Source organism: Arachis stenosperma, chromosome 8 (genome assembly GCF_014773155.1).
Source record: "Arachis stenosperma cultivar V10309 chromosome 8, arast.V10309.gnm1.PFL2, whole genome shotgun sequence".
Classification (NCBI taxonomy): Eukaryota; Viridiplantae; Streptophyta; class Magnoliopsida; order Fabales; family Fabaceae; genus Arachis; species Arachis stenosperma.
This window is the reverse complement of record NC_080384.1, coordinates 43204470-43276558: the sequence shown is the minus strand read 5'-3', so window position 1 is coordinate 43276558 and position 72089 is coordinate 43204470. Positions and strand designations below refer to the sequence as shown.

The window sequence follows — 72089 nt, the reverse complement described above, 5'->3', positions numbered from 1 at the left end:
ACTCTTGAGTCTTCCAACTCAAGGGTCTCCAATTTATCAATTCATCAATTAAAGCCAAGAATATAGAAAGCTAAGTAAAAATCATAAATCTGAAATACCTCAATTTGCATTAATAAAAAAAAATCAAATCTAACATGGAAAAGTTCATAAATTAAATTGGGAAAATAAATAAAAGGAACATTAAACCTGAAAATTGAGAAGAAGAAATCCTAAATCCTTTAAGGGTGTGTGTGGTTGGAGGGAATACAAGTATATTCCCAGGAATTTTGAGATGGGAATATCTTATTCCCATTTTCGGTTCAAGATTTAAAAAATTATTCCTAGGTATGTTTTATTCTTTGGAATCAAAATCCAACCCATTTCATTCCCATTTCTCCCCTGGTTATCTTTAATTTCAATAGGAATGGAATGTGTATAATAAAGTGAAAAGACCAAAATACCCTTGTTAATTTCACTCCAACCCTATTTTTCATATCTTTACTCCTCATTTGATTAGAAACCCAAACCCTAGCAGAGCCCCTCCCCCATCGAAACTAAAACCTAGCCAAGCTTCTTTCCCAAATTCATGGAGGCTCCACCGGTGTCAGCACCGTCTCGCCGCCGATTTGAGTTTGCACAACCACCCCTCACCTTATTCTAGAAGGAAATTCACTTCAATCGTTTGTTTGCATTCGTGTTCCATCATCGCAGCTCACATCAATTCACCGCGACTGAATGCTTGCCGTCGTCGCTGCCGCGCCTCTAGCCGGATCCTCCACGTCGCGTGCTCGCGTTTGGTCTCTCTCCTCCGTCACTCTCTTGCTTGGCGTCGAGTTTGCCGTCGACGAGGAAGCTTTTCCACCGTTTCTCTAGTGCTTCGCATACGGTTCTCTCTCTCTCCCTCTGTCTCTCTTTCACTTTCGATCTCTCTCTCTCTCTCTCTCTCTCTCTTTCTCTTTTGATCTCTCTCTCTCTCTCTTGCCCTCTTTCACTTTCTTCTGTTGGTTGTAGGGGATATTAAATAAGAGTAAATTGGTTGCTATTGATGCTGGAAACAGGGGCTACCCTCCGAATAAGGTATGTAAGTTGATGATTACGATATTTTTGTCACCAAATTTCTGATGATTTGATGATGACACTGATCTGAGGTAGTTAACATCGTTGTTAAGTTTGCATAAGGTCACAAGTTGAAAAGTTGTTTTCCACAGTGAGTGCTTTTGAGTTTTGGTGTTTGAAATTTAAGGGGAGAAAATGAAGGTTAGATGGTGAATTGGTGATTGAGTTTTGGAGCACATCACCTAGTCATGTGTTTGCTGTTTTTCATTATTTTTCAAGAACCAAAATTGCTTGCAATTCTTTTACTCTGCCAGATATTTGCAATTATGTCACTGAGAGCTAAAAAAGTTAATTTTGTTTCATTTCAATTTTGTTAGCTGAACTTGAATTTAATCAACTCAATTTAACTATTATACTTTTGCATTCTTTTACTTGTATTATATTTTACTATGATGCTTTTGATTCTCTTTTGCTGATATCCTACAATCAAACTTCAAGCTGTTTTGGATTAGAATTGAAGTTCTCTAATTTGTAAAAAGCATGTCTGCAGCATTCAATTTATTGGATATTACCTTTCATTAAAATTAAATGATGATATAGAATTTCACTTACAATGACAATGTATATTTGCTGGAAGCTTTTATAATTGGCATAACTATTTGTTAATATTTGTTATTTGTCCAAGTTTCAGCATAGCTAAAAGAAGAAATATAATTATCAGGTAGTAGTAAGTAGTAACTTTTGGTGAATAGAGAGTTTGCACTTACTAAGTTAGTGCTTTGTCTCATGTATCATGTGTTCTTTATTTTAGTAAGTAGTAACTTTTGGTGAGAAAGAGGGTTGCAGATACTGTTTTAGGCCTATTCCCATGTACCCAGTGCCTCTCTTCTTTTTACTAAGAAAACTCTAACCTGGTTTTACTAATCATATGTTTCATGTGGGGTGTGACAACTGAGAACTGCATACATATCTGTGAAGATGCTCTGTAACATTTGGAAGAAATCAAAGCAACTTTAAATTTTGATGCTAAACACGTAGTTATTTTTCTTCTTGTTACAGAGACTTAATTGCTAATTACCGAAATTTTGTCGAGGAGCTTGTTAAGTCTGAGCCATAGGAGCCTGTCAATTTTTAGGTTGGCTAAAAACCACATCTATTGTATTATTTATCGAGAGGTTGTAGCTTCCTTGTTTTACTAGGTGTGTATCTCCAGTTTCTAACTTAAAATTAACAAAATTGCTAAGATTTACACTTGATACGTTGTTCAAGAGCATGTCTCAGAATTAGATTTATGTTCTACTATCTCAATGTAGTCAAGGATTAATAGGTGTAGCTTAAAGTTATTTCTTGATGGAAAGATAGCCGATAGCACATGTATATCTGATTATCATCAAAGTACAGAACACAAGAAGTGCATAGCGGAACAGCATTCTCATTGATGTTGAGTGCCACTGTCCTGTTGTCGATAGAAAATAGAAAAAGTAATTATAAAATTCACACTACAAATATAAAAATGGATTGAGAGAAATTTATCTATCTATCTTGAATTCTCAATCTGGTTTTCAATCCACTGAAAAATATTTCTGTGAAAATATAGGATAAAACTCGTTATTACTAATTTTATGACTAGTTTTTACTATTTATGATGGGAACGAACAAATGCCATTCAAGTGATCAGGGTTGGTTTGTTGCAATATATCTCATAGTTTGACTATTCAAATTGAAGCATGTTATTATTTTCACAAAAGATGAAAAAAAACCCTAAAGCCATAATTATTTGATATTAGGAGATGAAAAGGCCCACATGAGTGATTGCCCACAATGGCCTCTTTTTGATTTACATTTTGCACATTCATGGAGTACACCTTTTTCTTCTTTTGTACATTCATCCTATGCCAATACTCTGCATCATTAATTATCAACATAACTCCTCCTCCTCCTTTTTCCATTCATTCATTTCATATTTATTATATGCTCGTTATAAGATACTGTAGAATATTATAATTTTCACTTTAAATGTAATTTATATACTACAAACAAGACCACCTAGTACATCTTTGTTTTATTTTATTTTATAATTACTATTTTTTTCATACTTGTATGATTTCTTGCTTTAAGATGATGAAAATGGGATTGCAGTGATTCTGTGATTGGCCTTTATTTACTGTTCTTTTCATACTTGTGTGATTCCTTGCTTCAAGATGATGAAAAATTTAAAATCAATAATAATTTAACTAAAGATATTTGTTATTAGGGGTATTTTAGTAAATTTTAACAAATTTTAGAGTCAATAATAATTTTAACTAAAGATATTTGTTATTAGGGGTATTTTAGTAAATTTAAAAAAATTTAGAGTCAATAATAATTTAACTAAATATATTTGTTATTAGGGGTATTTTAGTAAAAAACTTTAGAGTCAATAATAATTTAACTAAACATATTTGTTATTAGGGGTATTTTAGTAAATTTAAAAAAAAATTAGAATCAATAATAATTTTAACTAAAGATATTTGTTATTAGGGATATTTTAGTAAAAAATTTAGAGTCAATAATAATTTAACTAAACATATTTGTTATTAGGGGTATTTTAGTAAATTTAAAAAAATTAGAATCAATAATAATTTTAACTAAAAATATTTATTATTAGAGGTATTTTAGTAAATTTAAAAAACATTTAACTTTTAGTCATTAATATTTTAATTTGAATGATTAAGGGTAATTTTGTCAAGATATTTAAACTTAACTAAAGAAAAATTTAGTCATTCCTAGGATTATTACATAATATTCCAATGTATTAAATTTTACAACTAAATATAGGAATCATATATTCCAAGTAATCTCATTTTTAGGAATATAATGCCTAGGAATGAGATTACTTAGTAATAAAATTTAATCTTTGAACTACACACACCCTAAGAGGAATCCTAATCCTAAATCCTAAGAAAGAGGAGAGAGCCTCTCTCTCTCTCTAAAACTACTACTAAAAACTAAAATTGTAAATTATGAATGAATAATGATGAATGAATGGATTCTCCCACTTTATAGCCTATAATCTGTGTTTTCTGGGTCAAAAATTGGGTCAAAAACAGTCCAGAAATCGCTGATTGCGAATTCTGTCACGCTGATTTTCGTCATTGCGATGCGTCCGCGTGGAACACGCGTTTGCGTCGCCTAGCTGTATGGGCACTATAGAAAATTATATATCATTTCGAAGCCCGGACGTTAGCTTTCCAACGCAACTAGAACCGCATCATTTGGACCTCTGTAGCTCAAGCTATAACCGTTTGAGTGTGAAGAGGTCAGGGCTGACAGCTTTGCAGTTCCTTCAATTTCTTTTATTCCTTCCACTTTTGCATGCTTCCTTTCCCTCCTCTAAGCCATTCCTGCCCTGTAATCTCTGAAAACACTTAACACACATATCACGGCATCTAATGGTAATAAGAGAGGATTAATATTAGCAAATATAAGGCCAAAGAAGCATGTTTTCAATCATAGCACAAAATCAGGAAGGAAAAATATAAACTCATGCAAATTATATGAATAAGTGTGTAAAGAATTGATAAAAATCACTCAATTGAGCACAAGATAAACCATAAAATAGTGGTTTATCAATGATCAAGATGAAGAACCAGCTTTAGAAATTCCTGCAAATGCGCTCAGAAGGTCTACAAGAGAGAGGAAGCCTTCATCAAGGTATTCTCTACATGAATTTGTTTTGTTGACTGATGGGGGAGAACCTGAATACTTTGGAGAGGCTGTTGAAGATGAAAGCAAAACTCAATGGCTTGAAGCTATGCAAGAAAAAATAAAGTCATTGCTTGAGAATGATACCTATGAGTTGGTAAAGTTACCGAAGGATATGCGAGTTTTGAAGAACAAATAGGTATTCAGAATCAAGAATGAAGAACACAATTCTAAACCTCGGTATAAGGCTAGATTGGTTGTTAGAGGTTTTAGCCAGAGAAAAGGTGTTGATTATGAGGAAATCTTTTCTCCTGTTGTGAGGATGTCATCTATTCGTGCTGTGCTTGGATTAGCAGCGTCTCTTGATTAGGAGATTGAGCAAATAGATGTGAAGACAACTTTTCTTTATGATGATTTAGATAAGGAGATCTACATGGAGCAACCGGAGGGCTTTGTTGTTAAAGGAAAGGAAGATTTTGTGTGCAAGCTTAAGAATAATCTTTATGGGTTGAAGCAAGCTCCAAGACAGTGGTACAAAAAGTTTGAATCTGTTATGGGGGAGCATGGTTACCGTAAGACAACTTCAGATCATTGTGTATTTGTGCAAAAATTTTCTGATGATGATTTTATCATTCTTTTGCTTTATGTGGATGATATTTTGATTGTAGGTAAGAATGCTTTGAGGATTAATGAGTTGAAGAAACAGTTGAGTAAGTTCTTTACTATGAAGGACTTGGGTCCTGCCAAACAGATTTTGGGCATGACTATTACTCGTTATAGAGATTCCAAGAAGCTTTATTTGTCACAGGAGAAGTACATAAAGAAGGTGTTTCAAAGGTTTGGCATGAATGATGCCAAATGTGTTGCTAGTTCTTTTTCTCCTCATTTTAAGTTGAGCACCAAGCAGTGTCTAACCACTGATGAGGAAAAACAAGCAATGGATGAAATTTCTTATGTCTCAGCTGTTGGAAGCTTGATGTATGCTATGGTGTGTACTAGACTAGACATTGCTCATGCGGTTGGTACTGTGAGTTGTTTTCTCTCTAATCCTGATAAAGAACATTGAAATGCTGTTAAATGGATTATGAGATATCTCAAAAGTACAACTAACTTGAGTTTGAGTTTTGGTGGTGAGAAACCTTTGCTAGTTGGCTTTACTGATGCAGACATGGCAGGAGATATTGATTCTTAAAAGTCTACTTCAGGTTTTTTGGTCAAGTTTGCAGGGGGCTATTTCATGGCAATCAAGGCTACAGAAGTGTGTTGCACTTTCTACCACACAGGCAGAGTTTATTGCAGCAACTGAAGCATGTAAAGAGTTGTTGTGGATGAAGAAGTTTCTTACAGCACTTAGTTTCAAGCAAGACCGTTATGTGTTGTTGTGTGATAGTCAAAGTGCTATTCATCTTTCCAAGAATTCTACTTTTCATACAAGATCTAAACATATTGATGTTAGGTATCATTGAATACGGGATGTGTTAGATTCCAAGTTATTGGAACTTGAGAAAGTTTACACTGATGACAATGGTGCAGATATGATGACAAAAGCATTGTCAAGAGATAAGTTTGAAACATGTTGTTTGATCGCCGGAATGGCGAGGGCCTCCACCTAGTCGAGAAGGGGGAGATTTGTTGGGTTTTTTCTCTCATTTGTGAGGCCCAAGCCCAACATTTTGGGGGTGTATTTTTGCACCCTAGTATCACAACCCTAATTCAGTTTTTTGAGGTCTTTTGAGAGAAAGAGAGTAGCCACCAAAAGAGAGAAAGAAGGGAAAAAACAGAATTCCCGTTTTTGTCCAAAGCAGTAAATTTCAAATAGCAGTTTCTCAGTTGTTCACCGTTGGATCGACTTGAAATTTAAACAGTGTGTTTCTATTATTTTGTTATTCATTTTGGTTGGTGGAGATGTTAATTGGAGATTTGCAGTAGGAGAAATTGGTTTCACAAGAGAGAAATTAGGTTTCCCATTTTTACACAGAGCAGCAATCTTGAAACGGCAGTTTCTCATTCTTTCACCGTTGGATTGACGTGAAATTTAAACTGTAGATTCTTCACATTTTTTTCTTCATTCTGGACGGTGAAGATCTGAATTAGAAGTCTGCAGAGGGAGAAATAGACTTCGACAGAAGCTCTATTTTTTGGATATATTTCATCTTCTTGCTTCTTATTTATGAGCTTTGGTGCTTTGAAATTTTAGCTGGTTATATGCACGTTTTTTGTGCTTTGTTTAAGATTCTCTTGTACCTCATTTGATTATAGTGGAGCTATTTCATTGGTCTGAACGGCCCGTGATTTTTACCTCTCACATTGAGGGGGTTTTTCACGTTAAAATCTTGGTGTGTTCTTATTATTGCTTTACTTGCTATATTTGCTTGTTATAGTTGCTACCATATTGTGTTGTGAGTGCTTCCATATTATTCTTGTGTTGGACATTTGTGTCGTTTTCGCTGCTAGGCTCTTTCACATTCATGATAAAATACTACTAATTTATTAAACACAATACACCCATATTATCTAGATAACCATCCGAGTACCAAAAATAATAAACATCTGATATTAATTTAATTTTAATTTAATTAATTAATTATCTATAATTTAATTTTAATTTAAAATTAACCCCATTATATATATTATAATGCACATGTATTGGCTCCCTATACTTCCTCTAGAAAGATTAAAAGACAATCCAGTACCATGGTGTAAGCTTAATTAAATTGGGTTAGAGAATATGATATTTTATTAGTTTATAAATGGATTAATTACTCTTTTGGTCGTTATCATTTTGCAAAATTTTTTATTAGATTTCTGTACTTTTTTTCTATTCAATTGAGTCATTGTACCAAAATTTTTTTAATTGGATATCTATATTTTTTTTATTTGGGTCTTTATATCAAATTATTTTTTTAGTTGGTGTCCTATAAAATTAAGTCAATTACTACTAACAATGACCTAACTAAAAAAATTAGTGCAGAAATCTAATTAAAAATAAAAAAAGTATAAAGATCTAATTAAAAATTTCGCAAAATTATAAGAACTACCAAAATAATTACACCTTTATAAATATATATAAAGCCAATTTAATGTGGCATATGTATTAACTTGTCTGTATTATTGAATGCACCGGCCTGATCCTACTCGCAATGTGATTGACATTTTGGTTATTATTGACCACAAATTAAACAAAAATGAAAGCTAAATCAGAGAAAAATAAAAGTTCTCAGTTGAACAATTATGTATGTATTTGAATTGGAGGTATGTTCATGCACACAAGTAGGAGTTGCTGGCTTTATTAATATGTTAGAAAAATTTAAAAAATAATAATAAACAGACCTTGTATGCCAAAGATATAATTAAACTATTTAATAGGATTCCCTACCTTTATAGCTCATCTATATATATATATATATATATATATATATATATATATATATATATATATATATATATATATATATAAAAAGAATTATTAAGATAGTTTCATACATTTCATGCATTAAAATAAGAAATAGAATGATATTATCCACTACATTAAAAATATAACCAAAAAAAATAAAAGGTAGATGAATGGTGGAAGAAAAAAAAAATTCACCATAAAAGGAACAAATTTTTTTCAAGAATGATTAGTCAGATATAAATTACTTCTATTGATAAGCCAAAGTGTGTGCAATGTAAAATTAATAAGTGAATAATGTTATATGATGAACAAATATTATTATTTTTTGTTAATATTTGATCAATAATAATTTCTATTCATATTTACAAGGATTTACATACAAGAAGTTTATATAAAATTTGTATTTATCATTATCAAAGTTGGCATATATAAGTTATTATAGTTTACATTCTCATATTTTTTAGAATTTATACATATGAATTAGTAAAATAGATTGTTAAAGATAATTTAGTATTTATACCGGTCAAGTAATAGTTAAAATTACTAAAAACTACTAGATCCTAAGAATTTTTCAAAAAACAATGAGCAATGTTACGTAATTATTAAAATTTATTATTTTTTGTCATTACTTGGTCAGCAATAATTTGTCAAATATTTATATGTGTTTACACACAAAAAATATATAATTCAAACATATATTCATTAAAATTTGCACACATAAATTAATATAATTTATATTTATATTTTTTAAAATTTATATACATAATTTTAGTCTATAGCAATACTTTGCATTTATATTTACATATATTTGCATATAAAAAATATATAATTTATACTTATATTTATTAAAATTATACACATAAATTAATATAATTTACATTCATATTTTTTAAATTTATACACATAAATAATAATTTAATATTTGTTATAGTCGAATAATAGCTAAAATTATTAAAAATTGATGCCCCTAGAATTTTTCAAAAACAATCAACCGTTTAATGTACTCATAACAAAAAAAAATACAATTTGAGAAATTCGATATATACAATTGTGTGTTTTAAATATTAGTTTCAACTTTTAAGTTAATTATATAAGAATTCAACTAATTCTTTAGGAGGTGGGATTTGAATTTATTTTAGGCATGGAATAATTAATTGATAATAAATTTTTAAATAAAATTTAAATTTATAATAAATTAATTTTTAATTTGTCGAACTAAAAAATTTTGAATAAAAAAATTAATTATTTTATGATAAATTTTATTATTTAAAATTTAGTTAATATATGTTTAAGAGTATATAATAAAATTATTATTAATAAAAAATTTTAATTTTTTAACAAATATATTAAAATTTTAAATTTTATATATTTTTAATAAAAAACATTTTAATTTGCAGTTTTACTACTTTTAGTGTTAGATAAAAGCAATATTATTAATTGTGGGGAGCTATTTGACAATATAGTAGGAGACTTGTATTTCTATATAGGGAGCCACTCATGTAAAGACGCTCAAAATATTTTTTTATAAAGATGTCTTTTAATAATTAAAATTTAACATATATAATCGATTAACTCGTGTTATTTTATTAAAATTATGCTAGACAAATTGATTTGACTGAAAAATGGTTAATTAAATCTTGAACTGGTCTAAATTAATATTATTTTTTATTAAAAATTATTATAATACTCTATTATAGAAAATGACTAAAATATTTCTATTATATATATTAATTTTGAGAATTCTAAATTTTTGACCTTTATTTTTCTATCGTAGAGTTAGAATTTAAAATTTTTAAAATTAATATATAATAAGAGTATTTTAATAATTCTCTATAATAAGAATATTGTAATCATTTTTTATAAAAAAATAATATTAATTTAGACTAATTTAAAATTTAATTCACTATTTTTTCGATTAAATTAATTTGTCTAACTTAATTTTAATAAAAATAACATAATTTAATCAATTATATAAATTAAATTTTAATTACTAAAAAACATCATTTTTAAGAAAAGACGTTTTACGCGTCTCTAAGTGGCTGCTTCTATATAAAGTCTTTGTAAGGCTATTTCCCTTGCATCTCTGGTCTAGTAATAATTTGTTCCTACTTCATATTAGTTGTTTCCTCTTTAGTCAAGAGATGGCACTAACTGGTAAGCTTAGCATTGAAATTCCAGTCCACTCACCTGCTTCAAAGTTCTTTGACCTCGCCACAAAGAAACTCCATCATGTTCAAAACGTCTGTGAAAGAGTGCATGCCACCAAGCTGCATGAAGGTCATGACTGGCACTCTGTCGGTGGTTCGGTCAAACACTGGACTTATGTCATAGGTAATAACACACTTGATGCTATCACATACTGTTAAAGAAACTTTAGATAGAGAATGAGTTTTTTTTATAGCTACGAAGCCTATTTTATTCTTTTATGTGTTTTTTTAAATTAATTTTTATTGTGTTAATAAATTATTAAACTAATTTAATTAAATTTAATTATTAAAATAATTAAATCATATAGTATTAATAAAAGAGAAGTGTTAGAAGCCAATAAATTTTATAATTTATACTCATTAATTAGTTATTATTAATATTTTTAATAGTGTGTGATTATATCTAATGGTATGAAATTATTTATTTTTTTTACTAGTTAAATACTAGCTAAATTTTAATAAAAGTGGTGACTTTCTATATTTTTTTAATAAAATAATTAATATAATTTTAAGTATAGAAGATGATTATATAATTGTCTTTTTTTATTTGGATTAATTAATACATCTTTTTTTCTTCTGTTGTTATTGATCTTGATTATCAACCAACAGAACTATATATATGATGCGTGCACCTTAGAATAGGTTAGTGGGGGGTACTTTCTCCGAATGAAGTTTTGCTCAAAACGTGTAAAATTCATATGTATATGTGATGTGCAACTATTTCTAAATTTTATTACTATCGTCAAGTTATCAAAAAACAATTATTTGAAATTTAATCAATATATTTATGAAGCCAAAATATAGTAAAAAACTCATTTTTAGTTAGTTAATATTAGTTAATTTTTTGTTAATTCTATTTTTTTTGAAAATTTAGGATTTAGATATATAATTTAATATTTAAAGTTAAGTATTTATAATCTAAGATAAAAAAATTAAAATATATAAATAACTTTAAAAAAATTAACTAATATTCACTAAAAAAATTAGTTCTCTAACATTACTATTTGAGCAATGCTAGGGGCCAGTAATTTTTGTGATTGTTAGTCATCAACTAGCCATCAATGATGATTTGATGGTGTGAGATTGGTGTGAGATTTCATCCAATGGCTCACCTTCCTCTGCTGGTTACGCCAAAATTCAATAAAACTGCTGCCCCTAGACTTTTCCTTACTATTTTCATAATTCTTTTGTTTACTTAAAAACGTTTTTTATCCCAATAAATATATGAGTCAGTTTAGTTTTGCTCTAATTTCTTTGTTGGTATATGGCTTCTTTCCAAATACTAATTAGTTTTTTTTTTTTCTCGGTTCATTGATTGTGTTGAATGATGATATTGATAGAGACTAGAAAGAGATTTAGTTATAATTATAATTACAAAAAAAAATTAACATACTTTTCAATAATTTTAAGACAAACGCGTATTCTTTTTTGTTGTTATTACTTATATATAATAAGCATAAAAAATTAGAGGAAGGTAGGACCAAAATGGAAGCAAACATTTTTAGGATCTTATACTATTTTTATACTCATATTTCATTTAAAAATTTACATATATTAAAAAAAAAAAAAGCTTGTAGTAACTTACAAAAAAAATGTGCAAATTTTTGAAAACAAATGTCATAACTTGAAAAACAAAAAAATGAAACTATTTTTTATAATAAAATTGATATGTTATGCCAAAAAAAAAGAAGAAAAAACAAAATAGTACAATAATAATAATAATAATAATAATAATAATAATAATAATAATAATAATAATAAAATGTGGGGAGAAGATGTTATGAAATGAAGAACATCATGAATTGAAAAGGAAAAAAAAGTGAAGAGAAATTACCACAAGAGAGAAAATAAATAGGTGTAAAGATATGGCGATAAAATTTGGGTTCACATGCAAATAGTTTATTTTCCCAATATTTTATAGACAAATTATATTTAATATTATATATATCTTTCTTTTTTTTTCTTAAATTTGTTAATGCTTCACTATAATAGATGGTAAAGTAACTACATGCAAAGAGACTATTGAAAGCATTGATGAGCAGAACAAGACAGTCGTATACAAATTCTTTGATGGAGATATCGATCAACACTATAAGACCCTTAAGCTTATCTTTCAAGTGATTGAGAACAATAATGGAGGTACTTCGACTAAATGGACAGTTGAATATGAGAAGGTCAATGAAGATGTTGAAGCTCCATATGGCTACATGGAATACTTTGACAAATGTGCTAAAGAACTGGATGCCCATCTTCTCCAGGCATAAGCTACATTAATTAAGCAAAGAAGGTGTTTAAGAATTAAGTTAATAAATTGTGTACTTATCTAATTAAACTACTGCATGAATTTAGTCATGAAGAATAATATGGATGAATGTTTGCATCGTCTGCTATCCTTTGTTTGAATGGATTAATAATCGACTTGGATATGTTTATATATATTATTGTTGATCATATTTCTTTGCTTATTGATTACACTTATGTACGTGTATGTGGAAAAAAGCTTATGTAATTGTATTACAAATAAAAATTGGATATTCACATGCTTTCTATTTTGGTAATTAAAATTATTATATAGTAGGATCCATCACTAAGAACTAATTGATGAACTTAAATAATATAAATATTAAGTAAAATATTAAACTTAATTACAAAAGATTATTGAGTTGATAAATCTGATAATAAAAAAAAATTAAAATCTATTTATATCTATAAAAAATAGGTTCTCTTAATACACTGTTCAAATTTAAAAAAATTATTTAAAATTCTCAAACCACTCCTCCTAATCTAATTAACCTAACCATTTTAAAACTCTAACCCTACTCAACTTTCAATTTTTATTTCTCAACCACCACCACTTCAATATCCTTCTCTAGACCACTACCTCCAATCTCTCTCTGTCAACTCTGCATTGTTTTAAATCCCACTGCTTGTTATCGGATTTGTCAAAGGAATCATCAAAGAAGAATTAGTTCTTGAAAAAACATACTTTTTTTGTTCGTTCAAATCTCTTCAATTTACAACATTGTTCCTAAGTTCGTGCTTTGTCTTCTTCTTCAAACAAGGCCGCTAGGAATCTCTTTATTGGTGGATCACCTTATGATCTTAACTCTTTTCTGATTGCATCTTTTTTACTATTTCTATTCTAATTTTTAATGAATACTACATCGATATTAATTCGATTACTATCAATGACAAATATGTTAAATTTTCAAGCAAATTGTTAGAATTTGAGAATGGAATAAGATTAAAGTTTGGAGATAGTTATGGTAGATTAAGAGAAATAATTTAAAATTTTTGAATAATTTTTTAAAATTTGGATAATTTGTAAAGTATAGTCCATCTAAATCGATATATATGTGGGTATAATTTAATTTTAATTCATAATCAGATTTATTAGTATCATAATCTATATATTTTGATAGTTAATTTTGGTATTTTACTCAAAAATATTTAGATATCACTTAATATATTATTTAAAATCATAAATAATTTTTATATTTAAAATTTGATACTATCATATATTTACATCAACAGTTAAAAATTTTATTTCACCATTATTTTGTTTGGTGAATTTTATGATGTAGAAAAAAGATTCTTTCTATATCTATATATTTTTATTGTCAAGAGTAGCATGTGATAAGTATCAAAAAGAAGAGTTGAGGATAATGTCTGATTATATTCAAGTAAGTTTTAGTGTGCTTTGTTCCTTAAAGGCTAAAGCACGTGAATGAAGAATTATTGATTTTTTTTTTGTCAAGAGGAGAAATTATTGATTAAGCATGGCAAATGTAATTATGATGATGGGCCTCCGTTTAAATGATTTTTGTAAAATTTTATCAATTGGGGGTCATTTCATATTTATAAAATAGTTATATTTTTGTTTTACATTAAAATACGTACTAAATATTTATATACTTTAGACCTATTTTAGTTAAATTCATATACGAAACATAAACAAAATGAAAACGTCCCATGTAATTTTATAAAAAAAAATACAAAAAATTTATCAACTATCAAATAAGGACTAATATATAACCCTTTTTTTCCCACTGAATTTTAAACTGTGTTTTTGTGAGTTGCTAAACTTACAAAAAGACTATATATACTCACCAAAATAACTCCTCTAAACTCACATAGAAGGTATACTCTTCTTTTTTATGAATTAATTTCTTTTATTTATACATAAAAAAATAAACTTATTAATATGTATATATAATTATTTATATATAAATAAATTAAATTATGTATATACATTAACATATATAAATAAATTAATATATTTTTTAAAGTATATATTACTAATTAAAATTTTTATTACTAAGTAATTATTATTCTAATTGTATTTCTACTATATTTTAATAATTATTTCAAAATGTTTATTTAAATTAATACTTTAAATACTAAACATATATCGCCTAAATCGTAAACACTCATTTATAAATATTTAACGCTAAATCTTACACTGCATATTCTAAATCTTAAATCGTACATTCTAAATCCTAATCCATAAATCTTAAACCCTAAATTTAAATCCTAAATTGTAAATCATAAATTTTAAACCCTAAATTTTTAACTTTTATTTTTAAATTCTAACTGTAAAGAAAACATGGATAAAATTTAAAACCTAAACCATTCTAAATCATGAACCAATTCCTAAATCTAATATTATCCCCTGAACCATAAATTCTAATTCCTAATTCTTAAATGCCAATCTTTAATCCAAAAATTTAACATTTGTGTGTTAGCTTTTGTTTAAAATTTTAATTAGAGATTTTTATAATGACATAAATATTATCTCATTTTAAAGGTAAAGACCAAATAATTTATTAATATTGTCATTGAACTCTAAATCACCTAACTAAGCAAATTACATAGCAACTATTTTTGTATTAATTAATAAAAAAATTCAAAAAAATTTAACAGAAAATATACGTTTATTATGAGGAGGAAAAATTGATTAGGTGACAACTCATTATTTTTTTTTTGCTTTTTAATTAGAAAAAATACGTTTATCATGAGGAGGAAAAATTGATTAGATGACAACTCATTATTTTTGTTTTGTTTTTTAACATATTGATAAACCTACTTACATTAGTCCTTAATTAACAATTGATGAATTTTTTATTTTTTTTCTATAAAATTAAATAGGGATGTTTTCATTTTACTTATGTTTCATATATGAATTTAGCCAAAATAAGTCTAAAGCATATGAATAATTAGTACGCATTTTAATGTAAAATAAAAATATAACCATTTTGTGAATATGACATTACCCAAAATGGATAGTATTTTATAAAAAAAAAAAAAATTCAAACCTGAAAGCCCATCATCATAATCACATTTGTCATATTTAATCAATAAATTCCTTCACATGCTTTAGGAACAAAACACACTGAAATTTACCTTAACATTATGGTTGCGTTTGTTTCTGAGAACAGGACAGGACAAGATACTGAGAATAGGACATGACAAGATACTGATGGATAGAGACACAAATTTTTGTATTCTTGTATTCTATTTAGTGATAAACTAGAATAAATTATGAAAATTTAATTTATTTTCTTTTTTTTTTCATTCAAAAATTTTGAGACGAAAAATATAACAATAAAAAATATAATTATGAAAAATTAATAAGAATAATAAAAGAAAAATAAAAAATAAGTTGTATTCCTTGTTAGTGTCTCTATGTCCTTTCTGTCATGATGGACACAAAATACACTAATTCAGTGTTTCTAAACACATTATCTCTGTTCATGTCTCCTCTGTCAAACATGATTTTGTGTCTCAGTATCCCTGTTTCAGTGTCCTGTCTCTACAAACAAACACAATTTATAAGACATTGTCCTCAATTCTTATCTCTCTAAATATTTGTCACACACTATACTCTTGACAATAAAACATTTTTCTTTGCAGTGGTTATATATAGATTAGAAATTAGGGTTCATCAAGTGTGTGTTATATTATTATTATTATTATTATTATTATTATTATTATTATTATTATTATTATTAATGTATTTTATGTTCATAGTGGATATTATAAGCAAGTTTGAAGCAGGACCATTACTATCTACACCGATACAAAAGTAATTAGGAGGTTTTATTTATTTTTGTCTCAAAATCTAGTTAACAATTAAAAATTATTATTCTGCTCTAAATAAGACAAAATGAAGCAGATCTAGTTGGATCATCAGTTTAAATTATCATCCTTAATTGTATGTAGGTAATAATCTAAAGGCAACTACTCTTGTTAAAAATATTTTTTTATGATGATCTTTATTTAAAAAGTGTAATTTATTTATTTTGTAATATTTTAAATAAAGATAATACTTTTATTTTAAATAAAATCAACTTTTATTATAATTTATCATTTAATAATTAAAATAATATATTTTTACATAATAATAATCATTAAATTTTTATTGGAGTAGCCACCTAATTTAAATAGTGGTAAATTGTTAAAAATTAAAGCGGTTGACCAAAATGTAATTTTTTTTTCAAAGAAAAAAAATGTATTCGCTTGTTTGGTCCATTTTTTGGCCCATTCTAACTTTCTCTTATAAAATTATCATATTTTGTTTTGTTTTAAAAAAAAGGCCAACTAGCTACATTCTAAAAATTTTGTACATAACATAGCATTTTGTAATTAAGGTTATGAAAATCGAATAGTTATTAAACTATTCGAATTATTAATTTATCAGTTTAAAAGTTTAATAGATTTAACCGTAATTCAACAAAATAATAAAAAAATTATATAATAATATATAAAATTATAAATAAATACACAAAATAAAAATATAATTAATTAAATTATATTCTTATAATATTAAATAGTATGTTAAATTATAATTTTTTACTAAGGTTTTTATTAGTGTTATATTATAATTATAATTATTTGACTAAAATCTTTCGACAGTTTATAATCTCTTAATATGAAATAAATTTATTAAGAATTTAAAAATTTTAGACTTTTCAAAAATTTTCTTTTAAACACATATATATATCTGTTCATACCCTGGCCCAATGATAAGGGCCCAGGTCCAACCGAAAGGCCTAATCCAATAGGATAAGCCTTACAAAATACCGACTTTCACATAAGAAGTCGGTATCAACCACGACTTGGTCTGAAGAGGTCGGATGTGAGATTAGCTGGCAGATAAATACTCATTCAAATGAGTAACCGCCCCTAAAATCTCTCTAACCGCCTCATAAAGCCATATCTTAACCTCCCCAAGATAATGGGGACGGTTACCACCCTAAAGATACGGCACTACACCAACGGTGGTTATTGGCTCACCATTATAAATACACTGACACCCCTCAGGTATCTCTAAGTCCAATACTCTCTAAGATCTGCTCACACTCTTGCTAACTTAGGCATCGGAGTGTCTTTGCAGGTACCACCCCCCATTCACACGCGAGCACAAGTCGGACGGAGCCTCCCGAGTTGCGAACCTACCTGGAGTCCTCCTCTATTATACACTTGGGCCGCCGAACGCCATCCATTGGACTAATCTCCGGTTACCTACCGTAACATTGGCGCCGTTGCCGGGGACCCGCGAGATCATCCCTCGATGGCAGAAAGATCCCATGAAGAAGGCCATGTCGAAACGGATTCTGAGCAAGAGAATCTAGACATGGGCAATGACAATGAAGACACAGCCCAACATCAAGACAATGATCAACATAGAGAGGGTACCTCCGGAGTAAAGAATCCGAAGGTAAATTCCTCAGATGGGCGTGAATCAGAAAAAGGCGGACCAGCTCACGTAGCTGAACTAATAGGATTGGTTCATAGCCGCCTAGAGCAATTGGAACAAGAACGGGAGAAACAAAAGGAAACCGAAAGGTACCTTAAAGAGGAGATGGAGCGGCGAAAAGAGTTAGAAAGAAAACTCTTACAGCTAGAATCCTCCCTCAAGAACTCCCGCGACGAAGGCGAAGATCAACTCCCGGGCGGAGAAGATCCCTTCAGCGAGGACATAATGAGGGCAAAAGTTCCAAGGAACTTCAAAAGCCCTGATATGGACCTCTATGATGGAACTACGGATCCAAAGCATCACCTTAGCAACTTCAAAAGTCGGATGTATCTAGCTGATGCCTCCGACGCTACGAGATGCAAGGCTTTCCCGACCACTTTATCGAAAGCAGCGATGAAGTGGTTCGATAGCCTTCCCCCAAGATCCATCACTAGTTTTGAAGACCTCTCAAGGAAATTCTTGATGAGGTTCTCAATCCAAAAAGATAAGGTAAAACATGCACCCAGCCTCCTGGGAATAAAGCAGGAGGTCGGAGAGTCTTTACGAGCCTACATGGAAAGGTTCAATAAGGCATGTTTAGAGATCCAAGACCTGCCCACAGAGGCAGTAATAATGGGGTTAGTCAATGGACTCAGAGAAGGTCCCTTCTCACAGTCCATATCTAAAAGACACCCCGTCTCTCTAAGTGATGTACAAGAAAGGGCCGAAAAGTACATCAACATGGAAGAGAATGCAAAGCTAAGAGACCTGAGTTCACGACCTGGACCCACTTCCTCCTCTAGGGAGAGAGAAAGGGAAGTCAAAAAGAAGGAAGAACTCGGTCTCGAGAGGCCCAGGAAGTATCACTCTTATACTCCTCTAAAGACTTCTATAGTGGACGTATACAGAGAGATTTGCAACACCGAAAGGCTGCCACCCCCAAGACCTATTAAAAATAAAAAAGGGGGAAGTCGCAGCGAGTATTGCGAGTACCATAAAATATATGGTCACTCCACCAACGACTGTTACGACCTCAAAATGTGATAGAAAAGCTGGCTAGAGAAGGTCGGCTTGACAGATATCTCATGGAGAGGTCGGACACCCATGGAAAGAGAAAGCGAGATGATATGGACAGGAGAGATCCTCCACCACAGACCCCTGAGAGACACATCCACATGATCTCAGGAGGATTTGCGGGAGGTGGAATCACCAAATCTTCTCGCAAAAGACATCTCAAAAGAGTCTACCAAGTCGAGGAAGAGACACCCGACTTCCCCACCATCTCGTTCACGAAAGAAGATGGGCAAGGGATAATCCCCGGGCATGATGATCCCGTGGTGATAACTATGATCCTAGCCAACGCCCATCTCCACAGAACCCTAGTAGACCAAGGAAGCTCGGCGGACATCCTTTTCAAGTCGGCCTTCGACAAGCTAGGGTTAGACGAAAAAGAGCTTAGAGCTTACCCCGACACCCTATACGGGTTAGGGGATACGCCAATAAAGCCACTGGGATTTTTACCCCTTCACACCACTTTTGGAAAAGGGGAAAAATCAAGGACTCTGAGCATAGACTTTATAGTCATCGAGGAAGGGTCAGCCTACAATGCCTTAATCGGCAGAACTACCCTTAATCGCCTTGGAGCAGTGGTATCAACTCCTCACCTCTGCATGAAATTCCCAACTCCCGGGGGAATAGCAACGGTGAGGGGAGATCAGAAATTGGCAAGGAAGTGCTATAACGAAAGCCTAAACCTGAGAGGAAAGGGCAAAGAAGTCCACACCATAGAGTTGGGTGGAGCAAGAACCAGAGAAGAACTACGGCCCCAACCGGGAGAAAAAACCGAGGAGATACAAGTCGGTGAAGAGGAAGGAAAAAACACTTACATAGGAGCCAACCTAGGGGAAACCCTAAAACAAAGGTTGGGAGAACTCCTAAGAACTAATTCCGACCTCTTCACATGGAAGGCTTCCGACATGCCCGGGATTGATCCCGAGCTCATGTCCCACAAGCTCTCGGTTTTCCCAGGGTCCCGACCTGTACAGCAAAGAAGACGCAAGCTCGGCCCAGAACGAGCCTCAATAGTAGAAGAACAAGTACAGGCGCTCCTGGAAGCCGGCTTTATTAGAGAGGTCAAATACCCAACATGGCTAGCCAATGTAGTGCTAGTCAAAAAACAAAATGGTAAATGGAGAATGTGCGTCGACTATACCGACCTGAATAAGGCATGTCCTAAGGACCCTTATCCTCTACCGAATATTGATACCCTGGTGGACTCCAGCTCGGGGTACCAATACCTATCATTCATGGATGCCTACTCGGGATATAACCAAATCCCGATGCATGAACCCGATCAAGAGAAAACATCGTTCATCACACCAAAAGCCAACTATTGCTACGTGGTCATGCCATTCGGACTGAAGAATGCAGGGGCCACGTACCAAAGGCTGATGAACAAAGTGTTTTCCCCCCATCTAGGGAGCTTAATGGAGGTATACGTCGACGACATGTTGGTAAAAACCAAGCAAGAAGTCGACCTCTTAACCGACCTCTCACAAGTCTTCAACACTATGAGGTTGCATGGGATGAGACTAAATCCCGCAAAATGCGCCTTCGCAGTAGAAGCAGGGAAATTTCTAGGCTTCATGCTAACACAAAGAGGGATTGAGGCCAATCCCGACAAATGCAGAGCCATCCTAAAAATGAAGAGCCCGACTTGCTTAAGAGAGGTTCAACAGCTCAATGGCCGACTTGCAGCCCTCTCCAGATTTTTGGCAGGATCGGCACTAAAATCCCTTCCATTATTCTCCTTATTAAGGAAGGGATGCCAGTTTGAATGGACTCCGGAATGCGAGGAGGCGTTCCAAGAGTTCAAAAAATTCTTAAACCAACCTCCTATCTTAACCCGACCAGTACCGGGAAAAGACCTTGTCCTATACCTATCCGTGGCAAACAGGGCTGTCTCATCAGCCCTGATCAGAGAAGACGAGGTCGGTCAACACCCGGTCTACTTTACCAGTAAGGTTCTACAAGGCCCTGAGCTAAGGTACCACAAACTAGAAAAGTTTGCCTACTCCTTAGTGATAGCCTCACGAAGGCTACGACCTTACTTTCAGGCTCATACAATAAGAGTCCGTACAAACCAACCCATGAAGCAAATCCTCCAAAAAACGGATGTTGCAGGGAGAATGGTTCAATGGGCGATAGAGCTCTCCGAGTTCGATTTGAGATATGAAACTCGGACAGCAATCAAAGCCCAATGCCTCGCCGACTTCATTGCAGAATATGCAGGAGAACAAGAGGAAAAACCGACTACATGGGAGCTCTATGTAGACGGATCCTCCAACAAAACAGGGAGCGGCGCAGGTATAATATTGGTAGATGGAAAAGGAACCCAGATAGAGGTCTCCTTAAAATTTGAATTTCCGGCTTCAAACAATCAGGCAGAATATGAAGCCTTGATTGCCGGATTAAAGTTAGCAGAAGAAGTTGGCGCTACAAAGGTGATGATCTACAGCGACTCACAAGTGGTGACTTCCCAAATAAGTGGAGAATATCAGGCGAAGGACCCCAATATGAAGAAATACTTGGAAAAAACCTTGGAACATTTGGGGCACTTTGCGGAAACCGAGGTTAAGCACATAACTCGGGATCTAAATAGCAGAGCTGACGCCCTATCCAAGTTAGCAAGTACCAAACCCGGAGGAAACAATAGAAGCCTGATCCAAGAAACCCTCCAAGAGCCCTCGGTATCAAAAACAGGGGATCAACAAGAGGTACTTGAGGTAGTCGGCCTAAACCTCGGATGGATGAACCCCTTAGTCGAATACCTGAAATTCGACATCCTCCCCAAATAGGAGAAAGAGGCTAAAAAGATCCGAAGGGAAGCACAACATTATACTTTGGTGAGAAATGTCCTCTACAGAAGAGGAATATCAACGCCATTGCTGAAGTGCGTACCGACCTCAAGAACCACCGAGGTGTTGGAGGAAGTACATAGTGGGATCTGCGGAAACCATCTCGGAGCGAGGTCGCTGGCCAGAAAAGTGATCCGAGCAGGATTCTATTGGCCGACCTTGCAGAAAGATGCAACAGACTTTGTGAAAAAATGCCAGCCATGTCAGATGCATGCAAATTTCCACGTGGCTCCACCAGAAGAGCTCATCAGTATAACTTTCCCCTGGCCTTTTGCAAAATGGGGAATGGATTTGTTAGGTCCTTTTCCCCAAGCACCAGGGCAAGTCAAATACTTGATCGTGGGAATAGATTACTTCACAAAGTGGATAGAAGCAGAACCACTAGCTACTATCACCGCTCAAAGAAGTCGCAGGTTCCTCTACAAAAACATTATCACAAGGTATGGAATACCTTATTCCATCACCACAGATAATGGGACTCAGTTCACCGACGCCACCTTCAGAAGTCTGGTAGCCAGTATGAAAAACATCAATTCACCTCGGTAGAACACCCACAAGCAAATGGGCAAGCCGAGGCAGCTAACAAGGTCATACTGGCAGGTTTGAAGAAGAGATTACAGGAAGCAAAGGGAGCTTGGGCGGAAGAGCTCCCCCAAGTGCTGTGGGCTTACAGGACAACCCCCCAATCTGCCACAGGAGAAACACCCTTCCGACTAGTCTACGGCGTAGAAGCCATGATTCCTATAGAAATCAATGAGCAAAGCCCAAGGGTAATTCTCCATGATGAGGTCGAAAACATACAGGGGCACAAAGAGGAGCTCGACTTGCTCCCCGAAGTCCGAGAAGATGCCCAGATAAGAGAAGCAGCATTAAAGCAAAGGATGACTACCAGATACAACAAGAAAGTCATTCGAAGAACATTTGCCTTAGATGACTTGGTCCTAATCAGAAACGACATTGGAGTCAACAAATCAGGAGATGGAAAGCTCGCCGCAAATTGGAAAGGGCCATACAAAATCAAGGAAGTGTTGGGAAAAGGTTATTATAAAATAACCGACCTGGATGGCACTGAGTTACCAAGGTCGTAGCATGCTTGTAATTTAAAAAGGTACTATAGTTAAAAGCGAACTTTACTCCCTGATGTACTCTTTTCCCAACTTCATGATTTTTTCCCAAAAGGGTTTTTTCTGGAGAAGGGTTTTTAACGAGGCATCATAGTAGAGGCTAAGGGAAAATATACTGTCAAGACCCTTAGTAGCAAAAAGGTACCTTCCCGATTAATAAAGATCTTTTTTCATTCATAATATCTCTTATAATATCCTCCTTTATTTTTCTAAGTCTTTCTACGAAACGCGCCGACTTAAGCTCGACAAAGCGTGAAAATCCCATGAACCAACCTAGATGGTCGTCAGGATAAAACGACGAGGTACAAGTCGGTGTAAAGAGGTTATATAAGTCGATCGTAAAAAACTCGGGAACCAACCCGACTCATAAGTCGGAAAGTGATCCCGAGTAGGGAAACTTGGAAAACATTGATCCACAGATCGGAGTATAACACCGAGTAGAAGAAAAACGCATCGCAAAAATAACCTAAGTCATAAAAACTCACTAAAGCAAAGTCGAGTATAAAGGATAACAAAAGAGATATGACAACCTGAAAAATTTAAAGCTTGCATACAAGCCTTTCCACGAAAAAGGCTCGAGAAAATAATACAAGCTAGCAAAAAGTTTTTTCGAAAAGATCAAACATATTTCAAAATAGAAAAGCATGTGCACGCGCAAAGTAACTTAAACCCTTATCCAAAAAGGGGCACCTACTTCGATTAGAAAACCCTTATCCAAAAAGGGCATTTATTTTGTTTAAAACCCTTATCCAAAAAAGGGCAACAAACAGAATATTTTGTTTACGGCCTTGAAAGGCCAGAAGCAAATTGTTCACAACCACCAGCAAATAAATAGAAGTTTAAAAAGGGGGGACCCACAGGCCGGGCCCCCATATAGCCACAAAAATAAAAAGTCATTTCTTGGACGGAGTAGAGGAATCACCACCACCAGGAGGAACACCACCAGGACCGGGAGGAGGAGCCAAAGAGGAAGTCGGAGCAAGGGTTGAAGAACTCGGTGGATCTGCGGAATAAGGAGGAGACTCTATAATCCTCTGCCCCCGAGTCTTTAGGTCTGACTCAGAAAGGACCTCGGGAGCAGGAGGATCAACAATGGCGCCATCAATCACCACTTTGTCAGGATGTAATGGAGAAAGATCCAAGTCGGGGGCTATAACCCTGACCTGCTCCAGGAAAATTCTCCAAGACTCCTCGGCGGCATCGGCGATAGAGTCCTCCAAGTCAGCATAGGCATTCTGAGAGTTCAACAAATCCTTCTTCACCTCCACCATATCTTTAAATAGGCTTTGGTAACTCTCCTGGGCTGCCTTCCTTAGATTTACCTCCATAGTACATTGGGCTCGCAGCTGGCTCTCCTTCTCCCGGAGGTCATCTCTCTCCTTCCTCAACTTATCCCTCTCCTCCTTCAACTCCTTTTGATGTTTTTCAAATAAAAGAAGCCTCTCCTCTAGCTCCTCAACCTTCGAGGAAGTCCCCAAGGAGCTGAGAGGAGTCTTCTCAAACATGTCCAAAAGTTTGCCACAAACTCCCGCCGCCCTAAAACTTTCTTCGGCCAGAGTGGCAAGGTGTTTTCGAACAGAAACATCATCCATATTTATGAGAGGATAGATGTTCTTTCGGACGAATGCAAAAGCATCCGCCTTAACCCCACCTTCCCAAGAAGGGCCAGACTCTGAAGTCTTGCGCTTCTTCTTCTCTGGCTCGGAAAGTAGTGGGGCAGAAGGGAGTGGTCGAGCCAAACTTGAGGAGGAAGAGATGATAAGAGGTTGAGAGGGAGTACCCACATTTCTAGGAGGAGGAGGAGGAGGAGGAGAGACGACCGCCTTGGAACCCCCGGACCTGGCCCGGGACTTTGCCTTGGCTTCCTGCACCCGTTGGTAGGACTCTTGAGCATTTTTCTTTGCCATATCTACAAAAGGAACAACCAAGTTACAAGTCGGTAAAATACAAGTCGGCAAAATGCAACTCGGAAACAAGAAATGCATGCACTACCTATGCAAGATTGAACAAAGACCGACGTCCCCTGGAGGATTTTCCTCGTATCCAAGTATGGGGCCCTCCCCCATGCTTCTCGGAAAAACCCCGCAATAGCCGCCTCCACCTCGTCTAGGTCATCTAGACCAATCTTTTCACAAGGGGTGGCCGGCAGCCAATAAAGGGGAAAGCGAGGGGAGGAATGCTCGTCCAGAAAAAAGGGGTGGTGACCCTCTACGGCTTGAACCTTGAAGAAGAAATTTTTGAAGTCGTGGAAAGATTCGTCAAAAAGGGTGAAAATCCTCCGACCTTGAATGGCTCGGAAGGATACCCATTGTTGTTTGTTGTTTAGCCCACTAAAGGGCTTAGTCATATGGAAAAGATAAAAGAAGATTCTCAAGGAAGTCGGGAAGTCCAGAGCGTGGCTTATAAACTGGTAAATCTTCAAAAAATCCCATGAATTGGGGTGGAGTTGAGTAGGGGCAACCTTACAGTGGTGCAAAACGGATATCTCGAAATCAGAGAAAGGAAGAAAAACACCCAAACGGGTGATCATGCATTCATACATGAAGAAAAAATGAGGGGCCGCCTCATTAGCTCTCCCAAAACAGACCCGGTCTTCAGGACCCGGGATTATCAGTTCATATTTGGGCTTGTCCTCGTCCGAAGTACAGAGCCTATGATGAGTACGAAGGTGGGTGATGAACTCAGCGTCAACCAACGGTTCCTCCCCAAGGACCGTATCGTCAACCCACTGAGAAAGAATGTCTACAGAAGCCATTTTTTATAAAGAAGAAAGTGGCAGAAAACCTACAAAAAGGAAAAAGAAAAAGAAAATCAAAAAATACGGCCACTAAAGAAGAGAGATTCGAAACTAGAATCTACAGGTCAACCTATCTACTCGCAAAACAAAACATGCAAACATAAAGCATGGCATGAAAAAAGCAAAACTAACCTTTATCCGAAAATGGAGGTTGGAGAAGAACAGAAGTCTTCGAACGCAAGGATGCAGTACGAACAAGATAAGGAGAAAGTTTGAAAGATTGCAGAAACGGAAAATGGAAAGAGAGGGAAAGTATTTATAAAAAAGGCTAAGGGGCATAATGGTAAAAAGCGAGGCAGTCATTAATGAGACTGCACCGTTACCAAAGCCCTCAATCCCTAAATGATCCCTCAACGGACACGACGCTTGAATTGACATAACTATCAGAAATCAAAGGTCGCGAAAATCACGTCGGTTTCCAAGATCCGTATTCTCTCAAATAAGTCGATTACGAACCCGAGTTGAATACTTGAACCCAAACTTTAAAGAAAATTTGGGCTCAAGTAGGGGCACTGTTCATACCCTGGCCCAATGATAAGGGCCCAGGTCCAACCGAAAGGCCTAATCCAATAGGATAAGCCTTACAAAATACCGACTTTCACATAAGAAGTCGGTATCAACCACGACTTGGTCTGAAGAGGTCGGATGTGAGATTAGCTGGCAGATAAATACTCATTCAAATGAGTAACCGCCCCTAAAATCTCTCTAACCGCCTCATAAAGCCATATCTTAACCTCCCCAAGATAATGGGGACGGTTACCACCCTAAAGATACGGCACTACACCAACGGTGGTTATTGGCTCACCATTATAAATACACTGGCACCCCTCAGGTATCTCTAAGTCCAATACTCTCTAAGATCTGCTCACACTCTTGCTAACTTAGGCATCGGAGTGTCTTTGCAGGTACCACCCCCCATTCACACGCGAGCACAAGTCGGACGGAGCCTCCCGAGTTGCGAACCTACCTGGAGTCCTCCTCTATTATACACTTGGGCCGCCGAACGCCATCCATTGGACTAATCTCCGGTTACCTACCGTAACAATATCTTTTAGTATATATTCATTTTAGATTTTATGTGTTATATTTTATTTTTAGTAATATTTTAGACATAGGTATAACTTAGTATAAAACTAAAAAACTTTGGTAAAAAAAATATAGAAAAGAAATGATATTACATAGATACGATGACAAATAAAATTAATAAGAATGAAAAAAAAAATTTTTTTTTTAACTCAAGTAGAAAAGTATAGTCCATAATATTAACCTTAATATCACTCTTCACTAAACCCTTATTCATTCAGGAGCAGCACACTCCACCCCTATTACTGTAAAGATGATAAGAAAGAAAAAAGAAAAGCAACATTCAATTTTTCTCATATATATATATAATTTCAAAAAATATACATTGTATTCACATTTGTCAGAGGCTAGATTGCACATTTGCCGTCAGATTTTCCGTTAGAAACATGAAAAATTTTGACGATATTAAAATTTCCGTAAGAATGAATCAGATGGTATAAATTTTGTTAGTAAATATTTATCGTTAAAATTTTTTATTTGATGATAATTACTGTTAAATTCTGCAATAATGAATTATTAACTTGGAAAACCAATTGGTTACCGGCAAATTTTTTTAATGGTATTGTTGGCGGCAAAAAAATGTTAGTTGTTTCTCGTACTATTACTGTCAGATTATTCCCACGGTAAAAAATGTCAATTTTTAAAAAAAATTGAAATAATAGTTAATTTTAACTTTTAGTTTAAATTTATTTTTCACACAATTAATGGTCAATTCATAAATAATGAAAAGCTATTATTTAAAATAAATAATACAATGTTTAAATAAATTAAAAGTCAAGTACAACAAATAAATACAATGAAACAATAAAACGAAACATTAATAACTATAGATCCATGTAGTCATTGTTGTCATCGTCGTCAGTCTACTGGCCCTGAGGAGGCGGCATAGAAGGCGGTGACGTCTGTGTGCCACCAGTAGGGATGATAACAGCGGCGCGCATCTGAGTCTAGTATACCTCCATCTGAGCCTCCATACGCTGAAGTCGCTCTAGCTGCTCCCTCCACTCTAGCCTGAGGTCATCCATATCCGTTACGCGTGTGACAATCTCCTAATACATCTCCCGATAATCGCTCAGCTCCTGAACCTGCTGGTGAAGGCTGCGTTGGAGCTCCTGCACAGGCAGCCTCAAATTCACGCCTTTTTTGGGCTCGCTACCTCGACTGGTTGTAGAGCCTGACGATGACCTCAACATGGAGGTGTGGAGGCTACTGGCGAAGAACGATCCCAACCCATATACACGGTTCTTGTGCAGAGCTGAGGAAGTCTCGCGTCAAACTGCATTGGGATCGATGACTAAAGCTGCAGAGCCATCGACGGCGTCCTCTCCACTTTGCTGAGACTGCTAAGTCGCGGCCTCTAGTCTCTGTGTGTAGGGATCCTATGTAACACAAGTTATTGTGATTAGTACGACAGATATACAGTCAATCTCTAATAATTTTATACCAGAAGATCAAATGTATGTTTACTCGCATAATGGTCCTGAGACCGCTAATCAGCAAATCTCGCTTTGTTCTCCTTCAAGATGTGGGTATACTTGAACATCTCCGCCAATATCGTCTCGCGATCCAACGACTTTGACTACACATGTTGCATTGAAACAATATGATTAGGACTCCTAGTAATGATATGCAAAAGAATATAATTAAGTTATTAACAAAATTAAAGTCACTACACACTAGCTTGACCTTAGTCTTCATGAAGGTCGTTGAGCCGCCGGTATACTTGGACGACCTGACTGATGCTCTGTTAGCTCTGTTTGTGAGACGTCGATGCCTGAACCCCTCATCGGTCTCCTGATGAATAACAGAGCCTTCTTTATCTCTAGTCGAAGCCAGCTCATCAGGTGGTCCCATCCTTCACGAACATCCTCTAATATCTGCTGGAGTCGCCGACCCATTCCATGGTGAAATATATATCTGATGGTAAGATTGTGCTCAGCATCCCATATAAAGTGTAGCTGCAACAAAGAAACTTTAAAATTAGTTAATCAAAATATAAGATATAAACTAGCTAAAAAGGTTGGTATAGGCCCCGCACACTCATGCAATAGAAAAACTGTCATGCCGGAGATATAGACTCCGCACTCTCCCATATAATTCAATAATTTCATCATTCATTTCCAAGCCCTCAATTCATCATAACCATCATCGGTTTCCAACTTCTCAAAAATCTCTTCTATCATATACTTCACAACTCAACACTCACCACTCAAACTAGAAATTATACAAACCTTCCAAACCTAAGTCACCGGCTCTAAACTCATAACTAAATACCCCTTTTTATTCTTTTATTATTTCTCCCTTGATTCAAGATCCTATAACTGGCAAAAAGGTTTTAAACAAGTGTTACGGAAGTTTGCAAGCTTGTCGAGAAGGTAAAATAGTTAAAAATAGAGTTTTAGGTGAAAAACAGGGCTTGAGCGTACGCACAGAGTTGTGTGCGTACGCACACACCAGAAGGCTTTCCCGACCTGTGTGTATGCATGGTGTTGTGCATACGCATAACTTGAAACACCCACTCTGTTCTGTGCATACGCACAGAGGTGTGCGTGGGCACACATGACAGGTTTTCCAAATTTTCTGCAACATCACAGAAATTAGATTTTTAACTCAGACTTCCAACGTTCATATCTTTTTCTACAAAATTCCGATTTACACAAAATCTATACCATTTTACAGCTCTTTAAATTATCATTAATTTGATACAAAATCCAATCAATTTCAAAAACTGAGGTTCAAGATATAATCCGCCAAAGTTGGCCAAAAATCCATTTTTACCAAAAACCTTTAAACTCGAATTTACCAAAACTCTCAATTCAAAACCAAACTATTCACAACCTAACAATACCAAAATACTCAAGAATCCATACTAAACACTCCTCAACCATATCGATCATTCAATCATCTAAACCATTTAATACTCACCTCTTCCAACTCTAAATTCAACCTAATTCACACAAAAACTCATAAATTTCATTATTATTCAACCATACAACATCCAACCTTTAATATCCCAATCTATCGACTCCTTTAACACTTATCCATCCAAGCATCAATTTATCATCATCGAAATTCATAATTCACATCATTTATCAACAATATCAACACTCACCATCCATTACCAACAACATCAATATTCATCATTAATCGTCAACAATATCAACAAACCCTCATCAACAACAATAAATCATAACATTCATCATCATCCTCCATAGTCACTAAATGACAACAATCAACATCAATAATATCTTATATCCCACATCCCAAAATTTCATATCATCATCACCATCGTACAACTTATCATCAAACATCAAAATTACATACAATTAAACATACATCCAAAACATTCAATCTTATTTTAAGGTCAACTAGTCTAAAGTTCACGAAACATTAAATATTACATAAAGGAAATCAAAATCATACCTTGGCTGATTCCCACACAACTCAAAACACCAAGCAAAGCCACCAAGCTCAAAACCACCAAGCATCACTCCAACAAACTCCAAAACTCAATCTAACATCATATTACATACAAAAACATCACTAGGGCTAACCCAAAACATCATACCACAAGAGTTTGAAGAGGCTTACCTTACCCAACGAGATTAGTGACAAAACTCAATAATATTCCAATGCTAGATCACCCATAAACAAACAAAATCACAAATATCACTCAAAAACCAAACCTAAAAATGCAGAAATTCTAGGACTGAAAACTGGAGCGTGATTTTAGAGATCTTACCTACAAAACTTATCTAGAAACGACGGGCTCGGCAAGAGTTTCGTGTGGTCGCAAACGGCTCGTCAATCGGAGCTCCGTAGCTCAAGTTATGGCTCCCAAAAGTGATGATGAATAGTGACAATGGGGTTTCACCCCCCCCCCACCATCACCTATTCGAGCTCTCTCTCTCTCTCTCTTCCCATCAAAATGAGCTTAAAGCTCACTAAACACTCATATATATGTTGGACCTTGGGCCTGATTTGGGTCCGGTCCAACCCGTTAGCGATTTTAGCCCGTTTGGTCCACTTTGGGCCAAAACCTTTTAGATTAGTGTCTGATTTTTGATTCTAAATTATTTTTGTCATTTCAAAATAATAAATTTAATTTTCCAAAATATGCGGTATCAGAAAAACTAGAGCCTTTACTGCCGACTTAAGCTCCGGTACGTAATTTTATAAAAAAAATTTCGCAAAAGATATATTTTCCAACTCAAAAAAATTCACTAAAATTAAAGTTCACCTTTATATTTTCAAATTAAAACTTTAAAATTTTGAATCTACTTCGAGCACTTAAAAATTATTATTTTATTAAAATAGTTTTACATAAAAAAAATTCGGTTCTTACATGTGTCATCTGCAAATGAGTCAGCTTCAAAAATTCAAATAATGTGTAGGTTAGAAGCCAATTTAATTGACGTATTGCATTTTGGGATAAGGCAATTTTGATGCTTCCTTTTCCCATTTTAGGTTTTATAATGAAACCTTTGTAGTTGAAGGGTAACCATTTCTCCTGAATGATTTGTTTCTAGAAGTTAGTTAATTTTCTGCTCCTTCTAATAGTATCACAATATTTGATTTGTCACCATAAGTTTCATTTTTATGGAGTCTAAACTGATACCGACATCTAATGAATGTGGAGATACTGTCAATTCTTGACAATTATGTTGGTAAAATTATTTTTTGCTGTAATTTTTGTTGTCTTTTAGAATTGCAAAAGGTAAAATAAAATTTATTTTCTGATGCTCAAAGTTAGAGATTTTTCTTATAGATGGTGAGATGCTTGCTGGAGATTAAGGCTTTATCAGAGGATTCAAGTGAGTTAAAACTGAAAATCTAATAAATTTAGAGGAAGAAATTTATTAATAGAGTGGATAATATTAACTTTAAGAAAATTTTCTATAAAATTTTTATGTGTTATAGTTTTATTTTACATTCATTGTGTGTAACTCATAAAAAGTTATTGCAAGTTTGAGAGACAACAATGACAATTATGTAACAGATAGATTAACTAAAATATTATATTTCACCTTTATGATTGATATTTATATTTCTCAGGTCACTATCCATATTAAGGGATCACATCACCAGGTTCTCAAAAGATATGCTGGAGCTTTTGCGTGACTATATCATAAATGTTCTAGATATTTACTTTTTTACTAATCGGGAGATAATTAATTTTTTTCATAAAAAATTTATTGACAATATTGCTTGAGGAATCAAAACAGAGTTTTAATTGAGGATTTGATAATTGAGTCATCAATTCAGATCAATTTTAAATATTCTGACTTAAAGAGTTTAATCATTGCTAGGTTATATATCATACAATTTTATTATTGGGGCCTACTCGTATTGAGGACCAAAGACAGGATATAGCATTTATCATATGGTATGATAATGCACTTAAATATCATATGCTTCATATCAAATATTGGGAGAATTCATTACAAAAAGATATCTTGGATGGAATGACACTTTTATTTTATTTTATTTTTTAATTTTATAAGATAATCTTGGTCCTTATGTCAAGATATATCTTTGTTAGTTAATCTCACTCTTCCTGAAAGTCCCAATGCATTTGGTCAAATTATGATTTTGCATAAGCTTGGTAAAGTTTCTCAAATATAGAGGATGGTCAATGATCCTCACATGGATATGAAGGTCTTTTATTCTTCATCCTAAACTGAATTCATTTTACACTTTTGTTAAGTATTATGTTAATTTTCGTCTATTGCTGCAATTCGTGCGAGACATGCACTTAGGCAGATTATTACTTTTGGTGATAGCTAAATCTAATCAAATCCTTGAATACATTCCCTTTGGCACAAGCAAAGATAGGAGATTTCAATAGAAATTGTTTCTTTTTGTATTCACATTTTATGCATGTTACATCCTGCACTCAAAATCAGCTTTCAATATGGTATGTTAATATTTTTCAGCAGATGATGTTCAATAGGACACTCTGTTTACTGAATTTGGGTGTCCCGAGAAATTTTCTTAGAAGATGAGAGTTTTCTATTATGTCATATATCTGATTGCTTCTTTAATGTTTCCCTTACCATGTGTATTAAGTTGCATTAGAAGATCAATGTAGATTTACATGCTTAGTGTTGTAAGATATGAGTAGTCACTACTACATACTTGACTTTTACTAACATTTAAAAAATGTTACTAAATCATATTAAAATGTTACCTATGTATATTAGTAATATTTTAACAAATGTTAAATATACTCTATGTTACTAAAGAGTTTTACTAACATTTTTTTAAAGATTTAATAACATTTACTAAAAATGTTACAAAAGATATTCTATAGTAATATTTTGAGAAATGTTACAATAGACATTTCTTGGTAACACTTAGAGAAATGTTACAATAGATATTTTTTATAACACTTACAAAAATGTTAATATAGATATTTTCTGTAACACTTAGCAAAATATTACAATAGATATTTTATGTAACACTTAAAAAATGTCACAATAAGTCTTTCTAATAATACTTTAAAAAATATCGCAATAGATATTTTATAGCAATACTCTAATAAATGTTACAAAAGATTTTCTTTGCTAACAACAAAAAATATTACAATAGATCTTTAGTAACATTTAAATGCACAAAATATTGAATTATTTTTTTTTCTTCAATTACATATTCTACACCCACTTTACAAATTAAATCCAAGATATTTAAACATTAAAATTGGTCCAATAAGTCAATTTTTCTATTTTTTCAATATGCTTACATGATTAAATACAAAATATACTACACATAACACACTCTAAGACCTAGCTACCTAAGAAATTTCAGAATGAGTTACCAACAAAAACAAACAAATGCCAGCACCAAGCATCTCCCTTACAGGTGCAAATCCAAGCATGTGCATTGCAGCAGCAGGACAATGAGACAATTTAATCCCTGTTCTTAGCAATACTCATCTCCACAACAACATAGCCTCTTAAGCCTTTATTTACATCTGTGAGGCTGAGAACAACTCTCAAAGCTCGTGCATCACACTGTAAATAGAAAAGGAAATACTAAGAAGGAATTTATGTGAAAGCACTCAAAACATTATCCACAGAAATATAGTGAAAAGTTATCATTTCCTAAGAAAATAGAACAAAGATATATACCGCATCAATACCTTCTTTAATTTGTGACAAAGATACCACATCAATACCTTGGTGGTTTAGCTTTTCAGCCAGAGTAGTAGCACCTGGAACAGGGGCAGCGCCAAGTGCTTCCAAAACAATACTTGTGTTGATTTGAATGAGTTCTTCAGTTGATACACCTCTGGAACAGCGGGAATGATTCAATGAGTTCCGAAACAACATTGATGAAGCCAGAAAGAAAAGCACCATCAACAAGTTCTTCAGCCATGATATGATGATTAGAATAATACAAATGAATTAGTGAATGATTGGATTCAAAGACAAGCTCTTTTGAATGTAAAGATATGAAAAGTGAAAACCATCTCCACATCATTCTACTATTTCTACATAATTACTTAGACTTGCTTTTAAATTATTAATAAATTTTATATTGAGTGTGATCATCCCATACAAGAAGGCTTCCATGTTATTTAGCAAGTTTTATTACCCATTCAATCAAATACATTCATTACCTTAGCAATTTTTCTCATTTCAGGTAGAGGATCAATAGCAGTTGATGAAGTTGTACCAACCTGCATTTGTAGATGAAGAGTGTATATCACATTGGAAATCAAATTTACTAAAAATAACTTCCTAAAACTGATATCATAAGCCTTAGTTCTTACAGTAGCACATAAGAAAAATGGTATAAGACCAGTAGCAATGTCTCTTGAAACTGCTTCAGAAAATACTTCAGGAGAAAGCGCATAATTTGTTGAAGCATCAGTTTTTAGTGACCTGCAACGTTCAGGATTAAGTCCACCTATCTGCCAATGCAAAGTAAAAACCGGTTAACAATAATCATAAAATGGTATCCTTCAAGATTCAATGCTATGACTTATAGAGGATCCTTATGAGAAGCCTTCTCAAATTTTATATTTCATTGAAGGTACCTGGCAGGCTTTTAGTAGAGAAGAGTGTGTTTGATCAGATGCATATGTCACAAGCTTAGGAAGAGCTTCTTCTCCAATCGTCCTTAAGATCTTGCCCGAGCAGCCAACAAGACAACTATTACTGCTTCACTCGCTGTTCCTTGAATAACTCCACCACCTTGCCCTGCAATACAATTTCTAAAATGAATTCTCATTTAGGGGAATGTCATGTACTTGAAAGTGTCATAATCCCCTAAATTAACAGACCACGACCTCACCAGTAGAATGGAAATCATGAGGCAGCTTAAGTGCCTTAGCAAGCCAATCAAGAACAATGATTTCGAGTTCGAGGAGAAGTTATCCAGCTGAAACTGACAATGTTGAAACTAGCACTGAGCATTTCTCCAAGAAATCCAACAATGCAACTATTGGAAGGAAAATATGCAAAATAATTGGGGCTTTGCCAGTGTGTTACCCTTGGCAAAATCTTATGGTGGGAGGTCCAGGCTGGCTGTCGCCTAGAGTACGAGATGAGAATGCACTGCTATATATCAGTTTCCATCTTCCTTGCAATTTATCGAGGTCAGCCGAGAGATCAACTAGTCCATCGGCAGCTTCGAGTTCCTTAGCCGCAGCATCCGCCTTTCTCAAATCATCCTCATTTGCAGCAAGACCTCTATTCAGCCCAGAAGGAGAGAAGTGTAAAAGGAAGCAAAATCAAGATTCTTACAATTCAATAAAATAATTATTAGTAAAGGGGATTGAGAGGAGTATGAAATTACCTAGAAGGAAGAAAATCATAGGGTTGACATATCTCTATGACTAAAATCAAGATTATCTTGAGACTCTTCTCCCATTGGTTGATTATCTAAGATACATGTATCAATTGTTGTCCCAGGTATATCATCCCTAATCCAATTAACATCATCTTCAACACTTGTAGATTGATAAAGCATAGAACTTGTTATTTGAGGACCATCCTTGAACTTTTCCATGTCATCATTATCTAAGTCACCGTATATATCAAACAAATCCCTTGGAATGGTGTTGGTAACAACATGCCAAGTATCACTTGGATCTTCTGTGTAATAAACTTGTCTCACTTGAGTTGCAAACACGAATGGATCATTTTCATAAATTGGCTTTCTAAAGTTTACCAGTGTTAACCCAAAGTTGTCTTTTTTACTTTGAAACCAATTGCACTTGAATAGCACATATTTAGAATGCCCATGATAATCTCTCAAGGCAGACAGAGCAGAAATTTGGAGTCAACACAAGAAGCTAATAATATTAATTGGAAGAATGTGTGTGTGGAAATTAAATTAAATTAAAAATTAAAGAAAGACAATTTTGGGAAATGTAATGAGAGAAAAAGGTAAAAAGAGTTTGGCACTCCCACGTGGTTAGAAAATTCATAATTAATCTCTCAAACTCTTCTTCTAAAGCCTTTCCTTTTCACCTTCCAACAAGGAACGAACAACACTTAAATAAGCATCGCATATATACAATTAAATAAGCTAACAAACACAATGTCTCAAATTAAGCAAAGTAACTAAAGGGTGGAACTGATGCTTTGAAATTAAACTTAAATAAGAATGTGAAAGCAAGGGAAGCAAATCATAGATGAAGAAATTGATTTGCAAGCTTATCTTTTGGCTCTGCAAAATACTTGATGTGGTAAAAATTGATTGTTTTAAGGCAGAAATTAAGAATAAAATAAGATCAAATATGAGCAAATAGCATGACCAGAAAGGAAGAAAATAAGATTACCTGGGAATCCAGAGGATCGGCCTCGCGAGAAATGATATGTTGTAAGCTAACAATCACATTAGAAGCTGCCAATATGGGGTCTATAGAATGCTGAGGAATGACTGCATGACCTCCCTTGCCACTTATTATTGCTTCAAAGAAGCCGCTTCCGGCAAAGAAAGAACCAGATCTAGATGCCACTACGCCTATAGGTAACTTTGGTGCCACATGCAATCCAAATATGGTAGAAACATTTTCTAAGGCTCCAGCATCTAAAATTTCCTTAGCCCCTCCACCTCCTTCCTCTGCATATTTTATTTTTTATAGCTTTTAAAATTGAAGCAAATAATAATAAATAAAATGCAACATAAAGATAGGAGACGATTTTTTGACAAGAATAAAATGCAGCACCTGAAACAATTAATAAATAGTGGATTCGCCATTGCAGCACCTGAAACTTCTGATCTGAACCTTTCAGAGCTAATTGAATTGATAGAAGAAAACAATTAATAAATAGTGGATGCAAATTATTTTCTTCTCATGCAGTGACAGGTAATTGGTAGTTTCATACAAAAGTGACAAAGAAACACCGAAGCATATTCAAAAGACATGATCCAATACCATATAATGATACTGAGTCACTTCCTTGTTATGTCCTACTCCATCTAGAGATGGTGTTCATGGGCCTATATGTTACCAAAAAAAAAAAGAATTGATGAAGTCATGATAGATGATACCCCAAAAAAAGAGTGATGAAGGTGAAATAGGGAACATAGTTGAAAACAGAGGTTTTCACATATACCACATTAGCAAGAACTTAACTTGAAAACAGAGGTTTAGAGTGATTTGGCAGCAAATGGTTGACATCACTAATAGCATAATTAAATAATTAATTCTGCCAAGAAGGAATTTCTACAAGAAAATGGGAAGCTTGTTATATAACATAGAAGTATGTGGATAGAGAATTCCTCCAAGGAATTTAAGGGAACTTGTTGGATTAGAAGTGTCACTTATATTCAACATTCATACACATGAATTGAAAAGGGATCTGAAAGGATCACATAAAAAAATGAACTAGAGAGAGATTCAAAAGTAAACCTGATATGAAAAACAAAGGTGTTAAATAATAGAAAATATAAATGCAGCAAAGTGTAAGGTATAAGCAATATCCAATTACAAACTCCACACTCAAAAGTATCACTACATGGCATTGATATCATCGCTAACAAAACTAATTACAAGCCATAATATTGTGTATTTGCATACCATGAAATTTAATTTCGGCATGTTTAACTTATATTTATAATATATATGTTAACCTCTTAAATTTATTTAATGAAATGTATATATAGAAAGTAAGTAATTATAAGATATGATTTAAGCATAAAGTAAAAGTGATTAGACATTTTAAGTTTTCGTAGTTATTTTGTTCCACTTGGTTTAAGCTATGTATCCTTTGGAGATTGACAAGGGTCATTTAAACATTATATTTATATAACAATATAATTAATTCAATTCACTACATATTTGGCTCAATGGTCCCCCGAATAAGCTGCGCCATTTTGACCTTTCTTCTATTTTGGTTCCTTTCGATTGGTTAATTATATTAATGCATTTAAAAATAATAAACTTTTTCTGTAGTGGGAGAGAATATAATATTGTTCATGAATATTAGGTCAGAGATATTTGAATGATCCTAGCCAGTAATTAAAATATACATTAGATTCTGAAATCTGAATGAACCACTTTAAATACAAAATAAAATAAAATATGGAACAAAAAAAAGCATGCACCGTAGAATTAAGTGGAAGATACTAGTTTGGATTGACTTTGTTATATATATGATTTACCAATGAAGTAGTATGTGTGATCATGTGTACTCAAGTAAAAGATATAGAGTTCAGGAATTCATGTTGAAAGATGTGTATGTCAAACAAAACTGCCATCATAAAAATTTTCTGCTCTGCTGTGAGACAAAACAGAACAGAAGCAACACAAGAAACATGATCAAAATGTGATGATATATAGCAATCTTGCCTCTCTATTAGTTAGCCAGCGTTTGAAGAGCTCCTCGCTGTCGATGCGAAAGCTTTGAGAAACACTCTTGAATCCCTTTAAGCAATTAAAGAAAAAAAGCAAGTGAATAAAGACTATAAGCAATCACTATAAGCAATTAAACTTCACTTAATTTCTATAGACTAATCAAATAACTAATGCCTAATTATTCAATTATCATGAATGAATGTTCTTCTGCATTCTCCTAGTATCCTATTTTTAAGAAATTGCTTTACAATTCAACTCTGAATCTAATATTTTTATGCAGAGAAGAAAAAAAAGAAGGAATGACAAGAGATATTAGTGATCAAAGCACACCTCAATATCTTAGTTCAAGCAGTTCTAGCCCTGCTTTAACATCTTCAATCATAGATAATTCAAATGCCAAAACACATATAATACTAACACTTCATAAAATACATAAAAGCAATCGAAAAGACAAAATATGCTAACACTTCATAATATCCTCATAAGTCTCAATGAAAACAATACATGTATGCTATGATTCAGACATTAAATCAAACATGTATTGGGCAGCTACATCTAACCAACCTATGCTGCACCAAATCGAAATGTATAGAGCAAAACATAGCAATATTGGATATAAACCAGTATTATCAAAGGCAATGAAAAACTAACTGCAATATGAACTGACAATCAATGTACAGAGAAATAGCTTATCCCTCATTCCCAAAGATGCACTTATCAGTTATCAAAAACATTCTTCTGATGTTTCTTGCTTTATCAATAAGTAGCACAAAATAACAAAGAACATTGAAAGCTTCTCATAGACAAAAATGTGGTGCTAGCATCAGGTGAAAAATAGATAGATAATACAAAGTGAGACTTACAGCAGCATCAAAACTCTGAACAGCTGTGTGAGAGGAAAATATCGACTCCCCTTCAATTGTTTCTAAAACGCCGCACAAAAGTTTAGTAAGTATAAATTGCCAAGTATAAACATAATTTGAATTGAAGGAGCAATTAAACTCATTTATACCTAAATTCAAAACCTAAATTCAAATAAATAACTTAATTGGTGAGAAATTACATATGCATGATTCAAATCTGGATCAAAATCAGTAAGAGAAGAAAGAATCCGAAAAGAGATTTTTCTTCTCATCCATTAGACTCACCTCAAAACAGAGAATAACAAATCCAACCCTAGAATTTGTTGAAACAAGAGAGAGATTCAAAGAGCGGAGGAGCACATGTGAGGTTGAGAGCGAGAGTGCGAAGGAGAACGAGATTCGGAGTGAGATTGAGAGCGCCAGTGAGGTTGAGAGCGAGAGTGCGAAGGAGAACGAGATTCGGAGTGAAATTGAGAGCTATGACTGGTTCCCGATCTTTCTTCTGTTTCGTTAGGCTAGGTCTCCGTCCAAAGTGTTATAGGAATAGGTAACATTTTTTAAGATTTAAAAAAAATTATATATATTTACTAACATTTCTAATAAAATGTTACTTTATAATATAATTTTATAATAATTACTAACACTTTAACAAATGTTAAGCAATAAATGTTACCAAATCTTCAAAATATAGTAGTGAGTAAATGTGCCATGTACCGTGAATTTGGATTGTGGATTGTAAGCCATCAATGTATATTTTGATTTTGGATCATAAATTTAATGTATTTATGAATTTTGTCTCTTTTAATTTCTATATTTAATAATTAGTAAAAATCTATAATTAGAAAATCAGTAACAGTGACCGATTTAGCGACCAATTTTATATTTTCAGGTCAGACATCAGCAATTGATTTTATTAGCTACCGATTTTTTTAGCAACCAATTTAGCGACAAAAAAAGTAGTCGTCATTTAATGACCGATTTTATTAGCGATCAATATCGTTTGATACTAGTTTAGTAGCATTGATTGAAAATTTGTTGCTAACAGTTGGCGATCGAAATTGGTCGCTACTTTTAAATTAGTGACTACCAAAATCACTCGATAAATCGATTACAAAGAGTTTAGTGACTGATTTTTAAAAAATATCGGTTGCTAAATCAATCGCTATTTTAATAATTTTTTTATAGTGAATGAGATTTGAACTTAAAGTACCTGAATTAATTATAGTCTTTCATATAATTCTACTAATTTCTTTATAAAATGTTTAGAGGAGGAGGGATAGCCCCATTATATTGTCTATGAGAAACTCCGCGCCTAGTGGAGCAGATTGCAGGTAGATAAAAGAAATTATATCAAATAAAAATAAAATCTAAGTTTGCATTTTTTCTCTTCTGAATTAATACGAAATAACGTATTTTACTGGGACTAAAAATTATTTAATTTTTTTTTGTGATTTAAAAAAAATAAACAATAAAAAAAGAAATAAAAATAAATAAGAAACTATTTAAAAAAGGCAGTCCCGGTGAATACTACTCTCAAACTTCTTTTAAAGCAACGAAAGTTTGCTTCACTTGAGGAGAAATGATTCTCATTGCAGTCCATAATGTCTGCTACTGTTTTTGCATCTCTCAAGATCAACCGGAGATTAGCACGCCATTTCCAATACATGATATCTCGGATTTTTAACATCAAATGATCAATAAACCAGAGTAATCCTATAAATTATTGACAATAGTAAAGACCTCCATACAGTCTGTCTCACATTTAATGCCTCTTTGCCTCAAGTCCCATACTAAAAGAAAGCCTTTCCAAATAGCAAACAACTCTTCTTGCAAAATGCCACAACTCTCAATTGTTTCCAGACAGCCTCGTTGCCACCTTCCCTTCCAATCTCTGCTAACACAAGCAAAACCAACTCGAGCACCATTGCCAGGATAGCTAGCATCATAATTAATCTTAAAGGTACCCATTGAGGGGGGAATCCAAGAGCCACTAATGATGGAGGGGATAGACAATTGTTGCAACTCAAAAATATTCCGGAGATTATTTTCCAAGGACAAAGCCACACCAGTCATCTTGTCTGTGGTTCAATGCTCGTGAGGATGAAAGATCTCGTTATTTCTCGAGTACCAAATCCACCAGAGACCAAAAAAGAATCTAAAGGGGCGTTGATGTTTACTATTGTGTACGAACTAACTCATCAAATCCACTGATTGACCGGAGATCCTTAAAACTTGCCAAATTAGCTGGACTTTTGGACAATTCCGATTGCAATGTAAAACCGATTCCTGACTTGAGAAACATCGTGGACAACTATCTGTGCGCGAAATGCCCCTCCTAAAACGAAATGCAGCAGTAGGAAGATCCTCCCGAAGACATAGGCAGGCCAAAAATTTGTGCTTTTCCGAAACATATTAACGCCAAAGCCAAAGCCAATTACTCCTATCCTCCTAACTAAACATCTTCTTATTAGTTGCGCATGATGCATTCTATCTTATTAGTTACCCCTTTAAGGAAGCGAGATACTTGCATGCGGTAAGTAGAACTCGCAGTCACTACCGAATTGAGCAAACAGAGTCTACCTGCCTTATTAAAATGTTTAAAATGCTTAAAATGTTTTAAATGGTTTAATGTACGGGAAAATGTAGATAAATATATTTTATAAAGTAATTCCTCGGTTCTTCCTTGAAGAAATGGATTCAGTATCTAATATCTTAGTTAAATAAGGAAGGTGGTTGACAATATTGTACATAGCAGGTAGCTTGTTTTCTATATAAGGTCCTACATGGCTGAATGTTTCTCCCCATCATTCGAAATCATCATCCTCTAGTAGTGTTTCTTTAGTTTCTCTAAAAGATGGCACTTACTGGTAAGCTTAGCGTTGAAACCGTGATCCGTTCACCTGCTGCAAAGTTCTTCAACCTCATGGCAAGGCAACTCCACCATGTTCAAAATGTTTGTGACAGAATCCATGCGGCCAAACTCCATGTTGGTAATGACTGGCATAGTGTTGGTGGTTCAGTTAAACACTGGACTTATATCATTGGTAAATCTTAAGCTTCTATAATTGATTTTAGTCTTTACTTAACTTTAATTTTCGAAACTACTTAATAATGGAAGTAATTGTTACAATTAAATTTTACCTCTATAAAAAATATACTACTTAATTAAAAGAAATATATAAAAAATATATAATTTAATTTTTTAATGTATTTGTTGTTTATTTATTGAAGTCAAATTTTTATTAATTTTTAATAATAATGATACTAAAAAAGTGAATGTAAAACATTTTATAAATATAAAAAATGTGTTTAAACAACTTAATTTTTAAATTATTTTTCGTTCTTGTATATCTTCAATTTAATTTATATATATATATATATATATATATATATATATATATTTTTTTTTTCTTTTCCTTTCATCCTCTTTAATTTCTTCTGTTGGTTGATGTTGATTATAATAACAGATGGCAAGGTGGTTACATGTAATGAGACGATTGACATCATTGATGAGCAGAAATATTTGGTGATATACAACCTCTTTGATGGAGATATCAGTAAAAACTATAAGGTTTTTAAGCTAGGTTTTCAAGTGAGTGAGAATAGTAATAATAGCGGCGCTTCAGTTACCTGGAGTGTTGAATATGAGAAGATCAACAATGATGTTGAAGCTCCATATGGCTACATGGAGTATCTTGACAAGTGCACTAAAGAAATTGATGCTTATCTTCTCAAAGCATAAGGGTGATTATCAAGTTAATTGCTTGTTATGATCTAAATAATCCGTGTGAAGAATAAGGATGTTTCCAATAATGTTTGATCTAAATATGTGTATGTCATCGATAGTGGATGATTCTCGTTGATTGCGTTATGTGTTATGTGTAATAAAAATAATTGGATATTTATTTGTTGTCGCAAGCTTTTAAATTAAATTATATTATAAATAGTTTTACCTAGCTAATGGTATTTGCTCAATAATCGGTAAACAATTAGGATATAATAATTAAGGGATTAATTAGTTCGTGAAAATATTTTTTACTTTTATTGAAACGTGATTAGTTTGTTGAAACATGTTTTGTTTTCAAATAGAAAAAATAGTGAAAAATATGCTTGTTTTAGTCATTTTCAAAAAAAAATTCAATTTTAAAATTAGAAATAACATAATTATATTTTTAATAAAATTATAAAATTTATGAATATATTTTAGTTTCATAATTTAGTTAATCTGCTACAAATAATTGTATTATGTTATTAGTTTGATTGCATGAATTCAAATCAAAGCAAATGATTTAAGAAAAATTGTCATTAAAATTTGTTATTTATATTCAGTGATATTGGGATGTAGACAAAATAAAAAAATTAAAATTTTGCAATAGAAAAAAGATAATTTAAACTAGAACAAAATTACTACTAATCACCAAAAGAATAAACAAACAAATGTAATATAGTTAGTTTATTTCTTGTATTTTTCCTATTTAATTTTTTCTGAATTAAAAGATTTTACTTTAAATTATTTAGATTGCAAGAATTTATTCCTTTCATAAATTTTATTTTAAAAATAAAGAGGTAACTATACAAAATAATAACAAATTTATAAAAAAAAAACTCAAAATGAAAGTGGATGGAATTGAACTCTCATCAATTACACGCACCTTGTTTAAAACCCACTAAATAAAGTATCGCATTCTGGGGGAAAAAACGTTAGTTCTTTGTGGTATAATGCAAATACTGTACTTTCAACCCAAAATGTTTTCAAAATATTTAAACTTAAATATCTAAAATTAAAACACAAAAACATTGTTTTCAATTTCATGTGACTTTTCGAACATATTTTTTACATACTTTCAAGTTTCTTTTTTCTTTTTACTGAAAATGAGCAAATTAATCATACTCTAAACTTTTTTCTTTTTCAAAATTGAAATATTTTATTAAGTTGATTTTTAAAATATACTTTTTTTAAAATCTGTAGCACTAGTATTTGTTTATATGAAACTAAAAATGATTTTTCATTAGTATAAACAACGACAATTATATTTGTTAAAATAATTTTTAAATTTAAAAAGACCATAATATATAACTATAAATAAAAATATAAATTTGGATATTTATTAAATTTTTTAATTTAATAAATATACGTTAATTTTGGAAATTAAAGCATGCCCTTAAGTACTTCCTAAATCACTACTCTTAACTTTCAAAAACAATAATTAAACAGCACGTATAACAATTAATTATAAAAAGTATCAAATTATTTCTCAAACAAGAAGTGCAGGCGTGACATATATTTTACATTACAATACTATTAAGAAGACAAGAAAATAAATAAAATTTAAACTTACTTTAATTAGTATTTATTAATTCTAATAACAATTAATAAATGCTAGAATTAAGGGCAATTTACTTAAATAAATAGTTTGAGAGATTTCTTTACCTAAATGTGCAAAACTGTATCTTGATACGTGTATGTGCAAAACTCGATTTATATGTAATCCGTGGCAACCCACCACGGTTTCTAAACATGCATAAACCGTGGAGAGTCACCACGGATTATGAGCAAATTTTGGTGAGTGTAAACCGTGGTAGGTCACCACGGTTTACGTAGGAAAAATGGGAAGCATAAACCGTGGAGAGTCACCATGGTTTATGAGCAAACTTTGCTGAAAGTAAAACCCCTGTGGGTTACCACGGTTTATGTAGAATAATGGGCAGAAAACCTGGTAGGTTTCCACGGTTTACTATGACGGGAAGTCTATATATATGTGGGTGATTCAAGCTTCATAAGAGATCATTGTCACAATGGCTAGTGAGGAAGAGAGTTTTCTTGCCCTGGTGCATTGCTCTAGGAAAATAAAAAAAAGCAAAAGCCAAGGTGTGAAGTTCACCGACAGAGAACCACTAAGTATTTTTATCAGTTCGTCGATGAGTTTGTCAGATTTGAAGAACAGCATCTTGGAGAAGCTTGGCGTGTTGGGTTGCAAGTGGGTGAAGAAACTATTCTACAAGATTCCCATGGCGGTTGTCTCGACCGGTGTTCAGTATGAAACCTTTGCGGTTAAGGCTGATGAAGATATTAGGGTTCTGTTCTACTGTGTAAGGAGTTTTCCGAAGATCAGAATCCATGAGTTGTTCGCGAAGTTGGAGGTTGGTGTCGATAGTTCTGGGGCATCCGCTCCAGTACCTTGCCCAGCTTCCGTGGGTGGTGCATCTAGTTCGATGTCTGCGGTCAGACCGTATCTTCCGCCGGTTCAATCACCTTCTTTTGCGGCTGATTTAGACCGAACGGAGGTTGTTGGTTCTGTACCTTTGGAGAATGCAGCAGTCATTGAGCCTCCCAACGTTGTGGGCACCGGTGGTGGGCTCGTACCTTATATCGAAGACTTTGGTGGTCCTGATCAAGTAGAGAATGCAATGCGTGACGATGAGTCTGACCAGGAGCCTGTTCATATAGATGGTGACAGCGACGATGACACAGGTGGCGATCCACATGCGCAGCATCGGCCTTCAAGTTCTGGTTCTCATCAGTACCCTCCACACTTCTCCACACTAAACTTGGAAGCCGTGCGTCAACAAGATGACGGTGGTAACAGAGTGGGGAGATCTTCTTCAGAATTTGAGATTGGGCTATCATTCCAGAGTAAAGATGAAGCTGTGCTGAGTGTAAAGGATTATAGCATCCGGCGAGGTGTTGAGTACAGAGTCATCGAATCGGATCATTTGAAGTATCATGGAAAATGCAAGGAATTCGGCAAGGGTTGTACTTGGTTGATTCGTGTAGCGCTTCGTGCACGAAAGGGGACTTGGGAGGTTAGGAGGTACAATGGGCCACACACGTGCCTCGCAACTTCTATTTCAAGTGATCACCGTCAGCTGGATTATCACGTTATATGTGCGAGGATTCTTCCTATGGTTAGGGCGGATGCTGCGGTTACAGTAAAGGTACTTCAACAAGCGACAGAAGCTGATTACGGTTTCAGGCCTAGTTATAGGAAGGTTTGGATGGCTAAGCAGAAGGCAGTGGCACAAATATATGGAGATTGGGAAGAGTCTTACGCGGAGTTGCCACGTTGGATGCTAGGGATACAGGCGACAATGCCGGGAACAATCACGGTGCTGAAGACGTCTCCTGTTCAGATTGGTGGTGGGGTTGATGAGTCCGCGGTGTACTTTCACCGGCTTTTCTGGACATTTCCAGCGTGTATCGAGGCATTCCGGCATTGTAAGCCCCTCGTCAGTATTGATGGTACCCACTTGTATGGGAAGTATGGAGGGACGCTGCTGTTGGCGATAGCTCAGGACGGGAACTCCAACATCCTGCCGATAGCATTTGCCCTTGTGGAGGGCGAAAATACAGAGTCGTGGTCATTCTTCTTGTCCAATCTCCGAGAGCATGTGACTCATCAGGAGGGTATCCTTGTTATCTCAGACAGGCATAATGGGATCAAGGCAGCGCTTGAGACACCTGAGACTGGATGGCTGCCTCCTCGTGCTTTCCGGGCCTACTGTATAAGGCACGTGGCTGCGAATTTCGCCCTAACGTTCAAAGGTAAGGACTCAAGGCGGTTGCTGGTCAATGCTGCCTACGCCAAGACTGAGGCAGAGTTTTACTACTGGTTCGACATCATGCGTACTGAGAATCCAGCAATGTGTGACTGGGCCAACCATATGGAGTATGACAAATGGACCCAACATGACGATGCTGGTCGACGGTTCGGGCACATGACCACAAACATCAGTGAATGTGTCAACTCCGTGCTAAAGGGAACTCGCAACCTGCCGGTTACATCGTTGGTTAAGTCAACATACGGGAGGCTTGCTCAGCTATTTGTGGTACGGGGACAGACAGCAGAGGCACAACTCGAATCTGGCCATGAATTCTGTCAGGCTTTGGTCAAGGCTATTGATCGGAACCTAAGAGATTCTAGGTGCTTCACTGTGACATTATACGACAGGCATCAGTCCGAGTACACCGTCGCTGAGACAACACCAACGGGGACGTTCTCGCTTGGTAGCTATAGAGTTTCCCTTAAAGATCACCGATGCGACTGTGGCCACTTCCAGGCGCTGCATTATCCTTGTTGCCACGCCATTGCGTGTTGCGCCTACTCCCGGCTTAACTGGGCGTCATACGTTCACGAAGTGTATCGCATGAGTGAGGTGTTCAACGTTTACAAGCATGGGTTTCTCCCACCTATCCCTAAAGGACTATGGCCTCCATATGCTGGGCCAACCATCATTCCTGACCCTAATATGCGGCGTGCAAAGGAAGGTCGTCTGAAGGCAACTAGGATCCGTGGAAGTATGGATCAGTCTCAAGAGAGTCAGCCGAAGCGTTGTGGGCAATACCATCAGCCTGGGCATACGTGAAGGAACTGTCACCAACGAAGACAAAGTGGTGGAGGGGATGCGTAGATCTCATGTCGAGTAACCCCCCTTGTATGCTGTATCAGTTGTTTCATGGTCTAGATAATGTTAGTAATGTATCGTTGGTTAAGTATGTGACTGTGAGCATGTTTCATCAAAACAAAAATTTCAGATGAATAAACTCCTGTTATTTTACCTGTTTCATTAATCCATTTTAGACTTCTTTCATACTGTGCATTATAATATAAACCATACAGGAACACATCAAATAATCTGAAGCCGGTTAAACTACTCGGCCAAAAGATAAATAATATTTAACATAAGTCTGAAAGCCATAAATACTAACTAGCATGCCCAATACATAAACTAACTACCATGCTCAATACATAAACTAACTAGCCTGATCAATACATAAACTAACAAAGTCCCTACCGGACAGGAACATATAACATAACTAATCAGAATCCTCAATGGTGTCACTGTCATCATCGTCGAACTGGCTAAGCAAGTGACCTCCGGTACCACACAAAGGAGGACGCCTCACCCGCCTAGGTCTGTGATCTGCCGCTGGTGCTGTGGGGTGTGCGGGAACCGCGCTGAAAGCAGAGGCAGGTGTCCCTCCTGACGCAAACCATGGGTCAGACGGCGATACTGCCGGCTCGTTGAGGTCAACTGCTAACTGAGGCTGAACATCGTCACTCCGTGGCTGCTGGGCACTAAACTGGGCATGCTCCTCAGGCATCTGTGGCCTATAATGGGTATCATCATCATCCCTAAGCATGTCAGCTATGTTTCTGTAGAACTCGGACTCAGTAACAGGATCAGCAATCTCCATCCCCACAGCCGCGGTAGTAAACTCAGCAAAACCATATGGGCTCACGTTCCCGAACAACTGAGAACTAGAACCCACGTCGAACATCGACTGACCCATACCTGATGCTGATCCAACTACATCCTCAGCGGGCACGTGACTAGTGCCGTCCCCCTGCTCGGAAGGTCCTCCATCAGGCGCACCTCGACGGTCAGGCCGCGCAGGTGGCCGTCTGCCTCTACGTCGAGGAACACGGTAGTCCACTGCATCCGCAGCCTCAGCTCCAGGAATGTCCTGCTCCAAACGGTCAGCAAACTCCCTCCACTCGCGATCGGTGGTCCGGGTCCCTATACGGCGACGCCGATCGACTCGTCTATTATCTGGTCTGTCATAAACGTGCACTCTAGGAGGTGCCTGGGACGACCCTCTGTGACGCGCCTCCTCAGTCAACACAACCGGCCTCGGATCCTGAAATGCTACATCTGGGGATAGGAACCTGTGCGCCACACGGCACCACCAATCTAGGTAATCTGCTGATGGACCAGGGTCGAGGACTCGATCGACCCATATGGCTGACTGATGCCTGTTCTCCCAAAGCTGGTGCCACTCCTGATAATATGTAGGAAACCACCGGTCCCCACCCCTACCATCCTTCGCATGTAACCAATCTATGTTCAGAGCTACATCTGGGAGATGCTGAACACCGCCGAACTGGGGTAGAACCCTATCCACCTGGTGCCACTCGATCGCAGCAAAATATATCAGGCTAGTCACGGCCGTCCATAGCCATCGGTGCTCGTCAGCTAGTATCTCCGGATGAATAACAGCAACAACATCAGCAGAAGAATAAGACTCCCACACAAACTGCATAGAAACAGTAAGAGTTTGATGAGGCAGTGACATGTAAGAAAAACTAGTACAACTATCAGAAACAAATAAATCACTCACATCGTGGATACGCAGTCGATCCAGTGCAAGGCGTGCGGAAACTAATCTCTGTGCCCCTGCATCGTTCCTCGGCACAAACTCGGCCCACCTACAATTTAAATTGAAATGATGTCAAAACAAACCATAACACATGCAGTTTTTACAATTTATGAACGGAAATTTTAAAACCATACCTGGAAGCAAGAGGAAACCGGAACCGGTCAAAACCAGCGGGCCTCAGACTGGGAAACCTCCAGAAAATCCAAGACTGTAGTAGCTGTAGCGGCCCAGCCAAGTTAACGACGTTCCTGTTTGTACCACGACAAAGACACCTATACAACCAGGCTAGTGCAGCGGAGCCCCAGCTATATCTGCCCAAGTCGTCCAATGATGCCAAATAAGGCAACCAGCGAAGGTGTACCCTGTTTGCATTCTTGTCCGCAAACAGCTGAGACGACAACAACATCAGGATATAAGCACGTGCGTATACACGCACGGTCTCATCAGTAGCATCTACAGGGAGAACCCGGAACCTCTCGTGAAACCATGTGTAGCACACTGTCATCTGCTTGACTTTACTCTGTGGAGGTAACTCCCCGAACAACTCCCGAAACCACACCCATGCTGGTCTACCGTGTTCCATCAGATTCTCAAACTCAGTCAAGCACCCACTAACGGGTGCACCATCAATCGGCAAACCCAGCTAATACGCAACATCCTGTAAAGTAATGGTGCACTCACCAAACGGCATATGGAACGTGTGGGTCTCCGGACGCCACCGCTCAATAAATGCGCTAAGGAGAGACTCATCAACCCATAACCACTGACTGTTTAGCCTAGCAAGATGATACAAGCCCGCAGTCTCCAGATACGGTATAATCCGGTCATGTAAGGGCATATTCTGCTGCCGCCTAACGGCGGTAATAACCCTACTAGACTGCAAAACGTGGGTAACAAAATCCCTTAACATACCACCATTACAAACAACACCAAACATAATTTTCGTATAATTTATTAGACTCGTCACATTAAATTCATTGCTTCTCTTAATGTCTAGTAAATAGTGAAGCTAAGAATACTATGCACTCATTACAACAAATTAACAATATGAATACAGATAAAAATATCTTTGACTAAAATATTAATATTTATAACAAAAAATTATACAGAAATACTATTAACCACACTAACAAGATAAATAAACATAACAAAATATGCATTATTAACAATACCGATAATAATATTAACATTTACGTAGACAACATTAATAAACGCCTCACATTCTTATTGACAATAACCATAATAATATCAATATTTATGTAAATAATATTAACCAGAATCACAATACAAATAAACATAATAAAATATTTTTACTAACAATATTGCTAATAATATCAATTGCTATATTAGAATTAATTTTAATAACAATAATAATAACAACAATAGTAACTAACCTCTTCCTCGAGATATCCTGCCACGTGAGCGATGCCATTAAGTCGGTACAAGCGATCCTCATCCTCCATTGGTTCCACCACCCACTCCTCCTTCACACCTCCAAACTTTTCCCAACTACTCTCAACAAACAACCTTCTTTTTTTTCCTGGTCTCTCAAATGAATCTGTCCCTGCCTTCAGCGGATTATTTATATATATACAAACACATAAACCGCGGTGGGTTACCGGATTTTACGTTCAGCAAAGTTTGTTCATAAACCGTGGTGACTCTCCACGGTTTATGCTTCCCATTTTTCCTACGTAAACCGTGGTGACCTACCACGGTTTACACTCACCAAAATTTGCTCATAATCCGTGGTGACTCTCCACGGTTTATGCATGTTTAGAAACCGTGGTGGGTTGCCACAGATTACATATAAATCGAGTTTTGCACATACACGTATCAAGATACAGTTTTGCACATTTGGGTAAAGAAATCTCCATTTCTATTTATTTAAGTAAATTGCCCTAGAATTAATGAATATTCAATAAAATAAATTTTGACTGTTTTTTACTTTTTTTTCTTTATACCAAATATTTTGGTTTACTTCAATTCAAAAAATGTGTAATTATTCATAAACAATTACGGTGTTCAAATGAAAAACAGAAAAAACCAATCACATCCCAAAACCATTTCAAAATTAACCAACCAGTGAATATACAATGATGAAGTTTGAGCAAGAATGAGAAATTGAGAGAAAATGATGAATGTGAAAATTGAATTTGTGTACTGAATTGATTATGATCACTCCTTACAATATAATACACTTGAGTCATCCTCTGCCAATATAACAGTAAAACCAAAACAGAATTATAACTAACCTGCTATACAAGCTAACTCACATCTCTACATAACTAACTCTGTTAACTAACTTTCTTTATTTTCTTTTATAGCAGTAGTGTTATCTCTATCATACAATATATAAGGGCAAATCATTCATATAAACCATAGGCATGAAAAAATTATGCAAATCACCCAAATCAAAATATATTGACTCATTTTATTAACTGAGTATGCAATATCTGGTCTAGTAATGTTTGCATATTACTACCCTCCAATGATGGAAGTTGGGTCCTTAAAAGCAATACTAACTTCAGATGTTAATTTGATATAACTAATCATTGAAGTAATCACTCTTTTAGAAGTTTGCAATCTTGCCTTGACTAACAACTCACCAATACATTTAGATTGATTTAAAGAAATAAGAGAAAGAGAGTGATGAACAATTTTAATTCTAAGAAAGTAGTTTAAGTCACCTAGCCCTTTTAGAATAAAAGTAAAATTCATGAATATATAAAATGTTGAATCTTGATGGTTGTGAATAGTCTCGACTAAAACCCCAAAGTGGTCCCTGAGATTGGGCGAGTTACCCATAATTGTCCTTGACTTTCAAAATTCTCTAACAGAATCCCTCACATTCAGCTCCGGGACCCATAGTTGCCTTTCGACCCTTTCCGGCGCTCAGTCAGCAAACGGAGGGATGATCTGGCATCTCCAATGCCACGCTGGAGCCAGCAACAGCTAGCTGATGTGGCAAATATGAATTTTGTACCCAATCTGGTCCCTAGTCCCATTAAAACCCTAAAAGCTAAGATCATCCTCTTCATCGCCTGAGCTTCAAACTGCTGCTGCTAATTCCTTCTCAGATCATCCTCTTCATCGCCTCCAGCTCCAGGTAATAACACATACAGATCATATGCCTTCCATTTCGATATGCCATTTCTCTGTTTTCTGATTGCTAGCTGCTACTACCATAATACGAATGTAACTTGGCTAAATTTCAGTTTCCTCTAAAACTGTAATCACTCAATACTCAAAACTATAAGCTGCCACTGCTTTTGTCAGTTTGCAATTGTTTGATGTAGCATTGTGATGAGCGGATAATTTGTATGCTTTTTGGCATTGTTTTTAGTATGTTTTTAGTATCTTTTAGTTAGTTTTTAGTATATTTTTATTAGTTTTTAATTAAAATTCACTTTTCTGGACTTTACTATGAGTTTGTGTGTTTTTCTGTGATTTCAGGTATTTTCTGACTGAAATTGAGGGTCCTGAGCAAAAATCTGATCCAGAGACTGAAAAGGACTGCAGATGCTGTTGGATTCTGACCTCCCTACACTCAAAGTGGATTTTCTGGAGCTACAGAAGCCCAATTGGCGCGCTCTCAACGGCATTGGAAAGTAGACATCCTGGGCTTTCCAGCAATATATAATAGTCCATACTTTGCCCAAGATTTGATGGCCCAAACTGGCGCTCAAAGTCACCTACAGAAATTCCAGCGTTAAACGCCGGAACTGGCATAAAATTTGGAGTTAAACGCCCAAACTGGCATGAAAGCTGGCGTTTAACTCCAGAAAAGGTCTCTACATGAAATTCCTTCATTGCTCAGCCCAAGCACACACCAAGTGGGCCCGTAAGTGGATTTTTCTGTCATTTACTCATCTCTGTAAAACCTTAGGACACTAGTTTACTACTTATAGGATCTTTTGACATTGTATCCGTACCTAATGACCTCATAACATTTTGTACACGTTTCTTTCCACAGTATGAGCCTCTAAACCCCATGGTTGGGGGTGAGGAGCTCTGCTGTGTCTTGATGGATTAATGCAATTACTACTGTTTCTTATTCAATCATGCTTGCTTCCATTCTAAGATAACACTTGTTCTTAATCCGGATGAATGTGATGATCCGTGACAATCATCATCATTCTCAACCATGAACACGTGCCTGACAACCACCTCTGTTCTATCTTAGATTGAGTAGTTATCTCTTGGGTTCTTTAATCGGAATCTTCGTGGTATAGGCAGGACTGGATGGCAGCATTCAAGAGAATCCGGAAGGTCTAAACCTTGTCTGTGGTATTCTGAGTAGGATTCAATGATTGAATGACTGTGACGTGCTTCAAACCTGTAACCTACTGGGCGTTAGTGACAGACGCAAAAGAGGGATTCTATTCCGGTAGGGGAGGGAACCAAACCGGTGATTGGCAGTACTGTGACAGAGTGCGTGCATTAGCTTTCACTGCGAGGATGGGAGGTAGCCATTGACAACGGTGAAACCCTACACGAGCTTGCCATGGAAGGGGACTTGCGTGTTTGATGAAGAAGACAGTAGGAAAGCAGAGATTCAGAAGATGGAGCATCTCCAAACCTCAACCTATTCTCCATTACTGCAAAACAAGTAACTATTTCATGTTCTTTTGCTTTTCACAATCAATCCTGATAATTTCTGATCTCCTGACTAAGATTTACAAGATAACCATAGCTTGCTTCAAGCCGACAATCTCCGTGGGATCGACCCTTGCTCACGCAAGGTATTACTTGGACGACCCAGTGCACTTGCTGGTTAGTTGTGCGGAGTTGCAAAAGTGTGATTGCAATTTCGTGCACCACATTGCATTATGTTACTTACTGTAGACATGTGCTGCAAATGCAAATGAAAAAGGTAACAAGGCTTCCTTGATTCCTCACTCCAGACGGCCTGCGCTCCCCTCTCTGCAAATACCCCCATAGTCATTAGATGCCGCATTATCTTCTTTCGCAAAGATGGATGGTCCTTCCACATCCACCTACTTCAAGGACCCTCTCTCTTAATGGTAAAGGTTCATTCTCTCCATTGTCAAAGGTTGCCTACTCATTACCGGTTACTCCAATCGCATCTTTGGGTCAAGAAAGTGTACATGGCAGACATCTGGGATGTGCTTCTGATTTAAATGTATGTCTCTTTTCTTCAATCAAGGCAAATATTTTCATACAACGCTAAAAGCTAAGAATTGTTATTACCTGGAGCTGGAGGCGATGAAGAGGATGATCTGAGAAGGAATCAGCAGCAGCAGTCTGAAGCTCAGGCGATGAAGAGGATGATCTTAGCTTTTAGGGTTTTAATGGGACCAGGGACCAGATTGGGTACAAAATTCAGATTTGCCACATCAGCTAGCCGTTGCTGGCTCCAACGTGGCATTGGAGGTGCCAGATCATCCCTCCGTTTGCTGATTGTGCGCCGGAAAGAGTCGAAGGACAACTATGGGTCCCGGAGCTGAATGTGAGGGATGCTGTTAGAGAATTTTGAAAGTCAAGGACAATTATGGGTAACTCGCCAAATCTCAGGGACCACTTTGGGGTTTTAGTCGAATAGTCTCTTGTAAGGTGCTATTTTAAAAAGCATTATGAAAATTATATTGTTTTATTTTTCACCCTTTTGAAAGAGCAACAGTAAGCATTACCCAAATGATGACATGCGAAAAAAAACTGGTCAAAATCAATGACATGTGCTTGATTGAATACTTTTGCTATGTACTTGTAACCCTTTTGATTAATTGCATAACCAAGAAAGATACAAGGATTGGAATGAAATTCCAACTTATAAGCATTATAAGGTTACAAATGAAAAAAAAAAAAACATAAACATCCAAAAATTTTCCAAAAGGCATAATCTGAAATATGACGTTCTATTAATAAGAAAAATAGTTGTAGAGAAGACTTTGTCCCAAAAGGACAAAGAGAAAGAGGTTATTGTACTACTTAAACACATGAAACATTTGAGATCTGAGTGAGTAAATAAATACTAGTATGCCTAGAAAAAACACCTATAAACGGCACATAGTATGTATATCCATTTTGAGGGGTAACAGATGTAAGACCCCAAACATCAAAAACTACCAAAGCAAGAGGATAATCATAGTCATTAGATGATGCAGAATATGGTAAACGATGGGATTTGGCCATGCAACAAAATTGGCAAACAGAACTTGTATTGTTCTCTTTATTAACTAGAAAATTACACTTTCCAATGATTGATTTTACAATTGGCAAGGAAGGATTACCAAATCATTTATGATACACATCTAAAGAAACACAAGTGGCAACTAAAATTATAGGAGAATAGACAAAGATTCATGCTTTGGAATGTAAATTCATTTAAAACGGTATAAGCCTCTGTCAGCCTTGTCTTAGAGAAGAATCGCAATAGTAGTCTGCAAACTAAAATAACAGTAAGAGGCAGGCAACATGGCCTAATTTACCACAAATATGACATTGTGGTTGATTTCCTGAGTAGGATGATTTTTCACCATGCATGTTCCTTCCACCACTTCCTCTTCTACCAAAAGGTGCACCTCTGCTGAAGCCAGCATACAACATTATTTCCTCTTCCAGGATTACCAAGCAATTATAAGTCTTGATTTCGAGGCTAATTAGATGTTGCATTGAAGAAATGAACCTGGATCATGGACTGTCAGGTTTCTTGAAGTGAACAATAATCTCTTCTTGAATCCTTAGAAGAGCTTATAAATCAAGTATAATGTAAGGAATGTCTTTGGCAGTGATATTCTTCACTCAAACTATCAAGAATGATATTTGTATACTAATGCATGAGCATCTTAAGCATTTTTTATTGGTATTTTTTATAGAAAAGTTATTACTTTTGCTTGGTAATTATATGATTTTTAAGACTATTCTATAAGTACTTTGATTTTCTTAGTTTTATGATTCTTGTAGGGAAATATTAGGAAAAGAAAAGTAAAAGCACAAGGAAGAACCATGAATTGAAGATGTGTGCAAAGAGAATTCGACAATTTGTGGATGCTGTCAAACCTGACCTCTTCACACTCCAACGAGCATAACTTAAACTACAAAGATCCAAATGATACGATTTCAATGTAATTACAAAGGCAACTTTTAGAGTTTTCCAACAAAATATAATAGTTTATGCTTCCTCTCTGGACTCACGGTGCTAAACGCTGTAAAAGTAGCGCTAAACACGAAACCGCGTCACACTCACCATTCCATGTGGGAGTCCTGGCGCTAAACGCCAAGAAACCGGTGCTAAATGCCACTCGCAGCAAGGAGCCATGAATTTCATCAAAACTGGTGCCAAACGCCACCCAAGTGGCGCTAAACGCTAGCAATATGGCCTAGATCCCAATTGCACGCTGTTATAAAAGAAGCAGTACCATTTTTGATAAAAAAAAAAACACTCTCCTTTCCGTTCTCTCATGCATTAGTTTAGGTTTTACATAATAGATTAGGATTTCAATTTTCCGCACTATGAGGATTTTAATTTTCTGTACTATGAGCAACTAAACCTCCATTGTTAAGGTTAGGAGTTCTGTTTACTTTGATGGATTAATAATTATATGTTCTTCTATTCTTAATTAATGCATTGATTATTGTTTAAGAATTGGTTTCATTTTTTATCCTACGGATTAGTGAGTATTGGAAAATAACTCTAATCTAACTTGAATTCTATTGAATCTTGGAAAAGCTATATCATTAGAATTACAACTTGAAACCACTTTCTCGCAAATTCTTAATTATATGGATTTAATGTGGTACGTGACATATAACTGCATCATTCTTGGGTTTTTAGGGTTTATGTGGCTTATAAATTAGAATTTAAACTTAACTCTCTAATATAATTGATTGATCAAGAAATTGACAGTTGGTTGGATTAGAGGAGATTGAATTGCCTAGGAATAGAAATTCAATCACCTAGCATTTGCCATGAATTATTTTTTTGCATAATCAAGGCTAGTTGACTTTAAATGTTAATCCAGAAATTTAAATATCTCTAACACCTTAATTATCTTTATCATATTATTTTCTTAACCAATTTTAGTTTGCTTTTATTTATTTTCCTGTTTTCATTTTATTTACTATTGAAACCCTAAATTTTGAATGCCTGACTAGAATAATCAATTGACCACTGCTTGCTTAATCCGTTAATCCTCGTAAGATTGACACTCACTCACCTGAGTTTATTATTTGGTACGACCCGATGCACTTGCAGGTAAGTTATGGTTTGAAAATCTGCACCAAGATTTTAGCGTCATTGCCGGGGATTAATTGTGATTAACAACTACCAGTTGATTGATTACCTAAATTAGACACTTTTTTATTTTTATTTTTTCTGTTTTCTCTTCAAAAAAAATATTCCTTTCCATTCTCTTCTCTTTTCTTTCCTTTTTACCACATGGTGTGTTTAATCCTGTTTGGTGTTTTGTGCTAAGAAATATAATGGAAAGAGGCTACATGAGTTACTATTCCTACTTAAGGAATAAATCATATTATTGTGGATAGAAGAATTATCCGGATTTTAGTTGGAAAAGTCAATCACAAGGACACTTCAACATTTTGTGTCCCATCCATCAAAAGCCATCATCTCTTTATTCATATCAGGAATCATCCTCCAATTTTTCATATCAACAGCAATCATCTCCTTATTTTTGCCAAGGACCATAATCTCTATTCATATCAAGAACTACCATCTCTCTATTCATATCAAGGACCATCATCTTTTTATTCATATCAAGAACCATCATCTCCCGATTCATATCAAGAACCATCCGCTCTTGAGCTTGCAATGAAAGAATTAAGGAATACTGCTCAAAGTTATATACATGATATAAAAATGAATGTCAAAAATATAGAGAAACATGTGGAGTTGATTACAAAGTACCTAACAGAGAAATAAGCAAATTCCTTCCCAAGAGATACATTGCAAGAACCTACGGAAGAAATAGAGGAAATCAACCAAAGGAGTTCATACTCCAGTAAATTAGAGAATTTTCCACCCTCACACATGAAAGAAGAGGAAGATGCAAAAACAAAGGAGGAAGATGCACAAAAAAAGGAGGAAGCCATGCACACTCTATGAGCATCTTAAGCACTTTTCATTCGTATTTCTTGTAGAAAAGTTATGACTTTTGCTTGGTAATTATATGATTTTCAAGACTATTTTATTAGTACTTTGATTTTCTTGGTTTTATAATTTTTGTAGGGAAATGTTAGGAAAAGAGAAGCAAATTCACAAGGAGGAACCAAGAATTGAAGACAAGTGCAAAGAGAATTCGTGGATGCTGTCAATCCTGACCTCTTCACACTCCAACGAGTATAACTTAAGTTATAGAGGTCTAAATGATATAGTTCTAGTGGCATTAGAAATCTAACTTCTAGATCTTTCCAATGATATATAATAATTTACGCTTTCTCTCTGGATTCGCAGCGCTAAACGCCTTAAAAGTGGCCCTAAACGCCAAACTGTGTCCCACTCACCATTCCATGCGGGAGTCTCGGCGCCAAACACCAAGAAACTGGCGCTAAACGCCACTCGCAGCAAGCAGTCACAAATTTCATCAAAACTGGCACCAAATGCCACCCAAGTGGTGCTAAACTCTAGCAATACGGCCCAGAGCCCAATTTTACGCTATTATAAAAGAAGCAACACCGTTTCTGATGAAAAAAACATTCTCCCTTCCGTTCTCTCATTCATTAGTTTTAGATTTTATACATTAGATTAGAATTTCAATTTTTTGCACTATGAGAATTTCAATTTTTTATACTATGGGTAACAAAACCTACATTGTTAAGGTTATGAGCTCTGTTTATATAAGACTCATAATTTTTAGAAAATCTTATTATGAGTTAATTTCGATTTATTTATGCATTAAGTACTTAAATCTCAGAAATTATTTTATTAAAGATAATTAAAGCAAATTTTGATTAATTGAGTTTAAAATAATTCAAGGTTTTATTTGATTTTATAATTATCGAATTATTTTTTATATTTAAATTTTAAAGTTTAATAATTGTAAAATAATAATAATTTTGTATGATTTAGTTTAAATAATTGAGATTTCAGAATTTAATACTTTAATTTTTATGAGCAAAGAAAATTAATTATATTATCTCTAGTTTTAAATTAAAATTACTTGGTTAAAAGTCAATTAACAGATTGACAATTAAATAGTACTTTTATAGATATTATTATTGAATTAAAATTGATTTTAATTATTCTATGACCTCTAATTTTATTAAAATTACCTAAACTACCCAAAAATTCCCAAATTGAACCTACAAACCCTAACCTAACTCACCCATCGCCTTACCCCTTCCTTGCATACACGCAACACAGCTTCAGAAAAACATAAAGAAACCAAAGGAAGAAAGAAAAGGGGAAGAGAGATTAAGATCTGCAGAGAAGGAAAAATGGGAAAGAGAGAGATCTGAGGGGAGAGAAACTGTGTCCAACGCCGCCGCCACCACTCCCAGCTGACGTGCTTCTCGTCGTCCCCGTCGAAGGGAAGAGGGAGAGAGAGTGCCGCTGCGAATCAGAGTTGAGCCGAGAAGAGAGACAGTGCAAGAGGGAGCTCGTCGTTGCCAGCTTCGTCAGATTTCTGGCGCCAAACTTGTCCCTGCTGCTGCAAGCCGCAGCTGTCGCAGTGGAGATCAACGTCGTTTCAGCCACGCTCGCTGTCATCCTTGAGCGATAAAGAAAGAAATATAGCTCGAGGAGAAGAAGGACGCAATGGAGGTGAAGAACGTTGTTCCGCCATGCACCGTCGCCATTCTGGACTGCGCCGCCGTGGCTATGACCGCGGGAAACCACCCCTGGAGCCCTGCCTTCTTAGTAAGCGTTTTTATTTTCGGAACCTTTGAAAATCAGTATTTCAATATAGGTTGTTAGAGATTCTACGCTATTGGTACCTTAGGGATTCGGTTTATATTCGCAAAGGTTTAATATTAAATAAAATAGTATGGAATTAAAAGAAAAGAAGTAGGTAACACATGAGTTTTTAGTACGATTATTGTAACACCCTACCATACAGAGTCTTATGCTTAAGTCATAATTCAGAGATGGCAAGGTATTACGACCTCTAAAAAATAAAAATTTAGTACGTATAGTAGTATGAATGATTAATTATAACTAGGAGCCTTTGTAGAAAAAAAAGGGTAAACAAAAATCGCAACTCGAAAGCACAACACTCCGATCGATAACGTAACGAACAAGGATAACCAACGCGAGATTATATATATACAAAGGAGTGTCAAAAAACAGGAATATCAAGACTCAAGATCCGGCTGCGAAGATAACCGGTCCGAGCATAGCAATATATACATATGATAAAATAAGGAAAACCCCAAAGGAAACCCAAAGGGACACAAATACATAAAACCTATTCTCCAAAATCTCCCATAAGAGGAGTCATCACAGTTTGTATTATTTAATGGAGATAAAAGTATCTAAACAAAACATATAAACCAAAACATAGCCCCGAGAACAAAGGATCTTAGCAGATCTAGAAGTCTCCAGCATGCCTCAGCGGGAAACCGTACGTCCTGCATCTGAAAACCACAAAATCCGCATGGGTGAGAACCAGAGGTCCCCAGCATGGTAACAGCTTCCACATATATAATACATAATAATAGAGGAAAGCCAAAGGCAATCCTAGAACTTCCTCCAGATAATATCAAAGCTTATAAACAAGCTAAACCATATAAGGGCATCTGACTAAAGATTCTTCAGTCTAACTAATACTTCCCTTTCCAATTCCTTCAAACCTCCCAACCACCAGCAGGAGTATATTATAGAAAACACAGTTATATCAGACAAAGAATATACAAATAGGAGCAGTTAAGACATTTAGACAATTAGCAAGTAATATGCAGTCAAATAGGCAATCTCAAACAATTCACATAGTATGCATATGATGAATGCCTGTCCCTAGTGGCCGATGATATCATCTGTCGGTTATAGAGCCAACCCGACAAGTCCTGGTAGCTAACCATTGGACTGTCCCTCTGTCGTGTCTCCCTAACTCGAGTATGCTCATTATGAGCTTGATCATAATCATGATCCATATCCATCACCATCACTGGTGAATATTTATCCATCACCATCACAGGTGAATATTTATCCATCACCATCACAGGTGAATATTTGGGAGTGAGCTCGTCCGGGAATTTCACAGTGCCCGGCCACCCTGACGACATAGGGTAAACAGAGTATCAAGTCTCAACCTGGAGCACGTGGTGGCTAGCCACTGCTACTACCCAGGGAAACTCGTATCTCAGATAGTGAAAGTGCAAATCACAATTATCAATAATTTAGCATAAACATGCATGAATTCTCATCCATGGATCAACATCCATATCAGCCATTCGGCTCATGGTTAAATCCATAACCAGCCAATATTCATAGCATACACAGCTATTCCGGCTCACGGTTAAATCCATAACCAGCCATTTCATTAACAATTACAGCCTTTCGGCCCATGGCATAACAAGCACTTCCACCACCATCCTCCGCATCTCGCATAATCATCTTGATCCTCATTGATCATTCATTTTTCCCTTGCTTCACTCGCAAGTTACCTCATTCACTAGCCCCTTTCTAATAGCTAGGCATGTCATAATGATTTAAGACATAAATGGTGAGATCAGAGGCTTAGCAGTATGAGATTTGGCTTTTAAAACTCAAAAATCAACTTTGGGATGAAAACAGGGCCACGCGTACGCGCACTCCACGCGCACGCGTGGATGGCCTCAAAACTCATCGACGCGCAAGCGTCATGCACGCTAACGCGTGGATTACAAATTTGCCAATCGACGCGCACGCGTCAACCACGCGTACGCGCGGGTGTTCTCGTGCCCCAGGCACAACACTGGCACAGTTCTGGCATAACTCTCTGGAAAATGGCTGGGCCTTGGGTGCAGCACAATCGGCGCGCCCGCGCACATCACGCGTACGCGTGGATGGCACTTCTCGGAAGATCGGCGCGTACGCGCCAGGTGCGCCCACGCGCAAGGGGTCATTCTGCTAAGAATTTTCTAAGTTAAAAGCTGCAGAATTTCACAGATTTAAACCCCAATCTTCCAACGGACATAACTTCCTCATTTTAAATCGTTTTACACCCGTTCTTCGAACGGTATGGACATCCCGGATCCAATTTCATTTCTAAACAGATTTGGTACAAAACGGGGATCCGTAGTCCAAGTTATGTCCCGTCAAAGTATGCCCAAAAACCATATTTCCATACAAAACCACAATATGCCATTTTCAAAACAAACCATTTTCAACTCTTTTCAAAATCAATCAAAACATGCCAATTTCATCCCTTTTCTTTGAAATCAATCAAAATGTATCAAATTCAACATCAAGCCTCCTCAACTCACACATTGACACATTACCACAATATACAAAATCACTATCTCATCATTTTAGCCCACTTCACCCAAGTGGCTCAAACTCAAACATATTGACCTATCATATACTATTCCTCATGCCAATTTTCAACAACACCAATTCCAATTAACCATCATTATACATAATCAATATCATATTCACCATCAACATGGTTCAACCCACAATTCAACCATAACCAATCATCAAGCATATATCACAACATGCATACTTCTCATACATCATACCATTAAGGCATCAATAATCATCATCACATATATGACCACATCATATATCTCAATCATTTAACAACATCAACCATTCAATGCCTATCTTAGGGCCTCTAGCCTAAGTATTTCCTACCACATTACATATTAGATACGGGAAACCGAAACCATACCTTAGCCGATTTTCCCAAGCTCCACCGGAGCACTTCCAAACCAAATATCCACAAGCTCTCAAGGCCTCAATACCTCCAAGAACAGATTTTTCACCACCAAACCCTTTCCAAGCTTTTCAAAATCACCAATCAAGCTCCAATATCCACACATACACAACCTAAGCCACAACCATCATACCCATACACAACATCTCAAAACCCAAGCATCATAAAACAACAAAATACACTAGGGTTGAGAATCTTACCACACCCAAGGTCCAAGGAGACAAGATTAACCTTCTCCTTCAAGAGAGTTTGGTCCTATAACATCAAAGAACCCAAAATCTCAACATTTTACCCATGAAACTCGAAAATATGGGCTGAGATTTCGAACAGCAACACGTGGCTCACCTCAAGATTGATTATATGGGTTTTGTAGAGCTCTCCGCGGTGAACGCGTGGCCGCAAACGGGGCGGCAATCGGAGCTCTAGATCAAAAGTTATGATGGTTTGAAGATCAACCAAGGGAGAGAACTTGAGAGAGTGTTCTTCCTCCCTTTCTCTCTAGTTTCAGCTTGTGTGTGTAACAAATGATGAGAGAGAGTGCTGAAAACTAGGGTTTTGGTTAAGTTATGTTGGGCCAAGGGCCCACTTTGGGTCCGGTTGGCCCGGTTTGGCCCGTTCGGTCCAATCTTGGTCCGAATTCTATAAAATTGGTACCAAAATTCTCGTCTCAGTCTCCTCTATCACATTTAGCCATAAAAATCACATTTTAGGCTTTCTAGAATAAATTCTCATTTATGGGTTAATTAGCCGTTAATTAACCGGGTTTTACAATTATGGGGTGCTAAAATTAAGGGTGTTATAGTTTACTTTGATGGATTAATAATTATATATTTGTCTACTCTTGATTAATGCATTGATTATTGTTTAAGAATTGGTTTCGTTCTTCATCCTACGAACTAGTGAGTATTGGAATTAAGGAATGAAAATCGAACATCCGAAGTCATTAGGTAATATAATCATCCGTCTAAAATGAAAATCGAACATCCAAAGCCAGTCGAACATCCGTGCCGACTAACGTAATGCCTGGTCAGACCATACCCAAATTCAAAAAATATCTAAACCAATATAGTAACAAAATAGGAAATCAGCAACAAACAGGGGTTTTTATCTTCCATAGCAGTCCAAGAAATCAAACCTGAAGCTTGCTGAAGATTGGAGGTGTGGCGACGGAGACCGGAAGTTCCTCCGCAACGGCCGGCGTCAGACGGTGGCATGAGGGAGGGGACGCGGGGTGAGGGCAGCAGCGCGCGAGCACCGTAAGGGAGCAAACCTGAAGCTTGCGGGCTGTTCAACGTTGCCATCGATGCGTTCAACTGCGACACCGTGTGCGGAAGCTTGGTGGCGTGGTGACGGTGAGCGAGAGCTCTTCCGTGACGAGCGGTGGTCGATGGTGGCATGAGGGAGGGATGAGGGCAGCAGCGCCCGAGCACCGTGAGGGGACGCACATGAAGCTTGCGGTTGGAGCGTGTGGGTATTGTGGTTTCCGGAGTGTGGCTGCGACTCAGGGTTCAAAAAGTGGGTAGGAATAGAATGGTTAAAATTAGAATTGTAAAAATTAGGATTTAGGGATAATTTAATTTGAGGGTAAAGTATGTTTTTATTTTATTAGACTAATTTTAAAATTTATGTTTATATTATTTATAAAAATTATTACCTATCTAAAAAAAATTTATTTTTTATTTGTATTTGATAATTATTATTAAAATAAATATATAATATTAAATATAATAAATATATAAGTATATATATTCTTATAAATATTAAATTAAATAAAATAATTTTAAATTATGTCTCCATAATATGCTATCAACAAGGATAAGATCAGAAAAAATCAAATTAATTAAGCATGCATGGGAATTCAACCTCCCTTCATGTCCCCCGTTATCGGGAGGAGGATGGCCACATATATGCAGGCACTTCAATCATAAATTCTTTTAAAGCTAACAAGTTCTGAAGATATTAAATATGTGGGTTCATGCATGATTGAATATCATTATGACTTAATTACTAAAAGTATTGTTCTCCGCATACAAGTTATTTTTATAAGTTTATACAAATTATTTATATTCATACACGTATATTTTTTTGTGTGTTATTATTGTACATTTTTTTTCTTTTTTTTCTTCTTCTTTTTTTTTTTCGTTATTATCGTCACTAATACCACTTCTTTCTCATTCTTTTTTTATTGAAAATTTTTTTTCCTTTCTTTTTCTCCTTCTTCTCTATCATCAGTTATCTCATTGTTGAAGATAATGAATAATTTAAGTTCAGATTGTCAATTGAACCAGAACAAAATTGATTATTGTTTTTAATTATTGTTTTTGTTTGTGAAAATTCTTGTTCATCGTTGATGGTTTGAATTGAATGTAATGTAAAAGTTCTGCATTAAAGAAATATTTTTTTGTATTTGCAGCATATTTGGATGTAACGCGAAGATATTTAAGTGTATTATTTAAGAATTTTCGATATATGTGTGCTAATAAGTTCTGCATAATTCAAAACTCTTCTTCTCCCTCCTCCTCATCTTCTGGTGCTTCTTCTTCTTCTTTTTCATCATCATCATCATCATCATCTTTTTTCTTATTCAGCTTTTTTTTTCTTGTTTTATATTCTCAAGTTTCTTCTTATTTTAATCTTTTAACAAGAATACAAAAAAAAAATCAAACAAAGAAGTAGAAGAAACTCATAATGGTACAAAATTAGTTGAAAGATGATGAACTTACATTCATTAAACTAAAAGAAAGGAACAAATAAGGAAAAAAAGAAGAAAAAAATGTAGCATTAGAGAAGATATTTTTCTGTATTTGCAACAAATTTGGGTATTACACAAACGTATTTGAGTGTATTCTTTAAGAATTTTTTGTGTATGTGTGCTAATAAGTTTTGCATAATTCATCTTCTTCTTCCTCCTCCTCATCTTCTGCTGCTTCTTCCACTACGGCAGAAGCGCAGAATACCAGCATTTTTTTTATGGTTAGCAGCGATTTTAAACCGCCGCAAAATCAAAGGCCGACGGCTCTTTCTTCCGCCACGGTTATGGGCGCGGGGATTATATTTGGCGGCAGTTTTCAGTAACCGCTAGTATAACCACCGCCAAATCAATATTTTGCGGCAATCGTTCATAAAATTGTCGCCAAACGTTCATGATAAATATAAATAAATAAGAACTAACGAAAACTGAAGCAAGAGAGAAAAACTTCTTGGTTCCAAGCCAATTGGAAACATGTTATGCTTCCATAGGGCTGGGTAACACTGAACCTTCATCATTTTCATTTTGGAAACTATCACCTTGGATAGAAATATAATTTTCCAACCTAACATCATCTTGAACAGAATTTTCTATTTCTGGCGGTTTCTCCTAAAAGTGCCTTGATTCCTAATCCTTATAAACTCCCTCCAGATTTTTTTATACTATAGGGTGTGGGTTTAGATTCCGGATGTCTTTAGAAGAGGACGGAATGTCATTTTGATTGTTGTCATTAAAGTCTTTAGCAAGTCTATAGAATTGATCTTAATGATCTTGATAACCAGCATCTTTTTTTGTGTGCAGCTGCAGTCTCTTTGTCTTGCTTTGTGCTTCCTATGTGATTTTAATTGGTAATATTCTTTTTTGTCATCTTGTTCTTCCTCCCCGTAATAGTCTTGCCGTCATTGTTATTGTTAGTTCCCATTCTCTGATTTAAAACTTTCTTTCCATTTGTGGCATGCTAATAGTTATTTTTTAAAATTCTTCCCTCCCTTGTTGATTACCTATTTGATTACGATTATCATAATTTTCCTAATTTTCCTCACTTGGATCCATATCTCCCAAGAAGACTTCAAATCTAGAAGAGTGATTTCCTCCTTTATGATAATTATGAGCATCTCCTAATTTCTGTCTGTTCCTTTTTTGTAGTTTTTTTACTACCATCCATGGTCCAAAGCAGCTTTTCTTATTTGTGACCTCAGATTCTTTTTCAATTATTACATTTTTCAAATTATCTGAATCAACTCCAGAAGCTTGATTTCTGGTATCTTTCTCCAGATTTTTTTGTCTCAATCTTTTCTTTTTCTTTTGGGCCCTCCTTATCGTCTTGCTGTTGTCCACCTTATACGGCGGCGCTACCATTATTTTGCTCCTGGTTACTATCAATTTGTGGCATAAAGGCATTACTTTTATCTTTTTCTACCATCTTTTCTGGGCAAACATCCATCTTGTGACCATATCTCTCACAAGAAAAATAAATTTGGTGAAATCCCTCGTACTCCAATCTAAAGTCCTTCCTAAGCGCAGTCAATGATAGAACCAGCTTCTTTCGCAGGTCAATTTTCATGTAGATACGGACAAATTTTTTCCTTGAGTGGATTGAAGTTAATTCATCAACCCTTAGCATAGTCCCTAAGGTATCTCCTACCTTCCATAGGAAATTCTTATTGTACAATTCAGCGGGTGAATTTGGAATTCTCACCCAAACTGCGACATTTTGGACTTTTATTTTTTGAGGGATGAAGAGAGGCCTCTATCTCTGTATTAGTAGATAATGATCAACAATCACCCACGGACCCACAAACAAAGCATGATTGTACTCATTCTGATTTGCAAAACGTACCAGGAAGAAACCTTCTTCCAAGTCCATAACTCATACACTCTCTTTTTTAGCCCATCTTCTAATAATCCAGTGTTCCATCACCTGTAGACTAATTCTCTTGTCCAATAATTTTAATATGAGCGGTGCAGTTTGGTTCAGTTTTTTAAAGAAAAGTCATCTGATCTAATCGTTTAATTAAATTGCAGTTTGATTTGGTTCGATTTTTTGTTGAGACCATCTAAATCAAACCAAACCAATTAAAATCGATTTAGTTTGGTAGAGTTTGTTTAGTTTTTTCAATCAATTCAAACAAAAATCTACCATACTATTTCACAAAGTCATAACAATGAAATTATAGAACACAAATACATAATGACTAACAAAAGTCTTGATCTAATAAAATTCAGCGACAAAAAAAATTACAATATGAACAATTAAAGTAATCAAAAGTTCAATAGTCTAATACAACAAAAAATAAAAATAAATTTTCAGTAAAGATAACTATATTTTAGTGTTCTTTCCAGTAAAATAACAAAATTTTTTTAAGCAAACTAACCTAAAATCAAAAGACAATTACATAATAATAACAATAATACGTTGAAAAATAAAGTCATTGAAAACCACAATTGTAAATGCATTGAAAATACAGAATTGTAATATACAATCATTAGAAAAAAAAATTATTAAAAAAACAGAATTGTAAATACGAAATAATCATAAAAATGTAAAATGATAGCCATCCGTGCCTAACAAAATTAAGCCATAATACGAGAGCCATAGAAATCATAATATGCAAAATTTACGCTGATAAACAAATTGACTAAATCATAGCAATAAGAATAAAGGTGTTGAAAAGCAACATAGTTTGTTCTAATCACTACTTGCATGAATCAGGTAATTTAAAATTTTGTCTTCTAAAAAATATTATAAAAAATATAAATAATGCAGCAATATAGTTGACTATATACTGATTATGTTTTACAGCTAAATCATTATTTTTGTTAGTTCTTATGTGAATGGATTCGGTTCAATTAGAATTTTTACAATCAAAATTAAAAACTAAATCAAACCAAAAAAAACAATAACATAAATTTTTTTATTTTTTATTTTTTAATTTTTAATTTGTACAGTTTTCAATTTTTTATTTAATTGATCGATTTTATTCGGTTCGGATCAATTTTAAATATTCCTAGTCCATATATACCATCAGTCACTAAATAGTCTCTATATGAGACTTTTAGGGGTTGATTATGAATCTCACCAATATGATTTATAGTCTTTCTCATATTCTCATTCTCTTTCTTATCCATGTCTACATCTTTAGGACCATAATTTTCTTCTTCTAGGTCTTCATTTTTTCTTTCATTGCTATTCATCTCGATCTTCTTAGTGCTTTTACCCACCAGATCCTCATAGCTTCTTTCGGTGACTGTTTCTCGTATCGATGAGAGAGAGAAGATCTCATGACGTTTTTCCTTACATTTTCCATTAATTATTATTGTATTCATCATTGCAATCTTGATGGGACCTATTGTAGTCCCGATACGATAATTGTGGTTAAATTATATTTTAATCACCATAGTACGTTTACTTTTATTGGAGCTGTGTCATGCCATGACTCATATGATGCTGTCTGCCATTTGAATTTTGAAAAAATGCATGAACAGACAATTTTATTAAATTTTAGTTAGCATATAATTAATAAAATAAAAATGAGTAATTTTATATTATTAAATAAAATTTTACACTATTAAAAATATTATTAATAATTATTTAATAATTATAAATCACAAAAATTACTAATTTTCTATTTTTAAATTTATATTCTGCAGGCGTTGTTTATATTATTTTCGGTTTAATTTTGCTGAATCATCTATCACGGTTCGGAGGTGAAGCTACGTGGAAGATATGTAACCACAAAAGTTTAGAAAATTAAAGTTCGTTAATACCAAGCTGCTATTAACAGGAATATATATATATATATATATTTTTTATTTACAGGTAATTTTTATTATTTAAAAAAATTATTTAATACAATTATGTATTTATTTTTATTTTATAATATTTAATTTATTTAATTAAAAATATAGAATTATATATGTAATTATATTACTAAATATTATGTATGAAAAATATTAGAATAAATATATAGTAAATAAAAAAATGAAAAATTTAAGACTATATTTATATAGAGTAATTATGATTATACAGAAAATTAAAAAAAATGAAAAATTTAAGGCTATACTTATATAGAGTAATTATGGTAAACAATGTGGCTACGTTTTATAGGTGATGCAGTAGCGCTGAAAAGCATAACTTATTCTTATAAAAATAGAAGTTGAAAAGCGTAACCTTTTATCATGGACAGCATTACTTAAAAAACGCACTCTATTCTCAAACGTAAAAAACGTAGTCTTTAGTGCAGAAAAGCGTAGCCTTTGAAAATAGACAACGACCAAATAAAAATTACTCGAAAAAATGAAACTGTAGCCCAAAAAATATAATCGTAGTCTAAGATATTGTTTTTTTTTATTTTTGGCTGCACTTTTTAAATATATCTGAATGGGTGTTTTTGTTTTAGTGATAATAATAAAATAGAATAAAAATTGAATGCCGTTTCGAATATAGTTCTGTATTTGGAGACAAGAAATGTCAATCTCATTGATATTTGGAATCAGATATTCATTATATAATATAAAAAATCAGATATTTGGAGAGTTGTTTTAGAACTAATCCGGAAAGAAAAAAAATTTCTTGAGCACCACTAGTATTTTCTTCTTCTCCTCTATTTCTCAAACTTCATCGATCTTCTCCAACTCTCTTCTTTTTAACATCTTTTTCCCTCACCCTTTAACATTTTATCGTTGGTGTTCACTCTACTTATTTACTCTATCCTACAATTTAAACCATGTCACTGCTGCATGTGGGACAAGTGTTACCATACCAAACGAAAAGTGAGCTTTTCGCCTTTAATTGTGAAAAGATTTTTCGTCCCAACGATTTAGGGTGTGTTTGGAGTTCACGTTGGGGAATATAAAAACTCGTTTGAACGTCTTGAACGCCACATTGTTATGTTTGGCAATTTTTTAGAATCCCTAACCCAGAAGTGCTTTCACCTGTGAACGTACGTTCACGTGAAGCTAAAAATTCAAGCTTCTGCGTTCACGTTGGGAAGATTAATGACCGTTGGAGGAGTTAGGTAAAAAATTCATTTCATATCTACCAACTATACCCTTCATTTCTTCTATGAAAATGATGCCCATAACCACATAATTTCACACAGTAGTTCTTTCTATGTTCTTCGTTACAAAATTTTTTTATCAAACTCTTTCAGATTTGTTTTCATCATTGTCAAGGTAAAGATTTTAATTTTTTTTTTAATATTTTTTAGTTTTTTCTTTCATATTTTAATTTTTATATTTTTTATTATATTTTTATTTATATGATAAATATTTTTTATATTATTTTTTTAGTGTTCTGATGTTATTTTTTTAATTTTCTATTGTTATATTTTTATTGTATTTTTATTTATATGACAACTATTATTGATATAAATTTTATTTTTATTAATTTTATTATTTTTTATTTATATAATTATTTTTTCTATCCTTTATTGTACTATATTTATGTTATGTATAAAATTTTTTATTTTTTTTATTGATTATATTTATATAAATTTTATTTACTTTTTATTATAATTTTTTTTTATATGATATATATTGTTGGTTGTAATTATTATATATGTTTGTATGATTTTTTTGTTTTATTTTTTATTTTTATTGTACTTTATTTGTTTTTATTATATAGTAATTATAAGTAATAAAAGAGTCATAAATAATAAAAATTTATAGTCCAAAATATACTAAATTAAAG

At 34.8% G+C, this 72089-nt stretch overlaps 4 protein-coding genes across 4 annotated transcripts; 3 read left to right on the top strand and 1 right to left on the bottom strand.

Annotated features, from left to right (window-relative positions):
• The first annotated feature begins 10183 nt into the window (after positions 1 to 10183).
• Positions 10184 to 12867, top strand: LOC130946410 (MLP-like protein 43). Its single transcript, XM_057875149.1, has 2 exons — positions 10184 to 10444; positions 12313 to 12867. The coding sequence occupies exons 1-2, from the start codon at positions 10255 to 10257 to the stop codon at positions 12582 to 12584; spliced, it is 462 nt and encodes a 153-aa protein (XP_057731132.1). The 5' UTR covers positions 10184 to 10254; the 3' UTR covers positions 12585 to 12867.
• Positions 12868 to 42444: 29577 nt separating this feature from the next.
• On the top strand, positions 42445 to 43559 carry LOC130946472 (MLP-like protein 28). Its single transcript, XM_057875231.1, has 2 exons — positions 42445 to 42698; positions 43122 to 43559. The coding sequence occupies exons 1-2, from the start codon at positions 42509 to 42511 to the stop codon at positions 43394 to 43396; spliced, it is 465 nt and encodes a 154-aa protein (XP_057731214.1). The 5' UTR covers positions 42445 to 42508; the 3' UTR covers positions 43397 to 43559.
• Positions 43560 to 45573: 2014 nt separating this feature from the next.
• LOC130946024 (uncharacterized) lies at positions 45574 to 48018 on the top strand. The gene has a single exon (XM_057874706.1). It carries the CDS (start codon positions 45574 to 45576, stop codon positions 48016 to 48018), a length of 2445 nt encoding a protein of 814 aa, XP_057730689.1.
• On the bottom strand, positions 46724 to 65193 carry LOC130944513 (protein MAIN-LIKE 2-like). Its single transcript, XM_057872861.1, has 4 exons — positions 64784 to 65193; positions 49948 to 50690; positions 49775 to 49862; positions 46724 to 49690 (listed from the first exon to the last, which is right to left on the bottom strand). Exons 2-4 carry the CDS (start codon positions 50394 to 50396, stop codon positions 48470 to 48472), a joined length of 1758 nt encoding a protein of 585 aa, XP_057728844.1. The 5' UTR covers positions 50397 to 50690; positions 64784 to 65193; the 3' UTR covers positions 46724 to 48469.
• Between the last annotated feature and the right edge of the window lie 6896 nt (positions 65194 to 72089).

What these genes read in the sequence shown, in the direction of transcription:
- LOC130946472 (XM_057875231.1), top strand. Translation starts at nt 42,509, where the DNA reads ATGGCACTTACTGGTAAGCTTAGCGTTGAAACCGTGATCCGTTCACCT. An exon ending in ACACTGGACTTATATCATTG is followed by an intron (nt 42,699 to 43,121) that starts GTAAATCTTAAG and finishes TTATAATAACAG; the next exon opens with ATGGCAAGGTGGTTACATGT.
- LOC130944513 (XM_057872861.1), bottom strand. Translation starts at nt 50,396, where the DNA reads ATGGAACACGGTAGACCAGCATGGGTGTGGTTTCGGGAGTTGTTCGGG. An exon ending in CGGTTTCCTCTTGCTTCCAG is followed by an intron (nt 49,863 to 49,947) that starts GTATGGTTTTAA and finishes TTTAAATTGTAG; the next exon opens with GTGGGCCGAGTTTGTGCCGA. An exon ending in ATCGACTGCGTATCCACGAT is followed by an intron (nt 49,691 to 49,774) that starts GTGAGTGATTTA and finishes GTTTCTATGCAG; the next exon opens with TTTGTGTGGGAGTCTTATTC.
- LOC130946024 (XM_057874706.1), top strand. Translation starts at nt 45,574, where the DNA reads ATGAGTTTGTCAGATTTGAAGAACAGCATCTTGGAGAAGCTTGGCGTG.
- LOC130946410 (XM_057875149.1), top strand. Translation starts at nt 10,255, where the DNA reads ATGGCACTAACTGGTAAGCTTAGCATTGAAATTCCAGTCCACTCACCT. An exon ending in ACACTGGACTTATGTCATAG is followed by an intron (nt 10,445 to 12,312) that starts GTAATAACACAC and finishes TCACTATAATAG; the next exon opens with ATGGTAAAGTAACTACATGC.